This window comes from Hevea brasiliensis, chromosome 4, assembly GCF_030052815.1.
Source record: "Hevea brasiliensis isolate MT/VB/25A 57/8 chromosome 4, ASM3005281v1, whole genome shotgun sequence".
Taxonomy (NCBI): domain Eukaryota; kingdom Viridiplantae; phylum Streptophyta; class Magnoliopsida; order Malpighiales; family Euphorbiaceae; genus Hevea; species Hevea brasiliensis.
Window position 1 is genome coordinate 19742446 of NC_079496.1, and position 72089 is coordinate 19814534.

At 31.7% G+C, this 72089-nt stretch overlaps 4 protein-coding genes, 1 long non-coding RNA gene and 1 other non-coding gene across 6 annotated transcripts; 3 read left to right on the forward strand and 3 right to left on the reverse strand.

Moving 5' to 3' along the window:
- Window positions 1-1146: 1146 nt before the first annotated feature.
- Window positions 1147-1253, reverse strand: LOC131179596 (small nucleolar RNA R71). The gene has a single exon (XR_009148486.1). It is a non-coding gene; the product is annotated as a small nucleolar RNA R71 (small nucleolar RNA).
- A 9876-nt stretch (window positions 1254-11129) lies between these two features.
- LOC110650014 (uncharacterized) lies at window positions 11130-15336 on the forward strand. Its single transcript, XM_021804791.2, has 7 exons — window positions 11130-11446; window positions 11727-11798; window positions 11885-12052; window positions 12698-12868; window positions 13104-13313; window positions 13594-13682; window positions 14351-15336. Exons 1-7 carry the CDS (start codon window positions 11359-11361, stop codon window positions 14999-15001), a joined length of 1449 nt encoding a protein of 482 aa, XP_021660483.2. The 5' UTR covers window positions 11130-11358; the 3' UTR covers window positions 15002-15336.
- Window positions 15337-20114: 4778 nt separating this feature from the next.
- Window positions 20115-25965, forward strand: LOC110650010 (uncharacterized). The gene is made up of 4 exons (XM_021804786.2): window positions 20115-20455; window positions 21614-21736; window positions 25350-25469; window positions 25688-25965. Exons 1-4 carry the CDS (start codon window positions 20419-20421, stop codon window positions 25750-25752), a joined length of 345 nt encoding a protein of 114 aa, XP_021660478.2. The 5' UTR covers window positions 20115-20418; the 3' UTR covers window positions 25753-25965.
- A 2738-nt stretch (window positions 25966-28703) lies between these two features.
- LOC110650011 (uncharacterized) lies at window positions 28704-35129 on the reverse strand. Its single transcript, XM_021804787.2, has 8 exons — window positions 34900-35129; window positions 32908-32963; window positions 32686-32810; window positions 31833-31992; window positions 30324-30760; window positions 29680-30156; window positions 29142-29244; window positions 28704-28927 (listed from the first exon to the last, which is right to left on the reverse strand). The coding sequence occupies exons 1-8, from the start codon at window positions 34966-34968 to the stop codon at window positions 28795-28797; spliced, it is 1560 nt and encodes a 519-aa protein (XP_021660479.2). The 5' UTR covers window positions 34969-35129; the 3' UTR covers window positions 28704-28794.
- Window positions 35130-36254: 1125 nt separating this feature from the next.
- LOC110650013 (uncharacterized) lies at window positions 36255-39302 on the forward strand. Its single transcript, XR_002493870.2, has 2 exons — window positions 36255-37542; window positions 38653-39302. It is a non-coding gene; the product is annotated as an uncharacterized LOC110650013 (long non-coding RNA).
- LOC110650012 (gamma-glutamyl hydrolase 2) lies at window positions 37894-50209 on the reverse strand. Its single transcript, XM_021804790.2, has 10 exons — window positions 49555-50209; window positions 48069-48155; window positions 45669-45758; window positions 45002-45096; window positions 43996-44056; window positions 42566-42655; window positions 42425-42487; window positions 40922-41010; window positions 38220-38312; window positions 37894-38132 (listed from the first exon to the last, which is right to left on the reverse strand). The coding sequence occupies exons 1-10, from the start codon at window positions 50008-50010 to the stop codon at window positions 38093-38095; spliced, it is 1164 nt and encodes a 387-aa protein (XP_021660482.2). The 5' UTR covers window positions 50011-50209; the 3' UTR covers window positions 37894-38092.
- Window positions 50210-72089: the final 21880 nt, after the last annotated feature.

Genomic DNA, 72089 nt, shown 5'->3' on the forward strand with positions numbered 1-72089 from the left:
GATTTAAGAATTAATCTCCTTAAAACCCATAAGTTTCATAAGATTGGATAACCAATTTAAAATCCCAAAATAGCTTGAATATGAAATTTCGAACTCTGGAATTGCCTTTTTATCATTGTCAATTTCTAATTGAATTTAATTACTTGCCATTTTAAATATTGCCATATTTGAATTTGCTTATTTTAATTTGATGCAAATTTAGTTAAATCATTACATAGTTGAATAGATTATTAATTTTGCACATATAGATTTCATACTCCAATACCCATCAATTTATTGCTTTAATTTCCAAAATAGTTCAATTTAGTCAACTTTTTATATCAAAAATGCAATCATTAACACAACTCCTCGTGGGAACGATATCTTTTCTATATTACTTGTACGACCCGTGCACTTGCGGTTGGGCCACATCAAGTTTTTGGCGCCGTTGCCGAGGAGTTGTTTGTTTAAAATTGAATTCTTGATTATTTTAGTTGTTTATAGTTTTATCTTTGTTATCTTTTCATTTTGTGTTTGTTTGTTCTTTTTCAGGTACTTTTAATCTTTTATGAGAAGTGCTAGAAGCACAAGTGACACATCCTTATTGTTTAATCCTGAAATTGAGAAATTTTGTAAAGCCAACAAGAAAGAAACCAAAAAAAGTAAAGAAGCCTTGAGAGAAACTGAAATTGAAGCAGACATGGCTGATGAAAGAATTAGAATTGGTGGTGGTAATGTTGGAAATGATCGAAACAATGAAAATGCAGCCTAAGGTGAAGAGGTTGTAAATGCTAATGTGCCTAGGTGAAGTATGATGGATCATGCTTTTCCTTGTTTTCATGACTTGAGAGAAAGTATAGCAAGACCAAGAATTGATGCAAATAGTTACAAGATGGATTTTGGAGTTCTTCAAATGATTCAAAATTCTCAATTTGGGGGACATCCTTCTGAAAATCCACACACACATCTAAAGAAGTTTGCTATGATTTGTGATATGCAAAAACAACCTGGAGTGTCTGATGATGCAGCAAGATTGAAGCTTTCCCATTCTCTTTGAAAGATAGAGCATTGGATTGGCTTGACTCTTTACCTCACAACTCCATCACAAATTGGGAGCAACTCACTGATGCATTTCTTGCACAATATTTTCCACCTGGAAAAACTCAAGAATTGAGGAATCAAATGACAGCTTTTAGACCAACAGAAGATGAAACTCTTTATGAGTCATGGATGAGATGGAAAGAATTAGAGAGACAATGCCCACATCATGCCATTCCGAAATGGATGATAAATCAGAATTTTTACACAAATGTCACTCTTGCAATTAGAGGGATTATTGATGCTCAAACAGGAGGAGAATTTATTATGAAGCATGAAGATGAAGCTTATGAGCTATTGGAGAAAATTGCAAAGAATACTCATCTTTGGAGTAGTCCAAGAGGACCAGCTCCATCTCAAAAGAGGCAAGCTGCTGGAATGTATGACCTTGATCCATTCAACATGATTAATGCAAAGTTTGATGCACTTACAAATGTTTTGGCTAAGAAGATGGAAGATTTAAGTATGTTGGTTAGTTCATCATCATCATCTGGAAGTTCACAACAAGTTGCTTATGCAGAAGGAACTACCAGCTGTGGAGTAGACTATGGAGAGCAAGCTGCATATGTTGGCAATTATGGAAACAAACAAATGGGGAATCCTTACTCTCAAACTTATAATCCAACTTGGAGGAATCATCCCAACTTTTCATTGGGAAATCAGCAAAGTCAAGTTCCAAATCAGAATTTTCAACCACAACAGCAACAAGGAATTCCATATCAGCAAAACAGGCAATCATTACCTAATTTTTAGCAGATAAACATGAATCCTGCACCTCCACCAAAACAGCAAGAACAAAGTTCCACTACAGAAGCTTTATTACAACAGATTCTTGCTAACCAAAATAAGCATGATGAGGAGATGAGAGAGATGAAAACAAGGCTAGAACAGATGTAAACACATAACAGAATGCTGGAAAATCAGATTGCACAACAAGCATCTTCCTCAGGTACTAAGTCTTTTGGAAAACTTCCAAGTCAACCAGAAAACCCAAGGGAGCAGTGTCAAGCTATTACTTTAAGAAGTGGGAAAGTTGTAGATAATGAGAAGAGTGAAAAAAATGAGAAAAATGAAAATAGTGAGAAGAGAGAATATGAGAAAGAAATTGATGAGAGTGAAAAACAAGAAAGTGAGAAAGAAAGTGCAGAAAAATGTAAAGAGAAAATTGAAGAGAATGAAAAGAAGTATACACCTCCAGAGCCTTACAAGCCACAACTTCCCTTTCCATAAAGATTTCAAAAAACCAAGCTTGATAAGCAATTTGGGAAGTTCTTAGAGGTTTTGAAGAAGCTATACATAAATGTGCCTTTTAATGATGCTCTTTCACAAATGCCCTCTTATGCAAAATTCTTAAAAGAAATTCTCTCAAACAAGAGGAAACTTGAAGATCATGAAACTGTAGCTTTGACAGAAGAATGCAGTGCTATCCTCCAAAGGAAACTTCCTCCAAAGCTCAAGGATCCAGGGAGTTTTTCAATTCCATGCCACATTGGGGAATCATGTTCTACAAAAGCTTTATGTGATTTAGGGGAAAGTGTTAGCCTCATGCCCCTCTCCATTTATGAGAAGCTCAATATGGGAGATCTTAAGCCAACCCACATTTCTCTTTAGTTAGTTGACAGATCAATTAAGTATCCTGAAGGGATTTTAGAGAATGTGCCTCTGAAGGTTGGGAAATTCTATATACCTGTTGACTTTGTCATCTTGGACATGGAAGAGGATTCTAATATCCCAATCATTTTGGGGAGGCCTTTCCTAGCTACAGCTGGTGCTTTGATTGACGTGAAAGGTGAAAAGCTTACTCTCAGAGTCGGAGAGGATCATTTAGTCTTTAACATTGGCAATGATAAGAAGAAGCAACATGAAGATGTGAACTCTTGTTTGAGAATTGATATGGTTAATGAGTTAGTAAAAGAGCACTTTAGAAAGAGCTATCCGAAGGCTTCTCTTGAACGTTGTTGTATCCATGAAGGGACTATCAATGATGAAAATCCAAAAGAGGTTGTATTTGTACAATATTTGAAGAGTAATCCACCTTGTCATTTGGCACCAATCTTTCAACTTGAGCAAGTGGAGAAAAGTGAGGTCAAGCAACCATCTCTCAAAGAAAAAGATGCACCAAAGGTCGTCAAGAAAGAAATGGTTGGATTTTTAAACAAAGCAATAAGGATCTTCTCATGTGATGGAAAGAAAATTAAGTATAGATTCATTGAAGCACCTATTGGAAACAGAGGCAATAAATTCCAATTCTAGCCACCATGAAGCATGAAAAGGGTCAAGCTAAGGACCATAAATTAGCGCTCTTAGGAGGCACCCCAAGTTCTTTTATTTTGCTTTTGTTGATTTACTTTTATTTACATTGCTTTTGTTTTTATCTTAAATCTCCCCAAATTCAATTTTTGACATTGTTGACTCTTGTCCCTTGTAGATGTATTTCAATGGAGGAAGGTTGGTGAATTGCTGGGGAGTGACTCTGAATCTGAAATTTTGTCCTTCAATTCTCCTAAAATTGATTTGTTTTTACTGCATAACCTGTGCAGGTCTGTTTCTTAGTTTATGCAGAAAAAAAAAAATGAAATTTGCAGCAAAGCAGGGTCTGCAGCACATAGCTTATGTTTCTTTGTGAGGTTGGGTGTGTAACTTTTAAGTATTTGTGCTTATCATGTTAATATGATGGTAAGTGGGTCATTTTTATAGTTTTGAGCTTATTTGGGTTGTGAGATTCAAGGTGGACATACTGTATTTTCTTGGCATAACTTGGGGAGTCCATTCTCATTTGTGGATAGATGCAACTTTATGCAGATTTTATTGAGTCTTAATGTGCTAAATGTTGATTTGCAGAATTTGAATTAAAATGGCATGATTCACAAATGCCTCTTATGCAAAACTCACTTCTACAAGCTTGTTTGATGCAATTGTGATGGATTTTGTATATATTGATGTGTTTTTGGGTGATAATTTCTCATGATTTATGCTTTATAGAATTACATTTCTGCATTCTAGTATATTTTTCAAACTTGCAATTCATTTTCAATTGTAATCTCAATCTTGTTGAATTGTACATAAGTAAGTGCATAGCTTATGCAGCTTTTAGATCACAAATTTTGCCATTTTCTCATCTTGCTAAAAACTGCATAAGAATGTGCATAGCTTATGCAATCCTGCATAACCACAATTCTTGCCATTTTTCATCTCTGTTGCAAACTGCATAAGGATGTGCATAGCTTATGCATTTCTGCATAGCCACATTTTTTTCAAATTTCATATCTGCCGAAACTTGCATAAGTGTGTGCATGACTTATGCACTTCTGCATGACTTCAAATCCTGCATTTTCTCTTTCTGCCGAAACTTGCATAAGGGAGTGCATAACTTATGCACTTCTGCATGACCACGCTTTCTGGAAATCCAAAAACTTGCCGAGACTTGCATAAGGGAGCGCATAGCTTATGCACTTCCGCATGACCAATTTTTCTGAATTCAAAAACCTACCGAGACTTGCATAAGGAGAGTGCACGGCTTATGCACTTTTGCATGACCACAATTCCTACACTTCCATTTTTAGCCAAAACTTGCATAAGTCAGCGCATAAGCTATGCACTCTTGCATAATCAATTTTTCACACTCTTTATCTTCCACCGAAACCTGCATAAGAGAGTGCATAAGTTATGCACACCCATTCTCCCCTTATGCAGTTTTACACATGTTCTGTTCAAATCAAAAATTTTTTCAGCATCTACTTTCCCACCTCCACTTTTCGACGTTCCTGTTCACACCTTTCCCCCCACGACCATTTTTCTCGGCATCATCCTTCCTCTCCACTACTCTTTTCGCCGCCTTTGCCCTAACTTCCCTCTGCATCTTTTACTTTCTCCATCACCTCCTCCATTCTCACCATCGACAACCCCATGGAATCGCCTCCTCATTCCCCTCAAACCTCCCCTCTCCAAGTCTCGCCCTTGGCAATGCGGCCTCCCAACCCCGATTCCCCTCTACAAGAAATCCCTCCACCACCTCCCACAGCCACTTATAAGAGAAAAATCAGGTCGAAATCCACCCGACCCATGACTTCTGCACCTCCTCTCACAAAACGTAAAGAACCACCCACCACTCCACTATCAGAGCCTCCACCCAAAAATCCCAAAACTTCAGCCTCCACACAAGCCAAATCACCCTCTTCCAGCAAAAAGCAACCTTCAGCAACAACACAGGTATCCAAACTACCTTGGCCCCTTCCTGATGCAGCTCACAAGGCAACCTTTAAGAGACTTAAGGACAGGAAGGTGCAACCCACAAGGTACATTTCTACAGAGGCCCTCCAATCAGTTGGTTTATTTGATAATATTGTTGCCTACCTTGATGGTTTGGGTTGGATGGAATTTGTGCATAAGCAAGAAATAGTTTATCCAGCTCTAGTTTTGGAATTTATTTCCTCATTCTCTGCTACCCTGAAATTGCATGAGATAGATTACAAGCCAACTATGAAATTTCGATGTTTGGGGCAAAATAGAGAGCTATGATTAGACCAATTTCATAGCATTTTTGGGTTTGCAATTGATGGATTATTTAGGGTACCATATACAAGGGTAGAGGTAGCAAACAAAGGTTTTTGGAATGCTACTCAGTTTTGGAGGATTATCACAAACCAACCTCAGACTTTTTCTGCTGGCAGATCCAAGACCTCTCAAATACTAAACCCTGCACTTAGATTTATCCATAGGCTTATTGCTAGCACTATATTGGGCAAAGGGACTAGTTCTGGTGCTATTGGAAAATTTGAATTGTTCAGGCTATGGTGTGCTTTTCACAAAGTCAAAGTTTCTCATGGTTACTTCTTTTGTGAGCATGTGTTACATATTGCCACCAAATCCATAGGTGACATAGTCATGGGTGGGCTCATAACTGTTATAGCCAAGCATTTTGGTTTTAATCCGAAAAAGCATCCACTACCAGCACTTTCAGACACTCTATATTTTGATGCTACACACCTGTCCAAAACTGGATTCAGTTTGCCACCTTCTGACACTGCACAACCAGCAGTAGACACAAGACCCACTGCACAACCAGAGGCACAATCCCACTCAGCCCAACAAAGATTCTCACTGAACCTACACCACCCACTCAGTCTGCACAGGACATCCCAGCAGATTCTGCACAGCCTACACCTTCTGCAGCTGGACCCTCTTCATCCACAGCACCTCCTCCCTTCAACACTAAGGCACTAAAGCCTTATTCACCTATCTTGAAAGGCTTAGTGATGATATATATTTTGTGGATAGAAAGCTTGAATCTGGTCTTGATACCCTCAAGGATCGTCATGATCAACTCTTTGATTTTGTCATGGAAACCAGAGATAAGCAGAAAGAATTAAAGGAGATGATGAAGCAGCTCATGGTTTTTCTGGGAATGCCACCTCCACCTCCATCACCTCCTCCAGAACCATCACTTCGACAGCAGCCAGCTCCAACCAGTCCCTTAGCAGCATATTTGGACAAGGGCAAGACAATAGAATTAGATTAGTTTTTATTTTGCTTTTGTTCAAACTTCTAGGAGTTTTTCTTTGTGGATATGTTGAAACAATTTTAGTTTGCTTTGAATTCTGTTTTTCTTGAAGTTCTATTGGATGGCTATTACATTAGTTTTTCATTGATTTTCATTGCCTTTTCTGCCCTTTTGTGCATACTTGTCCATACATTGTATATATTTGCATGCTTCTACTGGTGGTTGCACATTTTTCCTTGCTACTCATCATGCATCAGCTTTTGAATATACTGCACAGGCTGTGAATCCCCTTATGCAAATGTTCTGCATTGCCTGTGCAGTCCTTTATGCCACTCATGCAGAACTGCACAGCTTATGCACCCTCCTTATGCACCTGTTCTGTATAGCATTTTATTCTGCATAACCTGTGCAGCTTCTTATGAATCACCATTATCTCTTGAACTCTCATCTGCTCTATACCAGGTAACTCTTTCTTTTTTCTCTTAAATTTCACAATTCCTGGTAACTACTCTTTACTTTGAGTTTTAATGCTGCACTACTTGAGACATTGAGGACAATGTCTAATTTTGAGTTTGGGGGTGTGCATTTTGATTTTTGTTATATTTTTCACATTTTGAGTATAGGAACATCTCATCCCATTCCATTTACATATATTGTAAATATTTTACATATACATCCATACATACATATACATAATACATTCACACACACATTAAACATCACTTAGAAATTGCACACATTGCACACAAATAGACTTCCTCCATTTAGTTAATGCATTACTCATTTTTAGGAATCATGCATCATGCATTAAAATCTTTTGCCAAATCCCTTGAGTATTGAAAAGTTGTCTATGAGAGTGATTTGACTTACCTTTAGTTGGGTTTGTGGATTGAAAGTTTCCTAAGAGGTGCAAAGTTTTGAAGTGTCTATCCCTTGCCTATATCTTCTTAGCCAAAAAGCCACCCAACTAGTCCTTTAGAGATTGGAATGTTTAGAAGGAGTTATTGGATATAAGGTAGTCAAATGATGTCTCACCAATCCTAGAATAAATTTTCTAAACCTTTCAAGGCGAAATACCAGCTTGTACCTGAAAAGAGAGATGATTAGGCATTCTTTGATTTAAACCTTCTCATTTTTAACCCTTTGGCCCTTTTCCTAATTAAAATTGACCCTTGCAAACCCCTTTGAGCCATTTTATCCCTAATTTTTCTTGAAATCCTTATTGCTACCTAGCCAATGAACCAAACACTCCAACCCTTTTCATGAGAATAATTATTTATAACATTAGGTACATAAAAAAAAAGAGAGAAAAAAAAATTCAATAAAAGGGAGAAGAAATGCTTGTCGTCTTGTAAAAGTGCTAGTATATGTGCTTTTCACTATTCTCATTCAAAATGAAAGAAATCCACCCAAAGTATTAAAAGAAATGAGTTTGAGGGTGGCAATTTTATGGACAATCATCAAAAGAAAATGCAAGATACAAGTTTAAAGTATCAAAGTGTCCCTCCATTTTTTTGTGTTTTGTAAAATATGCTAGCACTTGACAATCCTCATTGTGTGTTTCTCTCCCCCATATAAATATAAAAAAAAAAGAAAAAAATATAATGAAATAAGAAGTGTACCTTATGTTGTCAAGATTGAAAATATTCTCATGCTTTGAATCCTTTTTACCCATCTTTCTTCTTAGCCTCATTCTGAACCCCATGGCCCCATTACATCCCTAAAAAGACCTTTGATCTCTTGATAGTATTTGCTACATTAGTAGAGATAGGAGTAGGGAATTTGCCTATGGGATTAGAAAATTATCCATTCATTCATTTAATTCCATCATTCTATATAGAGACACTTTGACTATTGATTGTCCTAGAATTCCTTTTGAGCATGACTCTCTCTTTTGATTGGTTGGTTTGGAAATTTTGAATGATGATTGACTTGATGGCTAAGCGGTGAAAGCTTGGATAAGCATTAGATTCTTTACATTTTGAAGGATGGGTATATGGATTGCAGGTATGGCTAAAGGTGTGTTAAGTTACTTTAATAGGTGATTTTCATAGCTCTTTGGATAAGGCACCCAAAAAAAAAAATTTGCATCACATTTTAAAGTTTGCTTGAGGACAAGCAAAAGCTTGAGTTTGGGGGTATTTGATGCATACATTTTGCATAATCATTTAGGTTTAATTTCATAGCCATTTTATTTGATTATTAGTCACTTTTAACTAATTTCATTAGTTATTTAGTTAGTTTTTCATAATTGTCAATTTTGGTTAATTTGTAAATTTTACTTTGTTTTGTAGGAAAAATTATGTTTTTGAAGGACTAAAAAGAAATTTTACTTATGAGGAATGATTTCTGCAGCCAAAGATGTCAAAAACAAGTTTCAAAGTTGAAGTATGCATTGGCCAAATTGCGCATAAATTGCCGCATAAGCTATGCAGATCTGCATAAGGAGAAGAAACACTGTTCCAATATCTGCCGAATTGTGCATAAGTTACCGCATAACTTATGCATATTCGTGCCTCCCTTATGCAGCCTCACAGAATTGTGCATAACTTATGCACTTGGTCATGCAGTTTCGCATAAGAGAACCAGAAACTAGCCGAAAATTGCATAAGGGACTGCATGACTTATGCAGTCCATTTATGCAGTCCCACAAAGACTTCATTAATGAGCTGGCAGAAGATTCCCTCAGAAAATCTCACCTCAAACACACCATTTTAGGGCTCCATGTCAGAACAAGTTATAAATAGATCCTTATCCCATTTTAGAAAAGGGGAAGAAAGAAAGGAAGAGAAGGGAAAGGAGAGGGCAGCAGCTGAAGAGTCACAATCGTCTCCCACACCATTTCCAACCAGATTTAGAGATTTCTTTCTTTTCTTGCATTTTTCCTACCTTTCTAGTATTGGGCTTCTTGTTTCTTAGCTTAGATTAAAGCTTTATTTCCATATTAACTCAGAATATCTTGTAAATATTATGGATAGTGAGTAGTTTTTATTTGATTCTGGAGTAAGGGTTATAATATTTGAGATATTTTGTGGATTTTGATTGGGTAATCCATATTTTGTGGTCTTAATGAGTTTTATTCATTTCTTGTATGCTTAATGACATGCTTAATGTAGGATCCCATTAAGTGATGTTCTTAATCCATGGTTGAGGCACCGAAAGAAGAAGGCCTTGTGATAGATAATCAATAAATTGGACTTAATTAACTTAGATCTAGAAATAGACTAAGGATTAAGAGGATTTACAGATTAATTAAGGAACTTAATGTGTCTTAATTAACTCTAACTCCACGAAAGTAGGATTAGATTGATTAAGGCACTCTTTGTCTCACTCGAAAGGGTATTCAAAAGATTTAAGAATTAATCTCCTTAAAACTCATAAGTTTCATACGATTGGATAACCAATTTAAAATCTCAAAATAGCTTGAATATGAAATCCCGAATTTCGGAATCGCCTTTTTATCATTGTCAATTTCTAATTGAATTTAATTACTTGCCATTTTAAATAATGACATATTTGAATTTGCTTATTTTAATTTGATGCAAATTTAGTTAAATCATTACATAGTTGAATAGATTATTAATTTTGCACATATAGATTTCATACTCCAATACCCATCAATTTATTGCTTTAATTTCCAAAATAGTTCAATTTAGTCAATTTTTTATATCAAAAATTTAATCATTAACACAACTCCTCGTAGGAACGATATTTTTCTATATTACTTGTACGACCCGTGCACTTGCGATTGGGCCACATCACTGATGAGTTTTAAATAAATTTAAATAATTTAAATTAAATTTGAAATAAATTTGAGTATTAAAAATATTTAATTCAAGACAAATAGATAATTTTAATTAATTTTTTTTCTAAATAGAAATTTAGAAATAGGACTCGAATCTGATGATATGTGCTAATAAATAATATATTTTTAATTATCATATCAAGTTAGGTTAAATTCCAAAGATGATAAAAAAAATATTAAACAAAAAATTTTGCATGTTCATGAGTTTACTTTGATAAATTTATGCGTTTGTGTGGTGCATGCAAAATAATGAATTTAACACTTTCATTAAAAAAATGAAAATAAAATAAAATAATAAGAATAAGAAAAAAAATTTTATTTTTTATATTTGGATATGAGAGAAATTTATTTATGTATAATAAAATTTTAATTTTGCTTTTAAATTTTTGTAGAGTAATCATAAAATTTAAAATTTATTTAAAATTTTAAATATATTTTCCCAATTTCTTCTCAATTTAAAGAGAAAATAGAAATAAGTTCTAAATTTTATTTTCCTTTTCATTTTGTCTCCTTTTTTTTTTCTTTAAAAAAATATTTTTCTTTTAAATTTTCTTTCCTTGTTTTCCCCTGTGCAAACACAGTGTTGATGAGTCATGAGCGGATTGTATTTTTCTTCAATTTGCTGCAATTGATCTTGTGATTGAACAGACTGAACGCCTGAAGTCTGAACCAGGGCCGAACCGGTTTGACTGAATAACCCAGGAACCTCTATTTAGACCGGTCTGATATCTGATCCGGTTTTAGAAAAATTAAAAAAAAAAAAAAAGTACGTGCAATTGGAGAGAGAGTGAAAGAGAAAGCTATCTTTGCCCCTTCACTGGCTGCTTCCAATGCTGTACTAGCAGAACGCACGGCTGGTACCAAACCAGTGCTGCTTTCTTGAAATTCTAACCCTTTATAACTATCAACTGGTCTTTCTCTCTCTCTCTCTCTCTCTCTCTCTCTCTTTCTGAGTTTTGCTTGTTTGGGAAGAGCTATGAGAAGATCCCATTTCTGTTTTGCTTCTGTACTAACACTTTTGGTTGCTTATACTTTTCAATTTCAAGCTCATGCTGTTCCTGCGGGTATATTTCTCTTGCTTCTGCTTGTATTGATTTAATTTACTCTAAATGCTTTAATGAATCGTAATTTTTGGGAGTCATTTTGAGTTGTTTACAACCCACTTACTCTTTGTTTAATTGGTGCTAAATTTCTAAGGCCAAACCAATCAATCTCTTTTTCTTTTTGGTCTCTCAAGTAGTTATAAAATTAAGTTCAAATCTTTGCAATGATCTAGTTGATTAATGGGTCCCCTTTTTATCTGCCTATGATTTCATTTTTTGCATTTGAATTTTGGGTACTCAGGGCCATTAGTTAAGCACTTGTCTTCTCTTCTCAAATGGACTGCCAGATCATCCTCCAAAATACCCCAGTCAGGTAATTTGATCAGTAATACCTGTCATTTGTTAGTTAATGATCAATCTCTTTGATAATTTATCATGTGGTTTGTTGTTTTGAAGCAGATGGGAATGTTCTTCAATTTGAAGATGGGTACTTAGTGGAGACTGTTGTGGAAGGAAATGAAATTGGAGTTGTTCCTTACAAAATCCGCGTCTCTGATAATGGAGAACTATATGCTGTTGATGAGGTTAATAGCAACATTGTTAAAATTACCCCTCCATTGTCCCAATGTAGGTTTGCTCCTTTCCTTCTTTCTTCCTTTCTTCTTTCCATTTTTACTATTTTAAGCTGCGTTTGAATGGGAAGAAAATGTGGCAACACTCTTTAACATCATTGTTTCTTAATTTGTAATCTTCAAGGGCCAGAATGCAGTAGTTAGTCCATTCAACTATGAATTATTCAACTAAATAATGTGCATGAGATGTATACTAGGCTAATCTAAGCATACTTCAACCCTTGGCGTGATGGAATGTAACCTGGGTCAATATGTGCTCCTCTCATCATTGGCTTTCCTTACAACTTGTAACACTTCATGACCCAGGTTACATTCAAGTCTAGTGGCCAATATGGTGTGCCTTTTATGAAAGGAAAAAAGAAGAATTTTAGCAACAAAGTGCCATCCTGCATCTGAAACTAAAGAGATCCCCTGGATAAAAATGTGAATTATGCTTTGAGAGCTATTGATCATAATAGCTTATAGCCGCAAAATCACAGAATTCTCACCAAGTGTGTGTGCCCTTTTTTCACTTGATGAGAGAAGGGGAATCCTAAAATTTATTAACTGAATGGAATGATGGGAAAAGTTGGGATTTAATGCATGAGTTAATGCCTTTTTTTGGAGTCATGCATTATGGTCTTATTTTTTATTATTGCAGACAGTAGGGCCAGATTGGTGGCTGGTTCATTTCAGGGTTATAAAGGGCATGTGGATGGAAAACCAAATGAAGCTCGTTTTAATCATCCCAGAGGTGTAACCATGGATGATAAAGGGAATGTATATGTTGCTGATACCTTGAATCTTGCCATCAGAAAGATTGGAGATGCTGGTATGCACAATTTGTCCACAGACACTAGGTTGTGAATATCTATGACTATTATGTCAACATACTTTTTTGTTTCACAATTGAACTACAAATCAAAAGTGTATCTCCATGAAGGCATGTATACAATCTTGAGGATTTTATATCTACTTATGATCTCAGCATCAGTAGAACTTCTTCAAAGTTGACATCTTGATTATTTATATAAAATAAAGATGTTGAGTATGGAAATTATTTGCAGGTGTGACAACCATTGCTGGTGGGAAATCAAATATTGCTGGCTACAGGGATGGACCTAGTGAGGATGCGGAATTCTCAACTGATTTTGATGTGGTGTATGTTCACTCCACATGCTCTCTGTTAGTTGTTGATAGAGGAAATGCTGCCCTTCGACAAATCTCTCTCAACCAAGAAGATTGTGATTATGAGTCCAGTTCAATTACTGCAACAGGTTCGATCCCATATAACCTCATTAATATGATTATTGTGACAAATTACTTGGACCATATTAAAAACCCAGATCTAAGTTATTTCTCTCATAAACATAGACCATCTTTTATTGCTTATACTTTCCATATAAACTATGCTGCATTATGAAGGACATGCTTATAGATGAGATATTTCCAGGAAATAGGTATTTTTTATTCAAAAGCAATGAAGTGAACGCTGTCATCACATAGGTTTTGAGATTGTCTATCACTAACCTAGATGCTTAACGGATCTTTTGGCAGATCTCCTTATGGTTATTGGTGCTGTCCTCGCTGGATATGTTACATGTATGCTTCAGCAAGGATTTGCGCCTTCTTTCTTCTCAAGAACGGTATAATTCTTTCTTTGGAATTTAATTTATGAATTTTATGATCTCTAATAGATAGAGAAAGTGAAAAGTTTAGATGCTTACTGCCCAACACCTGTAGTAGCCTATCAATGTACATTATATTTTTCTCTCTCATTAGCCATAAGTATAAAGTTGTGATTAACACTAGGCTACCAAAAAGGCAATATTTTCAAGAAAAATTTGCTTTTAAAACTCCCAATTAACTCGAAGATCCAAACTGCAGTTTGACAATGGATGAGTTTTTGCTTTTCTTTTTTTGGGTACAGATTCTCTGATCCTTTCTTTTGCTGGGATGAGACTGGTCATCACATGGCAATATTAGGAGAAAACATGCCACATGGCAACAAAAAAAAATGATTGCTTTATATATATATATAGATAGATCAATCTTAAAAGTTGATCTGGGAGGGGTAAAACATTTATTTATTTCTGCATCAATGAAAATATGCATTCTCAGTTACTTTAGGCTCCATATGGATAGACTTGGATTTCAAATAATAGAGTATTTGAATTTGACATGTTAAAATTATATGATTTTGCATTTGAAACAGTAATTCAAATCCAAAATAATGCATATAAGTCCAAATGTAACCCTTAACATATTTCCTTTTTGATATATCTGGCTTAATCTGATGCCTATTTTAATGCAGCAACAATACTCAGAAAGTGAATTTAAAGAGTATCCAAGTATGGAGAAACCAACTCCTATCACAGAGAGCATGAAAGAGGAACCTAAGTGGCCATCTTGTGGACAGCTCATGATTGATCTTTCTAAGTTAGCACTCGAGGCATTGGCTAGCATGTTCCTCTACTTAATCCCTTCATGGTTTAGATCAAGGGGATCCAAGAAAGGCCTCACACCTTTGAAAGATTCCCTGAGGATGCCTGAAGATGAGGTTGAACCCCCATCCGTCCAGAGGCAGAGTACTCCTGTTTCTTTATCTGAAACCCAGCAGGTCCATACTCCCAGCGCGGGTGATAATTATTCAGAAATGAAGCCACCAAAGATCAAGTCAGCCAGTTTTAAGGATCCTTCTTTATCAAGCAAGCACCGATCCTCAAAACGACAAGAATATGCAGAATTCTATGGATCAGGTGAGGTGCCTTCTTCTGGCAGGTCCAGGAGCCACAAAGAGAAAACAAGGCATCGCCAACGAGATAAGAGTGGGGAGGTGGTTTTTGGAGCAGCTGGGCCAGAGCCAAAGCCTGCTGAGATGAAGCCTGTAGAGTATGATAATCCAAAATTTGACCGTTACAATATGAGAAGCAAATATGGATCTGACAATTCCTACCAATTTTGATCAACTGCTACTGTTAGCTGTTGACCGACCCATGTCTTGTTTCAATTTTTGTATCCTTATGTCTGGTATTCAGTTGACGTTTAATTCAAATCGCAACTTTAAACGAGGATTTATCTGGTAGAAGTAGGGACAGAGGCAGCTCAGATAATCGTTGATCCACCTGCTGCAACACATTTATATTCGCAGCAGGATGCTCCGAGTGAGCACTGTTAATTGTTCTGAAATTGAGCTGCTGCTGTTAGTTTCCAGAAGGAAACTGATCATCTATCATCTTGTTAGGAGCATCGTTGTCAAGAAATTCATCTTACAAAGGAGGAGCTTCTCGTTTGAGACTCGTGTTCTTGTTTTCTTTTGCCAGGTTACAAGTAAAATGTTTGCGTGGCACTGGGACTGGAGTTTTTTTTTTTTTTTTTTGGCCAAATTGAGACTGATGTTAAGTTTTGATTTTTAAACTAGCACTTTATATATTACTGTAAAAAGTATTGGAAATTATTATTTAATTATTTTAAAATTTTATAATTAAAATTAAATTACAATTTTTTAAAAAATAAATTCTAATTAATACCTTCTACAACTCAACTCAATTCTATATGAATTAAGGGTTAACTATATGAATTCTCTTTCTCCATTCTAAACGATTTTAGATTAAATTCTCGAAAATGTGTAATGCTTCTAGGTCATGTTGTATTACTCTCCTCTAAGTCAGTTTAGGTTTAACCCTTCTTTTCTTTCTATCCTCTAAACTAATGTGCTCTGCTTGTCTAGCTGAAGCCTCCGTATGTTTACGCTTCATATGACCAAACAACCTCAATCTCCCTTCTCTCAACTTATCCTCAATTGACAGTACTCCTACATTTTTTTCTAATACTCTCATTACGGATTTTATCTAATCTAGTATGACCACTCATCCACCTTAACATTCTCATCTCCGCAACTCTTATCTTAAACACATATGACTCTTTTAGTGCCTAACACTCACTACCATATAATATGGCCGGTCGTATGGCTGTACGGTAAAATTTGTCTTTCAACTTATTAGGAATTTTGCGATCACATAAAACTCCCGTGGCACTTCTCCACTTCAACCATCCGGCTTTAATCCTATGACTAACATCCTCCTCACATCCTCTATCTACTTGAAGGATTGAGCCGAGATATTTAAAGTGATTACTTTGGGGCAGTACCACTTCATCCAAACTAACTCATTCCGTATCACCAATTCGGCTTTCACTGAACTTGCAATGCATGTATTCTATCTTCATTCTACTTAACTTAAAACCCTTTGACTTTAGAGTACTTCTCCAAAGCTCTAGCTTTCTATTGACTCATTCTCACATCTCATCTATCAGAATTATATCATCTGCAAACATCATGCACAAAGGGATACTCTCTTGTATATGTTTCGTCAATTCATCTAAAACTAATGTAAGAAGGTAAGGGCTTACAGCTGAACCTTGGTATAATCTAATTGAGATAGGAAAATCTCTTGTGTCCCCTCCCACTATGCGCACAATAGTAGTTGCTCCTTCATACATATCTTTCAACACTTGTATGTACCTAATAGATTCCCTCTTTTATTCTAACACTCTCCATAAGATATCTCTTGAAACACTATCATAAGCCTTCTCCAAATCGATAAAAACCATGTGTAGATCTTTCTTCATATCTCCATATTTCTCCATCAAGCTTCTAATGAGAAAGATCGCTTCCATAGTTGAAAGATCGGGTATGAAGCCAAATTGATTGGGAGAGATAGAAGTGTAATGACGTAGTCGATGTTCCACAACTCTCTCCCATAACTTCATAGTATGGCTCATGAGTTTAATTCTCCTATAGTTTGAGCAACTCTGTATGTCTCCTTTATTTTTAAAAATAGGTACTAAAATACTTCTCCTCCATTCCTCAGGCATTTTCTTTGAGTTTAGAATCTTATTAAACAATTTAGTTAGCCATGTCACTCTCATATCTCCCAAACACTTCCACACTTCAATTGGTATTCCATCTGGTTTATAGACTTTACCCACTTTCATTCTCTTAAGTGCCCCTTTTACTTCTAAAAATCTAATCCTTCTAGTATAATTCACATTCTTTTCTATTGCTCTGTAGTCTATATTCACGCTATTACCACTTTGACTATTGTTAAAGAGATCATCAAAATAATTTCTCCATCTTTCTTTAATGTCCACATCTTTCACCAATATTTTTCCTTCTTTATCCTTAATGCACCTAACTTGATTGAGATCTTGACATTTCTTTTCTCTCCTTATTGCTAATCTATAAATATCTTTCTCCCCTTCTTTAGTTCCAAGTTTCTCATATAACTTTTCAAAGGCCTGCCTCTTACCTGACTAACTCTCTTTTTTGCCTCTTTCTTTGCTATCTTGTACTGTTCATATGCCTCATTATTATCACACTTAAGTAATTTCTTATATCATTCCCTCTTTCTCTTCACTGCCTTTTGTACTTCCTCATTCTACCACCATCTCTCTTTTGAGGGTGATCCATGTCCTTTAGACTCTCCAAGTACTTATCTAGCTACTTCTCTAATCTTTGATGCCATCTGTATTCATATATCATTGGTCTCCACATTCAGCTTCTATGCTTCGCACTCGAGAAGCTCATTTTTAAACTTCACTTGCTTTACTCCTTTCAACTCCCACCACTTTGTTTGAGCTACACTATTTCTTCTAACCTTACTTGAATTGTTCCTAAACTTGACATCCAAGACCACTAACCGATGTTGACTTGTTAAAGCCTCTCCTGGAATGACCTTGCAATCCTTGCATAGAGCTCTATTTGTCTTCCTGGTTAAGAGGAAGTCAACTTGGCTTCTATGTTGCCCACTTTTAAAAGTCACTAAATGTGATTTTCTTTTTATAAAGTAGGTATTTGCTAGTATTAGGTCGTATGCCATAGAAAAATCCATGATATTTTTTCTCTCCTCATTTCAACTGCCAAAACCAAAACCTCTATGAATATTCTCAGAACCTTGCCTATCACTTCTTACATGTCCATTCAAATCTCCACCGATGAAAACATTCTCTTCATTCGGTATGCTTTGTGTCATCCATATCTTCCCAAAACCTTTATTTACTCTCACTATTTAGTCCTATTTGTGAGGCATAAGCACTAACTACATTTATTGTTTCTCCTTCTAATACTACCTTTACTAGTACAATTCTATCTCCTACTCTTTTCACAGCTATTACAGCATCTTGTTTCTCTCCTTTTCGGTAAACCACAGTTTGTACCATGAATTACCCACTTCCTTGCTTTTCTCTCCTACCCATTTAGTCTCCTGAATGCAAGCAATATTCACCCTTCTTCTTTCCAAGGTATCCACAAGCTCCATTAGTTTTCTTGTAAGCGATCCAATATTCTAAGTACCAACCCTGATTCTCCTCCTACCCTGTTCCTTCCTAATTGATCTCCTTCTAAGATATATTCTATTGTTCTCTATGCCTATCTTGTGTTCTGTTCCACTATCTGTTCTACTATCTGTCCTATAGACTAACTTCTTTACCCACACCCGTCCATGATGTGGGAACCCTTGCTCATTTAATACCACACTCGGGTGCTAGCATGACGTGTTGCTTTCGGTGAATGCCCTACACCCTTGCATATTTCTCACTACTCCCAGGCTCTGATGTAGTGCGTCGTAAGTAGAAGACGCCATTTGAATTCATATCATGAGGAGTGACGAAATTTTTATGCTGGTTGTCACCTACCGCAACCCTCCTCCTTTATTTGGGCTTGGGACCGACTAAACACAAACTACTTAGGCGGAGTTAATTATTACCTTCAAAATTGATAATTAAAAGTCATATGTAAAATCATTAGAGTAGGTGGAATGACTCTGAAACTTGATAAAATCTATAATTTAATTCATGTTAATTTAGTCTATAAGATTTGACAAAATTTATACGTCAGAGAATTTCAATTAATTTACTGTTAATTTCAATAAAAATAATTAAAATACATTTTATCTGAAATTTAAAAATAATTTAGTCTTTAAAATTTTATTTTATTAGCAATTTAGTTATTGAAATTTGGTTAAACTTACGAATTAGTCCCTGTAATTTTAAAACTGAGCAATTTAGATATTTTAATAAACTTACAAGTTAGTTCCTATCATTAGAATTATCATTAATTTTTCATTAAATTTAATAAAAATATCAAAATGCTTTTAATTCTATTTTCAATCTGAAAATAATTTATTTCTTGAAATTTCATTTTAATAACAATTTGCATCCATATTCATATTATATATATATATATATAATAATAATATAGTATAATATATGAAAATATTATAAATTAATAAATATATATAATTATTTATAAATTATTAAAATAATAATCACACGAATAAAATTTTTCAAAATTATAATGGTTTATTTTAAAAAATTATGATATTTAAGGATCAATTTGTAAAATATATGAATGATTTATAATTAATTAAAAATTTTAAAGATATTAAAGTAATTAATTTATATTTTAATAATTTAAATTTAAAATTTTGTAATTTAATGAAATTCATATTTTAAAAATATAGAGACTAAATTATTAATAAAATAAAATTTTAGAGACTAAAGTATTAATAAAATAAAGTCTTAATACTAAATTATTTTTAAATTAAAAATAAAAATATTTTAATTATTTTTACTAAATTTAATAATTAAAAAATTAATTTTTAAAATTTTTATTGTCACCATTTTAATAGTTCTATTATCTTAAATGTAAAATATCGATTCTAACAATTATCATGAAACTTTTCATAATTAAAAACCATTCTATAAAAATTAGCTTTACTAATTTGATTTTTTTTAATTTATATCATTAGTTTATATGAGATTTAATGAAGAAAAAAAAAATGTTTTTGATTTCCTTCAAATCCAATCCCTACGACATTTTTACACAAAGAAAAAATTGAAAAGAAAAAAAATGTATACATTATTTTATTTATAAATTTTAATAAAAAAAAAATATCGTGCTGATTGGGATGTAATAAATATTTTAATACTTTTTACGGCGAAACAGGCGTGTCTCCTAATCCTCAACAATAAGCAAGAAAGGAACATGACAGCCAACCACCCCTTAACCATCTCTCGCTCTCTGCCTCTCTCCTCAAATTTTGTTATAATTCACCAATCATCCTGTTTACTCTATTTATCCTTTTATTTTTCTATTTATTATTTTTATTATACATATATATATATAACTCAGTAATAAAAATAAATAAATAAAACCGTCTTTCATTTTCTCTATACGCAGTGTGAGAGAACTTCATTTTGACTTGCCTTTCCATTTCAATGCAGATTTTTCACTCTACAAATCCCTTTCTCTGATTGAACTTGCTTCTGTTTTTTGCATTTCAAAAGGAGGAAAATTTAGAAGGAAAAAAAAAAAAAGAGGGAATGGGTTGTGCTGGATCGTCACAGGCTGAAGGAGATGGTGAGCTTACGCTTTTCTTTCTTTTTCTCTCTTTTGTTTTTTGGGTTTTATTGATTCTCTCTGTGTTCCAGAACTTAGTTTCTGTTTGGTTTTCGATAAATCTAGGGAAAAGAAAAACCAACGGATTTTTTGTAAAAAAGGGATTTTTTGTAAGGGGGATAAGTAAAGTAAGTTTCAAGTGATTTGAAAGTCATTTGCATTGTGGAGATTTTTATTGCTTCTGTTCTGTTTTTTAGTCATTGCAATGTGCTTAATAATTTCTTAAGCTGTTTGGAGTTTTGATTTAGCTTAATTTAGTGATTGTAATTATGCGTTTTTGGATTGTAGTGGCTGACTTGTGAAATTATAGAGTAGGGTTTAATTTAACTGAAATATTTCTGTTCTGATTTAGGAAATACCCGTGATGTAAAAGTTCAACAAAGAACAATTGAAGTTTGTGATGCATGTATTAACGAAAAAATTTGGTTTGTTTTTTTAAAGAACCTAATCTTTTGACTGAAGTTTAGTTGGTATTAAACAAATCAAAATTTTGGAAAGTTTCATCCATATTTCCTCAAAGAGAAACAGCTTCAAATTAATTAATAGAAGAATCATCTTAGGAATTGATCGCACTTGAAGTGTTATCAATGTCTGGTCTGGTGAAGTGTGATTTGGTTTTCAGATCAATATGCCTACTTTCATGCAAGAGATTGGAGATCAAATAGTACTTTCTTTGAACCATTACAAGCTGTAATTTGTGCCTTCATGCCTCCACTCCATTCATATAAATAACAACTCAGGCTACCTTTCTTTTTTTGTTGAATATTTGGTTGCTTTTAATGACTCAACATGATAGTAGTGAGGATTTAAGTAGCGTTTGTAATTACAATTCTCAAGTCTCCTCACTTTGTTGTTCCATTGACTTCTGGAAGATGATTTCTTCTTCGCCCCCACCCCTCTCCCACGTGCGCGTGTTCACCACTCCATCCTTGTTCTGGGGGATGTTTCACCATCGTTTAGGTTTTTTGAAATATATAATAACTTATAGCACTCAAATTTAATCAGCAATTCAATGTAATTTTTGACAGAACTTGGTAGTTTTGACATTGAAGATTGAACCAAACCTAAAAAATGTTAGCTAAGAATCAGTTATCAAATTGACAATTTGAGTTGTTTCAGGGGCTGTGAAGAAGATTCAGAAGCCAAAACCTTGGAAGCATCCTCAGCCTATAACAAAGTCTCAGCTTTTACAGATGCGTGATGAGTTTTGGGATACTGCTCCTCACTATGGCGGAAGGAAAGGTAGTATTCCCTTGGAATTTGTTATCACAGAATTCTACTAGAATGCCTTATGGACCTCAAGAGCATATTGTTATAATAGGATCATAATAATGAGTTAATTATATTTTATGGATGAGAAGAGGAAGACAGATAATCCTTTTCTGAATATGAGAACTTCCCTTTTCTTGTTCTAATTAAAATGAAATTTTTATTGATATTGAAATGCTAATGGAAACCAAGACTCCATAAACAATTATATATATATGAATGCATGTGTAAAAATAGTTGGCAAGCTGGCTTTTAAATGGAGGATCACAGAAAATACTAGCATGTTATGTTGATTTGATTGTTTCGTAATTCCAAAACCTCACCAAACAATACGATTGAACTTGACAAATAAACAAAATGAATCACAAATAATTTTAAATGTTTTACTATGTTGAAAATTCAAATTTGGGTTGAGAGTCTGTTTGTGATCTTTTTTCCTTCATATACCATCTCTGTATCATTTGTAACACCTTTAAACATTGTGTGTGATCCCAAGAGCATGTGTATTGTAAAACGTAACTTAGTTAATATAAACTTTTAAACAGTGACAAGCTAGGAAGTATATCATTTTACTTGAGCCTCCATCAAGGGTTGCCTAGCAGAAACTATTAGGGAAATCAGGAAAAGTCCGCCTTTTACCTCCTGCAGACTATTTGCCCCTGATCTTTTTATGTCCTCACATTTTGAATCCTGTGAAATCCTCCATTGTCAAGCCATTAATAAAATGCAACTCAAGTGTGTGCATATGACCAAGATGCTGTTGACAAGTTTCAAAAATATAAAGTTTTCCCTGATTAAAGAGCAGTTGAGCCTTTAAAAGCAAATGAAGGGTTCATGCCTTCTTAAATCTGCAGAGCATCATGCAGCTTTTTTGTTGGTGGACAGTGACTCAATATAGCTAGTGAATCCAGTGGCAATTTGGGCAGTAATGCTGCTGAAAATGAAAATAGTCCATAAGAATTTGTGGATTGGGTCAAAGGAGGAAAAAGGAAGATGAGAAGGAGAAGAAAATGTTCTGATATAATTGAAAGAGTAAGATTTGGCACTGGACAGTGCTGTAAATTTTGTAGATGTGATGGTCTAGGTTTGTAAGTTTGTTGATTTGGGGTTTGCACATTTTGTAATTGAAATGCTAAAGTAAGTGATTAGTGTTGGAGTTTGGTTTTGTGCGATTTTTGTGGTTTAACGGTAGAGAAGTTACTGTGATTTGATTTCATTAGATTAGGAAAAGAAAATCTGAAAAGATTTAGAAAGATCTCATGTTGAGACAAAATTACTGAGAATCCAGATCTCATGTTGAGACAAAATTAGTAAGAATCTGACCAAAATATCAGTAAAAAAATGCAATAGAAAAAGAAGAGCAGAAAAGACATTCAAGGAAGTGAATGTGGTTGATTAGGAGGAGTTTTCTTTTGACTAATAAGAAGTCAGGAGGCATGGAAAGATTTTGAAGTTCATTCTCACTTTAGTATCTCCTTGGGATTTTGGGAAGAGATATAATGCTTGGTGTGTGCCTTCTTACTTTCATAAATTATGAACTTTCCATAGGCTAATATCATTTGGTTGTGATGATAGTAGGTGCACCACCAGAGTAAAGTCTAAAAAATTAAAAATTTAAGTGTAATTCCTCATTGAAATTATTTGCATGGTGCAGGGGTACTGAAATGAGAAAGAGAACAGATCATGTTGATGCCTTGACTTCTAGGATGCAAAGTTTGCTTTTTGAAAAGATGACCACAATTGCATAACTGGTTCTTGACACTTCACTTTTGGTTCTTCAATTAATAGCCAAAAGATTTTAAATTTTTCTTTGCAACAATGCATAGACTGAAGATTCATTTGATTTTAAGGTTTTGCTCCCTGCAATAATTATTTGGTAGATCATTTATTGCTTCCTTCTTTTTCCATATCGATAGTCATGATTCAAACCATTGTTAACAATTTTCAAGTGTGTGTTTGATTATATGTATTCTTGATGCTGTTCTAAGATTAGAATGGGAGGGAAAACCAATTTAAGATCATATTAAAACAAGGGAAGGTAAGGGTGAAAGAAAATTGATATTCAGTGAAACTGAAGTACCTGTTAGTCTTGGACTGATCATGCATGAGGAGAGGTCAAACAGGCATTTGTTGTTGAATTTTATGTGGTACCCAAGTACCACTGCTCTTGGAGTGATATTTGAGTGACTACAACAGTTATTGTTGTATATGTTGAAGCTCAGAATATAGCAGTTGAATGCTTCTAGCAACACTAACATATTGGAAATGAGCTCCCAGAAAAATGGTGATGTGCAAACTATTGTTCACACTCATGGGAAATTCAATTAGATTTGACAAGAATAAGATTTCATTAAGTTGCCAACAATAATCAATGGCTATGATAATAGGTGATATATTTATTCTAGCTTTAGCTGTAAGTGTTGTTGGGGGTTTGATTGGAACTTGGATCAAAGTTATACACTAATCAGACCTGAACGTTCAAGAAGCTGTATGGTTAAAATCCAAACGTACAAGGGTAGGATGCACTGATAGGAACTATCATAATGTTAGAAACAAAAGAATTTCATAAAGTTTTATTGCATTTAGTTGTAATTGTATAACTATCAAGTTTGGAATAGTATTTTTTTTTTTTTTTTGGTAAATGGAATTTCCGTATAGTTTCATGCTTGTTATGTTTGGGACCTAGTAATGAATTCATATACAAATTACAATTTGACATTTTTAATTTTATATGGAACACATTTTACTCGCAACAAATTCCATCAAAGTTAATAGAATTTGTAATGAACTTCTTGTCAATCTCTCGCTTTTCTCTATTCTCTCTTGTCCAAATATAATTATTGAAATTTTAAGCCCTAATAAATGGTATGCAAACACAATTCATTTGTAGTTGAATTATTAGTACAATTCTTTTCCTTCTTTTTTTATTTTTTTTTTTGTAGAAATAGAATTCATTTTGGTAAAATTTATTTTGGAAATGAAATTAATTATTTGTTCAAATTGATTCGAAAAATAGCTATATGTTCATTTCGCACCATTTAGTCTAACAAACAGATTTGTAAAGCAAAGATGAAGCAAACTTGAATCTTTGTCCCAATAATGTACTATTTGCTATCTTAGGCCCTATTTGGCATGGAGTTTTAATGTCAAAAAGTTCTTTTCAGAAAAATAACTGTTTTAGATAATGTTAAAAAAAAAACTATTTTATTATTTTAGCGTTCTTATAATTAAAACATATTAAATTTATTTTTTAATCAATTTTTAATATTCTCTAACTGATAACAATATATTTAAGAAAGTGTTTTTCTAAAGGTAGCTCTGACTGAGGGGCCAAACAGACCCTTAGCATTTTTAATGAAAAGTACTTTCTACAGCTATTTTGTTTTTATTATACTTTGTTTTCACTTTGTGCTCTTAGCTATAGGATGTGTTTTTATTCCATTCATCTATAGTGGTTATTGACAAAGTAGTATTTACCCTGTTAAGAAAGTCACCTTAGAATCTCCATGCAAATGTATATATGGTATACTTTAAATATTTTATATATTTAATTCTGCGAAAGAAATACCAATTTTCTTTGTGCCAGAGATTTGGGATGCTCTTCGTGCTGCTGCTGAAGCTAACCTAACCCTTGCGCAAGCTATTGTGGATAGTGCTGGTGTAATTGTTCAAAATGCTGATTTGACAATATGCTATGATGAAAGAGGTAAGTAACCTTGTTAAATTCTTAGGCATCTTTTTTTTAACTCAATCCTAACCTTCCTGATAAATTTCTAGAGTGCTGGATGATTACTTTCAATGCTGACTTTTTCCACATGTTATTTTAATGCCTTGATAATTGAATTTTTCCTGTTCTAAGTAGTTTACATCAATCATCATTATTTTTTTTTTTTTCTGTTTACCATGTTCATGTTGCCTTGGCAGGTGCAAAATATGAACTTCCCAAGTATGTTTTGAGCGAGCCAACCAACTTAATCCGGGACAGTTGAAAACAGGAAACCAATTAGCAGCATTGTGCACAGATTGAATGTAAATCATGTATATTATTTCCTATCATACCTCTTATAAAGGTTGGTCATTTTATTTGCACTTGGACTTTATCTGTTCTGCTGTAAAGTTCTGTTGTCAACTAAACAAGAGCACAGCAATTGTTTGGATTTATTGAAAAAAAAAAAATCTATAAAGCCTTATTTGGTTCAAAATACTCTACTTCTTAGGAAGTGTACTATCAAAAAGTATGCTTTAGGGAACTTACTTCCTGAAAAATATAATATAAAAATGTGTTTGATATACATATTAATTTTTTAGGAAGTAGTTTGCTTCTAAATTGTAAAAGATAATACTTATAAAATAATTAAAAATTAGCAAATTGAAGGATAAATTAGTAAATTACATTACACTTAATTAAGAAAGTGTAGCTTACCTAGGTGAGTTATTTTCGATGCATAAGAGAAGTAGAGTACCCAACTTCTTGATTAGCTTTTTTGATAGTATAAATTAAATAAGATTATTTTCTACACTCAAAAGGAAGTTGTACTTCTTTAGTTTACTTACTCTCAACCAAACAAGGCTTTTAAGTTTTTTCTATAAAACTTGCCAAGCCAGAAGTTGATTACTGTACTAATTGGGATGTACTGGTACATTTATCATGTTCTTAAATATCAAGTGCAGATTTAATCTTGGGGGACTTTTAGCTAGACATGGAATGTTGTCACACCTGAGCATGATGAATATGTTGCATTTTATGGGGCGTATTTGGTTGTTTTGAAATTCTTATAACTAAAAGATAAATTATCGGATGATTCCTTAGGTTTAGTCAAATAAAAAATTTTAACATAAAATCAAAAAACTTGTTCCGTTTTATTTTTGGATCATATTTGGTTAAAGCTTATAATAATTAGACATATAAAATGGAAAGAGAAGGCGTAAACACAGAAATGAGAGACTGGGGAGTGATGATGTTCCTGTAAGGTGTCCAGAATTTTTATCAATTTTATAACATTAAAGCGTATTTATCATAAGTATATAAGTTGGAAAGAAAATGAAAAACTTTTTCATTATGATTGCATGGACTTAATGAAAGCAAAAAAAATTAAGTCTATTTGGAATTAAAAAAATTATGTCCAAATGGAGCATACTATTAGAACTTGGATTGAGTTGTCTTGTGATGAGCTTTTTAATGCATGAAAATTAGGTTTTTATTCTTCAAAATTTATGAGTCCATAATATCATATTATACATTTACCTCTGCAAATTTAACGAGGAGATTTTAGTTTTTTCTTTATGCCTTTTATGTTTCTATATAGGTTGAAAGTCAATTCGACATATTTGACTAATAAATATATTTTCCAAGATCTTCAAGAATTGTGGCCAGCAACAATATAGACAAATTTTGACAATATGTAATGTTTTACACAATTCAAAGAATTCAAACACTAGACAATTGATAGAACTTAGCATTATACTATTAGATTTCAATTCTTATCGATTTTGATTGTGATAAATTATTTGACTTATTACAAGATTTATTATGTGACATTTACCTTTGAAAATTAAGTTTGTTGTAACGTTTTGAACTTATCAAAGAATTTTTTTTTTCTACTTATCATTTTATATTTCTTGTTTTATTATTGGTTTCAATTTATAAACATTAAAACTGTAAAAAGATTTTCTTTTTCCCCTTTTTTTTTATTTGTTACAAGTTAAACTAGAAAATATTAAAAGAGTTACAATTTGACAGAATTTTATTATTGTATTTTGAGTGTTCTTGCTTTATTCTACTTAGCTCCATGCATGTTTTAGTTTACTGGTTTCCTATCTTTTAATTCGAATTCCGTTTTTTTTTTCAATTTAATTAAGTTATTTCTTCCCATGATACAGACAAATCAATTTTGCCATCCAAAATTGCAACTTTCTTAATGGTTCTCAAGATTGTAACTCAAGCCACCCTTCTACTCCCAAGGCAGGCGGCTGAGGTCTGAGATTTAGTTACGGATGCAGTGCATGGGTTTTGTTGCGTAGGGTTGTAGTGATGGAGGAGGTAGAGAAAGCGGTGGCAACAGAGGCCACTGGAAACCCAGAATTTAAAATTTCCCAAAGGATGAAAAAAGAAGACCCCCAGAAAAAAAAAAAATTAAAAATCAAATGTATTAGTCGGCCTAGCTCAATTTAGGATTAGTATAAGTTTCGAGAATTTTTCAATTTTTGGTTCAGAATCTGTTCTCTACTAAAAAAAAATTATTGATGAATTTTCGATTCTTAGTTCAGAATCAGTTTTTTTCACTCGTTGATTAATCGATCAAACATGTAAAAAACAACTTTATTTTTATTCTTCTAATATACTATTACAATCAAGAAGGATCATTTACCATTGGAAAAGCTATTCTATTAAATCTGAATAGAATATTTTAATTATCTGTATTTATATTTTTCTCTTAGAAAAAATATTATGCTATACTCATTTTATTATTCTTATTAATAAATTATCAACTTTTATCTAAAAAACAATAATAATGATTATTTATTACTTGTACTCAACAGTTAAACTAAACAAACGTAACTTTTTTATTTATAAATGTTATGAACCCAAACCTTCTGCTTAGGACAATAATATTGAGACAAGGTTGGGTTACCGAACCGTACTCATCCTGTATCCAACTATAAATAGATAATTTATTGATTTCCAGCTTTAAGTAGTTTTTGGATTCCCTAATGTTCAGAGCTTTTGTAGAATTGGTGTCCTTCATTCATTTTATAAATTAATTTGTGAATTGTATATATGATTTATCATTTTTTTTACTTTTATGGTTTGCTACTTCATTGAACTCATCCTTCAATAGTTATGTTTCTGTGATTTTGCTAAAGAAAGTTGTTCTCTTTCTATGAAAAACTTCAATAGTTATGTTTGTTGAAGCTTGTAATTTTGAGATAGTGAAGGGAGTTATACGAGGAAAGAGGGAGCTTAAGACCAAAAACAGAGTAAAGAAACACAATGAAAATGGAAGCGAGCGAGTTAGTTATATGATACATTTTCAAACCCTATTGAAGAATGATAGAAGACTGCCTTGTTTAGCGTCCTTGCTTCCTCCCATTTTGTTCCCTGTTTTGCCTCCTGGTTTGGATGGAGCTGTCTTTCCTAAAGCAGACTTCTTAACTGCAGCTGCCCTGCATTTATTATCAACACGTCAGCAGTGCAGTCACTGGACGCTAACCAAATTTTTTTTCAGACACGTAAATATCGATTGAAAGTACAAACCACATAACAATAAAAACCCAAATAGTGAGTCCAGGCCAGACTTGGCCAGAGGGAAAAATAATCTAGGGCTGTTTCGACCCGAATTGCACAATACTTTTTTATGCTGCTTGTAACATTTCTAACCTGTCAACACTATCTGTAATTGCATTAGTTTCAGCTTTCTTCATTGCGCTATTGTCAGCTTTCTTTGTTTCTGTCTCTTCCCCCTCCCATACTACCTCAGTTACTGCAGCAAACAGAAGAAAACAATAAATGTAAAACGGAAAAAGAACAAGAAATTGGGATCTATATAACACGTTTTACTGACAGAAAGGGTGTCTTAGCCAGGCACTTCAGTTTAGTTTCTCCAGATACGCAAGTTCTCGGAAAATTTCTCAAGATGCGTAAATTAGTAAGCATCAAGTAATCATTCATTCTAGAAAAATAGCAGAACAATACATCCCCCTTATATTAGAAGGATTTAATGATTTAGAGTAATAATGCAGATGACAAAAAAGTTGACTATGAAAATTTAAAAAAAAAAAGGAGCCAGCAAAAATCCAAGAATCCAATAAATGGGAAACAACATTTTACCCATAAAAGAGAAAAAAATTCAAGCCAAGTAATACATTACATTGAGGACTTCCTAAAAAATGGGAAAAACAGTTAAGCATGGGTGTACCTTCTCTACCACGCTCATCAATGCAGGTCTTCAATACTTTTCTCCTTTTGGGTGAATTTGGAGCAGCATTAGCAACTATATCTGCTTTAACATCATCGCCATCAATACAGTTCTGGATATTCTCTTTAGAGGAGTCCTTAGAGTTCATACTCTTGCGGGCAACTGAAGAATTTTTCCTCACAACTTGATCAGATGCTCTGTCGGTAGATTTTTCTTCCTTGACCTTCAGTTTGCCTTCTGTTTGGTCATTGACAACGGGTTTCACAGGAAGGGTCTTAACGATTGTCCCCTTTGGAAGATCTGGTGATGCTAGGCTGACAGCATCTTCATACTCATCATCAGAGTAATCAAGAACTACCCTCCTTTTTCTACCTCCTTCACCATTTGAGGCTCTCTTAAAATTGACGTTTTGAGCCTCATCATCACTGCTCTGATCCTCTATTGCTTCACAAGCACAAATTTGAGCTTCTGCACTGGCTAATAACATTAATAAACCAACCCAAAAATTAGAACGAACATATCAGCCAAATAAATTCTAGATTACAGAATAGAAATTTGACTCGTACAATGCATATAAGAAAATGATGCATCATAGTTATGAAAAGAAATTTTCAACTTCACACAGTAACAAGATGCAAACCAACCAGCAGGATCTGAAATAAGACTGTTATTGACTGCAGGTGCCAATGTGACTTTTGACTTTGCTGATGCACGACCCCACAAACTTGCCAATGAACCTCCATTTCCAATGGAACTTTTATCATTCTGACCTTTCTTCTCATTAGTAGGCAACGGAGGGACTTTTTCTCTATCTAGAGATGGCTTAGAGGCCTGATAATGTACTCCTGTCCCATGACTTTCAGTTTTTATATCTTTCACCAAATTGGTAGATTGTTGTCCAACCTTTGGGCCCGATTGATCAACTTTAACTTGCTGAGGAGGTGGAACTATAATGTTTTCATGTGCAGAATTACTCTTGGATGGCCCTAGGATTCTCACACTTTTGGGCTGCAGAGTTGTATTGTTAATGGGAGTTCCATCAACATTGCGCTTAACAAAGGGATTAAGAATCCCACAGAACCTGATGAAAGAAAACTAGCATCAACCGAGAATAATCATATGCTACAAATGCAACTTTTTTATAAATGCATGACTGCAGAACCAGAACATAAGTTCATACAAGTGCACATGCACAATCAGAATGTGTCCTACCCAATGCCAATACATGTACTTCACCATCATTTAGGCGCCCACATCAAAATGGCCTTGGAAGAGGCAACAATTTTACCAGAAAAAAATACATGCTTTCTCTTGAATAGATTATGCAGAGTAAAGGTCGCAGTACATCACTAACCCTTCCCCAAAGTGCACAACTTCCACAGGCCTAAAAAACAATTGGCCTTGTTCTGCAATGCAATCCCGCATCAAGAAGACACATATCAGAGACTATTTTACTCCCTTGAAAGTTAGCAATTCACTTTTAAGTTTGGCAAGTGGTCCATTGTTTTTCCCTTTTCTCCAAAGTGCACGCCATTAAAAAAAAAAAAAAGCCAGAGGCATATGGAGAAACCTGATTTTGAGTGGGATAACCTTGTTGCTACCTAGAGAACGACAAGGGAACTCATAACACAGACTGTACTTGAGAACAATTAACAGCCTCTCTCTCTCTCTCTCTCTCTCTCTCTCTCTCTCTCTCTCTCTTAAACTCACGCAAACATGCAGAATGCCTGCAAGATACTTTCAAGGACCAACTTTAAGGCCCAAAGAAGAAACAACTAATCTGGATGACAGAAGCAATACAGAAAAAGAGATGATTGGCACCTTGTCCTTATTCCTTAAGAAACACAAGTTACCATAACCCATCAATTTTTTTTTCCCGCTAAAATGAAGTATTTATAAGAATTATCTTGGTGGACTCAGTTTCCAAAAGTTTGATTGATTATGACTTCATGCTCTCATTTGATCAGCATTTATAAATTAAAGACAGCTAAACAAAGTCACCATGACAATGGTACAAATTTCTTCAACTAAGAATAATCATATTCATGAATTCTATAGCCTTTAAAAGTGAAGTTTCTATTAAGTCAAATGCTAATAGCAAACATCTTTACTTCAGCAATTGGAAGATATTGCAAAATGCAGATGCATCATACCTGTTATCTCTCAAGCAATTATCAACTGCAGAGGGCTGCTTGAAGAGCTCTTCTGCTTGCACAAATTCATCGTTCCAAAGTGCAGCTGGATCATTTGGAATTGCAGCTTGCACACTATAGACATGAAGTGAGCAATTGCCGTCATATTCTTGTTTAGCATCTGCAAAAAATTTAGAAGAGTTTGAAATGAACTCCTTTATTCTTGTTCTGATAACAAAATAAATATGCATTCAAAAGTAATGATAAACAACCAGTCACCATAAAAAGATAATTTAGAATTTACCCAAAACTTACTTCATGTTGCATGCATGCAATACATCAGGATTCTATCAGCAATATCAGTAATGCAATAGAGTCAATAAAAAATCAAATAATTACAAAATTTAATGATATCAAAAAAAAAAAAACAACTGGTATCATTGGTAACTGCCTTTAGTGCAGTTGATATACTTCTATGATTCCTATGTAGAATTTGGCAGCAAATTTTTGGCATGATTTTCAGCAAAATTTCTATAGACTAATTGAGGAAATAGGAAGTCATGATTTTAAAGCTTGTTTAGGTGAAAAATAAGAGATTCAATATAACAGAATGTTAGCTCAAATGATTTCATCATGATGCAATGCGTGCTCCAAAACTTTATAGATTTATGAATGAAAAGCAGCAAAGAAAAACAAATTAAAAAATAAAAAAACCCCTCAATTGCAAAAAAATCAACAGTGCCCTGTGCAATTTCAGAATTCTCTCTTTCTCTCTCTCTCTCTCTCCCCCTCTGCACCAGTACAACTTTTGATAACACATCGATAACAATATTGCACAGTTCATATCCTATGATATTCTAATAAAAGATCAGACCTTCAAGTTTGGGCCCAGAAACAAGCCTTATATGGTAACTTGGAGGATTGTTCTGCAACCAGCCAGACAGAGTATATACTACTTCCAGACCACTTGTATGTTTTTCCACAAATTCTTGAAGCAACCTATATACACCAAATATTTTTTGGACACAATATGGGGAAAATGGAAGGAAAGAAAAGAGCAACTATCAGCATAATCATGAGAGGAAAAAAAATATACCTCTTTGCAGCATTTGATGACACCAAAAAATTGCGACTCAGCCACTTGTATGAAACCTGAAAACCAATGTGAATATGTAATTTGGATACAAGGTTTGCTGGAAATAATTTTAGTTTTTAATAGAAGTTTTAGGTTGTAAAGATATGCCACATAGAAGTAAGTCCAATGAAACTTGCCCATGCGTGTTGAACTAAATGATAAGTGAAATGACATATTTGAGAATCAATTTGTTTAGTGATTGAGCTCATCTAATGGATGATACACATTGAAGCTTCATTAGTGCTCAAAGCTTCTCTGACTTTGAAAACAATTCATAATTAGTTAGTTTGTGTGTCTACGTCAAAATAATTTATTGGAATTAGGAAGTGTGTGTGTGTGTGTGTGTGTGTGAGAGAGAGAGAGAGAGAGAGAGAGAGAGAGCTGCTATAAAATGGCCATAATGACAAATTCTAGGACAAAAGAGTATCTCCTTTTTTCAATACTTGCATCTCTCACCAATGTGAATTGCAAAGTCAAATCAAATTGCATAAAGGCATAATCATTTTTCATCAAAAAAAAATTCAAAAACTCAACTTCACTGAGCCTTAAATGCAAAGCCAGTTATAATCAGATATATGGATATGGTTCCACCATTCCGCTTAGTTTAAAGCTACATCCTCAGACAAATCTAAAGCTGCTTTTCACTACTTCTCCCCACATCATTCTATAGCTGTCCACTTCGTGTCTCCCATAACATGAACATGTTCAAGCTTCTGTACTGTTGCATTTTCTGGTCTATGATACACATCTCAAAACTATCTCAGCCTCCTTTCTCTCAACTTTTGCTCCATAGGTGCCACTTCCAACTTTCCATGAATGCCTTTATTCCTTATACCATCCATCCTTGTATTCTACACATCTAATTTAACATCCTCATTTCTGGCATGCTAATTTTAGCATGTAAATGCACAAAAAAGTGATCAAAACTTCAAATATTCACAAAAAAAGCAGCGGCGATATGAACGCTAGTGCATCGTATAAGTGGGTTTTTGTAGCAAATTACAGTTCAGAATAAGAGATTAATAAGTTGTAGAAAAAAAGAAACCTATGTTTACAAGGTCTATCAAGCTGCATAAAGCATATAACATAAAATTATTTTTAAAAAAAAGCTGACTTAGTCTGCATTCTCCTTTTAGCTCAGCCATCCAATGGAAATGGATTATTTGATTAGTCTAATCTCTGCATTTCAGTTTGCACTTCATTGACACCATTAAAAATAAGTATCATAGTCTAATTTGGAAGTGACCCATAAATAACAGTCTCTTTAATAAATTTACAAAAAGCAAGGTAGCGTTCTTTATTTCTACAAGATTTGATGGTCAGCCATAGAGAGAGATGCTTAGCAGAAAAACTGTCACCACACCACTTCATCCATATTTCTATATAGAAGAGGTGTAATCCAAACTTTGGATCAGTCGGTTCAATTAGAGCTAAGTAATTTCTTTACAGAAAAATGCACTCAATTATGGAATTTACAAAATTAAAAAGTACAAGAAATTCACAATATTGCACATAATAAACTCCTTTAAAAAAAAAAAAAAAAAAAACCTCCAATCCAAAATTCAAGTTCCTATAGATATCAACTTTTTCCCCTCTTCCCTTGTCATAAAAACCCAATAACTTAATAGTTTAAAAAAATAATAAAAATAAGTGAAACTAAAAGAGTAAATAAATATTTAAAAAAAAAAAAGACTTAGGTTTACCAACACCAGTATCCTAACACCCAGGAGCCTATTCACCAATTTAGCAGCAAATTAGTGCGAAAAAATTCAATAAATTTAAAGAAAAATACAGAATTGCCGCAATAAACAGCCAGAAATCCAATAAAAGTAAGATATTAAGAAAAAGCAAATTAACAGAGTCAAATTTATGGATCAGTCGAAAAATACACTAAAATTAAAAAAAATTGAGAAAAAGGACGTAGAGAATAAAGCGAAGAGAATCAGAAGTTACCACTTGAAGTTTGTCAGAGACGAGAGCTTCGATCTCTTGGAGAATGCCTAGGGTTTCTATCTGGGCCATGATTGTTAGTGAGATCGAATGCAAGAGTATAGTAATAGCGTGGAGGATAGGAATACAAGGATATAAAGATTGAATGGTTTTGTTTTCCCTCTCTAAGGACGCTCTTTTCCCGCCATTCTCTCTGCTCTCTCTCTCTCTCTCTGTCTCTCTCTCTTCTCTCTCAATTGGATTTTGTCGCGACTCTGGGCCCTGGGATAACCAATTTAGTAATTTACCATTTGTATTAGAATCACGTGCGTCTCATGCGGATGTTGGAGTTATGCTTTTTTTTTTTTAATTCCAATCGTAAATATTAATATATCATTTAACTAATTTTATTTGGTCCATTTTTTAATCAATCAAATTTAAATTAATTTCACCAAAAAAATTTACAAATTTTATTTCAAAAGAATTGTTATTAATATTTATTATCATATATAAAATGCTTTTTTTATTTTCAAATTAATTATATAGCATTTTAGAATTTTATATAATTACAATATTTATAGTTTAAAAAATTGAAAATTTTAAAAGAATATTTATATTTAATAAAATTTAAAACACGTATTTTTATATTTTATTTGATTCAATTAATTATTAATTTTATAAATTAAAAATAGTTACCAAAATTTTTTATTTATTTATTTTTATGGGTTTACAGTACTTTGAGAGTTTTAATCGAGCTATCCTTGCTAAGCAAGGTTGGCGTTTCCTCACAAATCTCCATTCTTTTGTTGCTCGCAGGGTTGAGCATTTGGTTCAAAAGAAATTGAAATAAATTAAATCGAATCAAATTATAAAAATTAAATTATATGTTTTAAAAATTAAATTGAATCTAAATAAATGAAAAATCAAATCAAATTCAAATTGATTGGTTTTGATTTTTTATTTATTTTTTAATTTAGACTTAATTTTTAAGTTATTTGATCTGATTTTGACTTTGATTTGAATATAATAGCTATTAATCAATTAAATTAAATAATTTATATATATATAATTACATATAATTCATAAATTTTTCATAAAAATAAATAAATTTAAAAATCAATAAACCTATTCAGTTCGGTTCGGTTTAACTGATTTTTTTCTCTTTAAAATTAAACCTAACTAAAATGATAAAAATTTTTATAATATAAAATCGAACCGAGCCGAATTATATTAAAAATCAAATCGAATTACCGAATTAAGGGGGTTCAATTCAATTTATTCGGTTTGAACTGAATAATGCTCACTCTAATGCTTGCTTGATTATTGAAGGCCAAATACTATGTTAGATTAAAAAGACACAGAAGAAGGAACATGTCGAAACACAAGCAGCTGCATGGATGGTGCTTTTGGTTACACGAGTGGTGCTTTTGTTGACAGAAATATTTCACACCAACCCTGCTGATTATTTAAACGATGTAAAGAAGGAAAGTAATGGGCTAATTTCTGCTCTTAAAGGCAGCTACATTCCACTGGAGATCCAAGGGATAGTCAATGATATCAAGCATCTTATATCTGATCTTGATTGGGTGAGCTTCAGCTTTGTTAGAAGACCTTGCAATCAGGCGGTTCATGCGTTGGCCTCTGTCACCTTACATGATTCTTCTTTTATTTATAATCCCTTGTCTCAAATACACTTTGTAACTTCTCTCATGCCTAGTTGAGGCTTCAATGAAATTATCTTTGGAAAAAAAAAAAAAAAATTCTAATGGGCTCGTGTGCCTCATTTCTAACGTTCTCTATTTGATTCCCATGCCAGCTGTTGCTACTGCTTGTTATTCCAGATAAGAGATAAGCTGGAGACTGTTGTAACTTCTCCTGCAAATATGATAGGAAATATAGGCATTCTTTGTATAGATTTCTCTAGAGTTTTTCTAGATTCTTGTATTTTGGAATTCTCTTTTACCTGTATATAAACACACTGATACTGAATAACAAATGAGGAAATTCATTTCCAAAATTATTACCCATTTCTTTATACTTTCCTCAGTCGAATTTTTTCCATGAAAATCTTGAATCTTTGCCTGGTTTTACTTCTTGCTAGGAAGGGAAGTGTTGAATCGGAGTTGTTATTAGCAAATTGGGGATCGGAAATTTGCCCGTATATGGTTTGATAGATGGATTCCTCAACCTGAACCTTTTCAGGCCATCACTCCTCGTCTTCTGCCGCATGATGCATTAGTTTCGTGTTTGATTGATGAGGATAGGAGAGTGTGGAATCGGGAGTTTTTGTCTATTGTGTTTCTGCCAGTTGATGTGGATAGAATATGTTCCATTCCTCTGAGTGTTATTGGGCGTGAGGGTGTTTTGGTATGGCATTTCCATTCAAGTGGTGATTATGTGGTGAAAAATGGATATAGGGTTGTGTATAACCTTCTTTATTCATCGGAGATGGCTAGTTCTTCTTCCTTGGATGTCTCTCAGGTATGGAAATTTTTTGGGAAAGTTCAAAGCGCCACCAAAATGATTAATTTTTTATGGCGAGCTGCTCTTAATATTCTCCCTACTAGATAAGTGATACATTGCGGAATAGATTCTGTCACCTATGTGTTGCTTTTGCGATGCTTCGAAATCATTCGCGCACTTGCTCAGGGACTGCTCAGCTGTTAGGTAAGTGTGGTATCCGTGTTCGTTGCAGTCTGCTTTATCTTGTGCAGGTGGCAATTTTACAGCTTGGCTGCTAAATGTTTTTCACTTGCGCTCTTCGGATGATTTGGCTAAGTTTAATCTCGAATGCTATAATATATGGTATAAGAGGATGGTATTGCAAACACCTATGTTGACGCTGGTATACTGACTACTCGTAGTGCGAGACTGGGTGCGGTTTGTCTCGACTTTTTTGGTTTTGTGCTCACCATCCCTAAATTCACCATGTTTCTTAGAGGCAAGTTTATCACCATCTTAACCATCTTAATTGTTATAACCCAAATTTAAGCACATTAACATAAGCTAAACACTTGGTTGACAAATGCAAGGAACAAGCAATTTATTGCAGAACAAGTAGTCTAGCCCAAATATATTATAGAAAATGCCCACACAAGCTGTTTAGTCCAGCATATTCATAAAGCCATGTTCATTGTCAACAATCTTACAATTTACATACCAATTTTCAAGTATTGCAATTTACAATGCTTCCCTACACCTGCATAAAATCTGGAGTTCACGGTTCTGCAAATATATACACTTCATCATATCCCTTCCTGCAATTAGATCAAAAAAAATAAAAGCAATTCATTAAATTCGAGTGTCGACTTAGATAACATTCATATTTAAGGCATTAAGCTTACCCAGCCTTCCCACAATATGTAGGACTGTAATTGTAAATCAAATTGTCAAGCACTTTATGAGCAGGTGGCCTGTTCAAAGACTTCCTAGCCTCACTGCAACACAAATACAAAGGATCAGAATCACTTCTTGTTTTCTCTGCTGTAGCATGATATGATTCTAGCGAAATACTTGCTGAAATCTAAAAAATTAAAATTAAAAAGATTTTTTATTTTTTCAAAACCACCATTCACTATTCAGATTAAAAAATGTAAGACCCTCGCTTTAGAAAACAACTATTTCCCTTGTATCATCTAATAATGAGGTGGTCTGATGTGTTCCAAAACTGGAGGATGTCATTTCTTTGCTTGATATTTTAGGACAACTTTCTTTGACTTCATTTCTCAATGTAACCACTACAGCTAAACATGCTGCTTCATGTTAACATATATGCAGCGCTGTTAAAGGCAACCAGAGGCGCCGGGCGAGGCAAGGCGAGCTCCTAGTGCCTCTGCCTGACTGAGGCGAGTCCACTTCAAGCAGGCGAGCGCCTGAGATTGGTAAGGCGAGAAGCATTTGGGTGACAAGAAGGCGCCTGCTCAGAATAATGTACACTTTCACTCTCTTTTTTAATTTTTTTTTAAACAGCATAAAACTAAAAATAAACCCCAAGCTAAGTCTTCAATTTACACCATCAAAGCAGAGAAAAGAATGGTACCAGCTGGAAAAACAAAGCAGACCAAGTATTTTCTTCCTTCCCTTCTCTCTCTCTCTCTCTCTCTTTCATCTTCACCTTCTTTCTCTCTAACCTCTAATCTTCTCCTATATTTCTTCTCCTCTCACCTGCGCAACCTACCAGCAGGTCCAGTGCATCCAGGGCTTTTGTTTTTCGTTTTTAATTTTCTTCTTCTCTCCTCCTCTACTTCTCTTCTTCTATCGATCCGTCTTCAATCCAACAGTTCCAGCATTTTCATTTTTCTAATGGGTATTATTGTGATATACTTTTTCTTAAATGGGTATTGTCATTCGTGATATTTTTTTATTAAATGGATATTGTGTATTTGCCATGGATTCTTCTAAATGTTGCCTAATTGTCTTTAACCAGATGTTTATATGTCTCATTGAACTACTGTGACATGGATTCTTCTATACGTTGCCTAATTGTATATGTCAAAACCATTAATTTATCACTCATAATCTTGAATTTAGTCCCAAACAGCCACACCATATCTGGATAAAAACCACCAAATTTTTCAATTTAGTACCAAGTATTTCTGTGCATACAATAAATTAAAATCTATAGATCTTCAATTTAAAATCAAGTCATAAATCAATTTATATTCAAGCTGGGTCACAACTCACAAGCCTACAGACTAGCCAACTCACAAGCATATAACAATTCCAAATTAATAGTCGTTAATTTTCATTTTCTCTTCCATTACATATAGACATAATGCAAATAATATGTTTTTTTTTTCTTTATATATAGGCAATTTAGGCTGTGGTGTCTTGCTTCGCCTCTCACCTAAGGCCGTAGGACACCTTGTCACCTTTCAACTTGATAAAATTGCATATATGATACATGTGATTCACAGTGGGTATCATGTATGTTTAAAAATCGGGGCACGCAAAAAATCAGTTTTAATCAAAAAACTGAACTGAACCAATTTAATTCGATTTTTCATTTAATCAGTTCGCTTAATTCAATAAAAAAAACCAAAGTAACCGAACCAAACCAATCTTTTAAAAACTATATATATATATATATATATATATATATATATATATATATATATATATATATATATTCTTTTTTTTTTCTTTTTTCCTCTCAGATCTAACACCCAAAGACCAAGCTTCCCCCATTTCCGTTCATTCTGCACCCAGGAGTCCAAACCAAACCCACAAATCCCTTCCCTTTCACCCATAACTGAAACCTTCTTCCCCTCTTTCTTCTTCTTCTTCTTCAACTAATGAGGGTCAGCAATGAGCACAATGGCTTGAAGACGAAGCCTTGCTCGAAGTTGAAGAGCACAGCCTCATCCATCATTTAAGTCAAAGAAGCCTGCTTCTGCTTCTCCTTCGAGATCCAAAGAGCCACATGTGCTTACGAAGACGACTTCTACAGAAGAACCTCGTGCGCCGTCTATTCTCGGTCCTTATGATGCTGTTTCCATCCTCTATCTATGCATGTGCAACTGTGAGCTGTGGGTGCATAGCAGTGTTTGTGGCCATGGGTGTGGTTCTGTGCGTGTGCAATTGTGAGTTGTAGGTGTGTTATTGTGAGTTTTCTGCTTGCTTCTCAATCTAGTTTAATTGCATTTGTGTTGGAGTTTTCTAGTTGGGGATTATTTGAAATTTGGATTTGAGAATTTGTTAATCGATTTTTGTTTAAGATATAAATTTCTGTTAATGATGTGTATCAGTGTGAGGTTGATTTGAATTGATAGTGTTGAAAAAAGGCTGTCTGTGAGTCTGTGTAACCGAACCGAACCTGTTTTTCTGGTTTGTTTCTCCCTCCAAATTGGTTCGGCAAATTTCTTAGCTGTTCAGTTTTCTGGTTTGGTTCGGAACTGAACCGATCAATCAATTGCATACCCCTATTTAAAAATTTCAAAAAAAAAAAAAAACCTCGCAATTGCCTCATCACCTGTTTCCCTACAATATTAAAAAATATTGCAGCACATATTAATTAGCAACTTCTCAACAATAATAAAGTCTTCACCTGACGAAGAAGTTTGCAACATGTTGCGTCACTTGAATGGCATCCTCAGAGTGTGGAATCATAGATAAGCCCCATTCAAAAGCATTTTTCTGCAATATTGAACCAGTGGTAAACCCACTATTTACAGCAAATTTTATGACAACACCAAGAAATAGGGGGAAAGGAAAAAAATGGTACAAATGCACAAAGTGAAAATATAAAGGAGGAAATTTGTGGAAAAATAGCTTATTTATTTTCTCAAGCTATGACTATATATATCTACATCAATTCTATTCTAAAACTACTCATTTAGATCAACCTTTGAACATGACTGAAATATAATAGAGCCATAAAAATTATCACAGTGGCCTCTTTTATCCCTACCAACCTAAGCCTCATTTTTTATTCTAAGCCCCAACACCTTTCAACTTCTCCAAAAGAAGAAAATAAATGAATAAATAAATAAAACAGGTGGAAGAAACACACAACTAAAGATGCACTATCCATGCCATCTACCATGAAGTATAATATGCAGCATTGAGCAGTTCAGAATTCAGATTGCATAAGTGATTTTTCACAAATTCAATTTTAGTGGTGCAGATTCGATTTCAAGAAGCTTTCTCTCTCACACACACACACATCAACCCACAGAACATCTGGATTAGTAAAAGGATATCAATGCCCTAAAAATCCATTTGGATAGTTGTGCATTTGAAATGAAAACTTCAAAGGCAATATCAGCACTTCTCCCTGTGTGTCTTCAGCCACATGCATACATGGACATACAATATGTGCTTCCATATTGATATATGTGCACATTTTGTTGTTTTGTGTATGAATATGAAAATATAGAAGCATGAACTTAATAGGAAGAGTTCAGCTCTAATTTAAAAAATCTGCTCACAACAATACCAAAGGACTCAATCCTCAAATCCTGAAACATAAAAGTTAAGGTATATTGATACAGAATATTATCCAGCTAAGCCTAAATGAAGGGACAAGGAGAATTGGAATTGGGTGGTATACTCTAGAAGGATCAAAAAGTCCAGCTCACCCCTTTTCTGTTAGAGAAGAATTCGGAAAACATGTGAAGCAAGTAGCCACAGGGTGTTACATACAGAATAAGAGAGCATGAAGGAGGGAAATGACTAATTTGTATCTTTTTCTTCCAGCTTTTTAGCTTGGGGTCAGTGTTCTACTGCTGGGGCGTATGAGGGATAGTTTTCTCTTGTAATCATCTGGACCCATTTGTGTATTTGAATTAAAAAAAAAAAAAAAAAAAATCTTTATCTTCTTCGTGCTATCATTTCCTTGTTCTGTTCTTTTTGTATAATTTCTGGTGCTGTGCTTTCTTTTCTCTATCAATTTCCTAACAGTAATCTTAACCTTAATTTTCCACCCCAACCAGGTAATATATCTATATTATGATGAATGGAATAAATACAAGGAAAAATATTAGAAGAATGGAAAAAGTATACGCATTCAAGAGCTTCAACCAAATAATGGGGTAAGTGGAGGCTATACCTCAGGATGCCATTGGAAAGCAGTCACAGGATAGTTGTGTGCTTCTACAGTGGAGACATAAACCTGATATGAATGTTAATGGAGGAATTAGAATTCTAGTGGGTACATGGCAACATTAACAAAAATTACTACAAGCAATACTTTGTCATCTGCATCTGCACTAGTAGTCAAGATCTTGAAGAAACTAGATAGATCCTGGTTCTCTTGAAGCCGTTCTGGCGAGATGCCGTACTGTTGTATTGAAAAGTCAGAAAAATAACATAAACAAAGAAATAGGAACCTTCAATATATATAGATCAGGCATTTTTAATAAAGCAAAATAAACAAAAGAAGAAATTAATGGTAATACAGGAATAGTTCAATAACAAGAGGGGGAAAATACTACTCTGCATACAAGTAAGAAAAGCCTAATAATAAACATATCAGTAGCACTTCCTTTACTCCTAGCCTTTGTGTTATACAAATTTTCAACCAGCAGGATTTTTCCATGGAATTTTTGGCAAGACATCTTAAAAATCAGAAAATAAAATGCATTAATACCTCAACAATAAACGGCAATTCTAAAATAGGAGTTATATAGATTTTCATGGTTTAATTTCACTTCTAATGAATTTAAGATTTTAAAACCATGGATTTGTCTTTTGGAGAACCCATGGTTTTATAAGGTATGATTTTTGGAGGTTTTCAAACCTCCATTTTTCAACCTATCAAATCCGTGGATTGAGGAGGTTTTCTCTTCAAAACCTCCAAAACCCATCAAAACACTTCCCTTCCTCCCAAACAACAAAAAATTATGAAGTTTTTAAAACCATAAAAATCGTTATTTTACCTCCTCCCAAACATAATATAAACCCATTAAAATTATTAAACTGAAATAGGCTCTAAAATCACTGGACCTTTCTTTTGAATTAGAACTTTTCGAACATATTTTGTATGCTTAGTGACTCACTCAAAACAATTTTCTATTTCCTATCTCTGAGTAAGAGACGTGAAAAAATTAACTTTGCTGTTAAAAATCAGTAGAGAGAGTGGAAAGTAAAAGAGCATCAGAAAATGGCATTTTTTAATCTTTTATTTACAAAGAAAGGATAAAAATAAGAGAGCAAGAAGATGTCCTGGATGGCTCACTAAGCATATAAAATATACTAGAGAAGTCTAATGTGGCTGCCACATCATACTTCCAGTATGAATTTATTTGGCTTTTGGTCTCAGTGATTTTATAGTTTTAAGAGAAAATTTGAAATTTAGTAACTAGTTCCACGTTAATCATTCTAGGCATTACATGGTCCTATTTAACAAAAGTCATGCATAGCTAGACTGTAGAAATGCTAGATTAATAATATAGCGGACCACCCAGTAGATGAACACAATAAAAAAATAGAATAAATGAAATAGGATTTAATATAAGGCTTTCAAGCCATTCGATACAAAATAAAAATTACATGCCCTTTTTAAACAGAGATTGAAATGACTTCAACCATCAAAATCTATGTAAAGATATGCACAGCACACCATGTTCCCTTGCAGTTTACAACACCACCAAAGATCCTACCAAAATTACTTTAACTCACATGATGGTTTTGCATGATGAGACAATCCGTACTCAACTTTTTAAGCAAGTCTGGAGGAAATCTGCAATAGTGATGAATGTTAAGTAGCACTTCTGCTTGGAACAAGTAGATGTAATCAATTTTGCTGACAACAAATAATTAAATAAGCTTCTATAACAATGTTAAACATTATGTCAAAGATCAACTAAGTTATGAAAAACTGGCAAAGGATCACTCCATTCCAGAGAATGGCACCAAGTGTGTGTGCATGTGTGTGCGCGCACGCACCCTAATGCATGCGGCTTCTAACATTGCTAATTCTATAATGCAGAAACACCCATTCCAATGATCAACTCGCTAGAAATCATGGTTGAGTTTGGCATCAACAACTAATATGATGGAACGCTACAAAAGAAGCAGGGGATGAAAATAGAAAAGGTTACATTAAGAGAGAAAGAGGGAGAAAAAGAGGGGAAAATAATTATCCTTATAAAGTTTCCAAACTAGAACAAGTAAATTTTTCATCGCAACGATCCTCCAATTGAGAAGATCGATCAACCTGAAATGAAGAGAAGGACCTATAATGGTCATACTTATCATGCAAAACTTGAAGTGCATATTGCTACCTCATTTATCATAATTTATAACACATTGATGTCAACTGATCTTTGAAACAGTTCATGCAACATCACTCCTCACAATGATTTTTCAAAATCCAAATCAACAAAGAACAATCATAACTACTACCAGCATGATAACCAAATTATAATTCAGAACACATGGGACCATGTATAAAAGGTGTGACTCAATGCATGAAGCATCCCACATTTGTGTGCTCTGGAGAAGTTTGATGCACACAGCTTTACCCCTGCTTTGCAGAGAGGCTGTTACCGTCGCCCAAACCCATGACCTCCAGATCACAAGCAGAGTAACTTTACGGTTACACCAAAGCCACCCTCTGCATGGGATCATGTATACCTTTAGAAAAGATTGATGGGAAGAAAAATAAATATTACAACTCATATACCTTTGAAACACAGTTCCCTCTATATTTGCGTTTTTCATAAACTGAAGTGTAGAAGCCTGATCTGCTGCATTAAATGATTCCAGAATGTTCTTGTTCTATTATCAAGGAAAAAAATTGTTATGTTTTTAATAGCAGAACAATAGAGTGTAAGAAGTACTGGTAAAGAATTTTCTTTAAGTATAAAGAATTCCACTTTCAGTCAATAGATATTTGGACATACAATATGATGGAAAGACTACTTGGACATTTTGAAATGAAGAATGATCAAGACAATACAAGTATAAATTGCTGCGAATTTTCATCATGTATACAAATCTAAGTTCACATTGATTATAGAAAGTATAGTTGTCTTGAGTAATGAGTTGTAAACCATATAGCCAAATAATTTATAGAAAAGATCATGGCATTAATCTGACATCACAGCCATTCTAGTCCCATAAAGTACAGAATCTCAAAATAACAGCACAGCCTAAAATGTACCTCCTCCTCTCTAGTTTTAAATCATTTCCAGTGGAAAGACATAGAAACAAAACTAACCACCTTGACTGGCTTTTGAACACAAATCTAAAAAGGTTAAGTAGGTGAAAGGAAAAGAGAGGAACAAAAAATCTGCTGAATAATATAGATGAAAAACTACTCAAAAACTAATAAAAGGAAGACAGGTTACCTTGCTAATGATCATTGTCAGAAGTTCAAAACCTAAGCAGATAGCATACAACGGAAAATGGTATCCTGCATCGTTCTTGGCTAAAGCTTTCTGCAAATAACAGATAATAGAATTAATTAACAAATGGTGGGGAGAAAACCGATAGTACAGTTTACCATGTTTTCCCTAACATGTTTCAAATGCATACATCAGATAGTTGCTATGAAGTGCCGGAAACTATAAGGCACCAGAGTTTCTGCGTTTCGGAAACATTTCCAAAACTGGAACTCCAGGAAACTCACCCGAAATGTTTGGTACTGTTTCTGTAATTTAAGAAAAATTGGATACACGCTTCCAATTAAAAAAAAAATCAGATAGTTGCTAAAAAATTAGAAATGCCTCTCTTTCATAAAAAAATATACGAAATTCAAAAATGAAACAAGCCTCTCATGTCTCTCACCTCTCACAATGAAACAAAAAGGTCCCTTGGAGAAGATATAGCTTTAAGAACAAGGGATTTGCATTTGATTCGATAAGAATAGCGTTTAACAAAAGAGAATAATTCAAGTAGGTCATAGTGAAGCACAATAACACTCATGATTAGCTTGGTAGGAAGCAAAGAGCATTGAAGGTGTCTTTTAAATTCTGGTTTTTTTGGCATTTATGCGTATGAAATTTTATTTACATAAAAAATTAAAATTTACGAGTATATTTTTAAAGTTCAATATAAATTTGAAGTTTATAAATGCCCCCATATTTTTATATAAAAGACAATTTATAAACATACCCCCCATATTTTTATATTTACATGTTTCCCCCACATTTCTGTTTCCTACAATTTTAGAAAATGCCATTTCTCCCTTTCCGTTTCCATGCTACATACAAGAGTTGCCATGAAAAGCAGATTTCATGCTGAAAATAATTTACACATTGCAGCCTTATTTAGAGATCAAAAGTAAGTTAATTCCTTCATGTTGAAGAGTTGCAACATTAGAAAATGTGATATTAGGTCCAAGTAAGGCAGCATAAAAGTATCCTAAAATCAGAAACTTGAGCCCATATAAAAAGTGGTTAATTTGATTTGTCGAACTATTTGAAGAATAAGGCTCCATTTGTTTCACATAAAATAACTTTTTTGTGCAAAATGTTTTCTACGGGAAATATTTTCTGAGAAAACAAATTATTTTCTGCCATTTGGCTGTACTATAAGAAACCAGCTGAAAAATATTTTCTAGCAATTGGTGCACATTGATAATGATCAATTTTCTGTATACTAACTTGATATAAACATATGATTTATTATTCATAAAATCAATATATTGATCAAAATTTTTACCCAAAATTGAATTAAATCATCATTCAGTCATAAACAAAAAAAAAAATAATACCATGGTTTTCAGCTCAACAAACAGAAGATAATAATAATAATAATAATAATAATAATAATAATATATTATTAAGTATTGTGTAACATGAATAATACAGAAAACAATTTAATATCTTGTCAAAATCTTCATATAACACAAAAACTCGTCTTATCTATTAAAAAATCAAGGGCGCAAAAAAAAATTATAGTAGAAAATATGAAGGAAGGTAAAAACATCAAGGAAAGAGGGGAAAAAAAGCAAATTGAAAAAACAAATGGAAGTGAGTAATGGCTAGGAAAAATGACTTCCTATTCTCAAAACTGGAAAATATTTTCCCTTAAAGGGGAGCATTTTACCATGAGCAGGAAAATGTTTTCCCCTCCCTTACTTTCTTTTGTGTTCACAAACAACCAAAAACAAGAAAATAATTTCCATGAAACAAATGGAACCTAAGATTGTTATAATTGTACAAGGCACTAAAGATCATGCAAATAAAATGAGGAATTAACTTTTCAAGAAGGTTTCTAGACTTTTCAGAAATGCTTCAGTGAATAATGAAACAAAGAAGTACACAAAGCAAAATATGGTTATGTTGTTCAAGCAGCTTAACTTTTCATGTCAAACATGTTCAAGCCCATCTCCAATGGCATCCGCAGCTCAGCACAGTAAATGACTGGGTCATATAGGGTAAACAAGGGACAGATCATGTAAAAGCACTGCATGCTATCCTAACTCTAAGATCCTTCCAGCTCATATTGATATGAAAATTCCTCAAGTAGAAGTCCCCACAAATTTTTTTATTCAATTGCCATCTAAAGCTCAGATTCAAACAATAAGTTATTTAATTTACCTACATGTATAGGACCTTGAACTTTTATCTTCTGAAGTCTACTGATTTATGAATGTGCATACCCCACAGGATAGTGAAGACAAACTCATATCACTTTAGGCTGCTAATGGCTGCCAAAACCATACGTGCATGTGCACAATTGATCAAAGAGAATGAATGCTACAAAGTATAGCACATAAAAGAACAGAAAAACGCGTTACCTACCTTAAAAACTGCCTTTGCAATGTCATAGTATAAACCGCTTTTAGCCCAACCCCCAGTAAAGAGCACTCCATTAACCAGATTGAGCTTCTGCAATACAACAGCATATGACTAGAAGTTAATGAGAATCTTAAAAGGTTACTAAAATAGTCAATAGCAACATCAAATCATAAATTACCCTTGCCATAGCAAATGAAGCAATTTAGCATAAGGTCCAAAAACACTAATAGATTATCCACAGAAAAATCTAAATCAATCAAAAAATATAGAACATTGGACCACATGCTTTACGTAGATCCAAAACAGAAGAACCAGAATAATCTTGGCACATCATAAACATTAAAAAAATATATCTTACAATTTTGTATAAAAGAAGGATAAAGATAGCATAAATCCTGGATTTTCAACCACAGTCATATATACACTAAAAGGAAACACAGGTACCAGGGTCCATATTATGATACATTACCCAGCAGGTTTTCCATGTGCAACGTTCTCTAAAATTATTTTAAGAGCCCCACAAACCAACAGTTTCAACGTTCTCCAAAAATATTTTAAGAGCCCCACAAACCAACAGATTCATTCTTGAAATAGAATTGCAAAATTTTATCCAAAAGTAATCTCCAAGGCCTCCGTATTATTTTCCCATTCTCTGAAACTGAAGTATTCTATGTCTAAAATAAAGTTATCCCTAGAATTTTGTTCATAAAGATTATTCTGGCAACCTAATGGTACATAGATATGGCACTTCATTTGTTCCAAACTTTTTTACCAATATAATATATACAACCCAAGTTAATCTCATTATCAATTAAACAGCACTTCTCACTCTTCCATGACAATTTTCATACTATTAAGTAATAAACATCATGTGAATGCGTGAATGTGATGTCAACAAAACACAATCTTGAAGCTCGAAAGCTAAAACCAAGTAACAAATTATAAATCTGTTTCAAGCATACAAGTAAGCAAGCCATTGGAACTTCACAACCACAAATGCTGGCATGCATTGTATTCACCTATGATACACCCTTTGATGACGGAGGGGAAAAACAAAACGAGAACACATTTATCATTAATGAACAATACTGCAGTTTTAGATGCGCCCATAAATCAAATACATATCCTAACTTGATTAAAACTAAACAACGTTAATACAGCAACTGAACCTAGAAAATTGGAGGAAAGAAGTGTCAACTGAAAAAGCCAATAGTTGATTGCTATGAATATGAGATTATGCACAAGATAAATCCTTTATTATTTTGCATAAAAAATTCAGATACTTTCACTTTTTCTATATTCCCTTTAATCATCAAATCCACGTTTGTTTTAAAAAAATTCTGTTTGGTTATACTTCCAATTATTTTTCTCATCCACGTCAACTCTTTATCTACGAAATGATAATCTACCAAGTTATTAAAAAAAAAAAAAGTGATCGGTCTTTTCTCTACTGTTCAATCAAGCAACTGTGCTTGAAAATCTACACTACCTCGAAAAGAATCTCCAGTGGCTCGTTATAGATAAGAGGAATCACACGAGCACCAGCCGATTCAACGAATTTCACATAAGACGCCGCAATATACGACGCATTTGTCGAATTATTTAGCCTCCCGGAAGCACCATCACCAGGATGGCTCAAGATTCCAATCACTGGCCTATAGTTCAGCTTGGGGTCCGGTACGGAGCACCTAGACACCGGAGACGATGCGTCTTTGTCGAGTTGACTCGGAAGAAGAATATTCAACTGAGCAGCTTTAGCTAAGCTAAGTTCTTTGGAGAGTGAAATGAGTATGGGAAACCAAAGATAATTCCACATATCTGGAAATCTAGAAGCAGAGGAGGAGGAGGAGGAGGATGTGGAAGGAAGCGAAACAGCGTCGTTGGAGAGGTCGGAGGAAGGGGTAGAAGAAGTAGAAGGGGAATTAGAGATTAAGTGGGAGGGCATTTTGGGGAAATGGAAAGAGAAAGAAGAAGCTAGGGTTTGGGATCGAGAGGAAGCGAAAGAGAGAAGAAGACGACATGTGCTAGAGAGTCATGGTATTTGACATGAAAGGGAGAGAAAGGAGGTAGGGTGCCGGCTGGTCTATTGCCGTACTGTAGAGGTGGAGAACTGAGCCGCGCCCGATTTGGACGAAAAGAGAAGTGTCGGTTTCGTGGTTACGTAAGACTGACACTGACACGCGTGCTGATGGGACCATTGGAACACTGTGGGGACAAGAACATGCTAGAAAATCTCATTCACGCAACAAATTTTATGAAATTTTACTATTTTTATGAAATTCATTTCATTTTTCTACGTTTAGGACTTTTAACAAACACCTCACTTGCATTTAGAAGGTGCACTTCTTAGACCATCATGTGTCAAATACACTAAAATCAAACGATAGTTTGGAAAATCCGCATCGCGCCCAATACCATTGCTTTAAAAGGTCTTCCTTGAAATTGGCTTAAATTTTGGCTTAATATGCATGTCTTTTTCTAGAGAATGTATATATCTATGTGTGTTAACTTATCAATTTCTCATGAAAATTTTGATGGAGAATGTTGGGTATCTAATTATCAATAAAAATAATTATAAGTAAAAAATTAAAAATTTACTAAATCAAACGATGGTTTGGAAAAATCCACATCGCCACCAATACCACTGCCTAGAAAAGTCTACCTCCTAATACATATATAAATTTTATGAATTTTTTTAATGGAGAATGTTGGGTATTTATTGAAACGTGTAATTATGATTGAAAATTGTTGGTTGTCGTTGAGGCCTGGGGATCCATTTGTTTACTATATTGCATAGACCGCCCAGAATACGGAGTCTAATGGCTCGGTAAGTTGGTCAAACGGCTCAGATTTGACCCAATCAGATGTTTAAAATAGTTGGGTTAAACAGTCAAAACAAGATATGGTTCGGTCAATTGGCAGAATAGTGACTCAGAACTCGGTTCGGCACGATATAATTCTTATTATTCGGGTATTTCGATTTGATAGTTGATATAACTAACTGATAAAAATCATGATCAGAATTGAGATATTTTCACTGAAAATCTTGGAATCACATAATCGGACAGTATCCCAAATCTCATACTTTAATACACGTTCTACAATCACTCACAACGGTCACTTAGATCGGCCCATATATATCAAACTAATGCCAAACTTTAGGCATGCTTACTTTACTCATTTTATCACTGAAACTCTGTGTTCGTTACTCTTAAACATGCATTTGTGATTTTGGCGTTAGAGTGATTGCCTAAGGGCCACTAGCCTCACTTTTTCTTCTCTTGTAAATTTATATCATGCATTGACTAGTTAAAGAAGATCACCACAGTATCACTATGAATATAAAAGATTAAAATCAAATTAATAAACCAAATCAAGTAATTTAATTTAATTTAATTTGATTTTTTTACTAGAATTGATTTGATTCGTCTATATATTTTCAGTAATTCAATTTTTAATTTTTTATCAAACAGAAGAAATAAGCATTCTTACTCTCAAGCATCCACCTCCACTTGAAAGATTACTAAGGACCCTACCTTCACTTTATGATAAAATTTTATCTAGACTCGTTACATTATAAATTCAAAATATAAATGTACAAGTTTTACTTATTTTAAATATAAATTTAACCATATATTATGTGTCTTGGGTCAGATTTAAGGAAGAATTTGCCTTAATCTATCATCATTGTGTTTTGCAGAAAATAGGGGTTGAGAGTTGTTAAAATAGTAAAACTTAGTGTTTAAGGCTTGATCTTAGGTGCAAGTGTTTGCTAAAAATGCGTGAGTCATAGATATTTAAAGCATGTAATTTCGAGCTTATCAATTAACATGACATGCAGTTGTCATGACCCAAATTATAGGTCGGATCGGCACTAGGACTTGGGTCAGCATAAGGCCTCTGAAATTCATAGTAAGCCTAACTATTCTCTAGCTTAAGCTTAGAGCCCATTTTCAATAAAATCAACTAGACAGAGTCCGGTCATAAATTGGACTACACAACGGAGAGTTTTTAACTCACTCGACCTGTGATTACAATATATATTAGCTCACCCTCACAATCCTCAGTCAATTAATTTAATCAAATGGGAGCTCAGCTCCCTCATGCAAAATACACATTCATATCATTCATACATACATGCATATTATTAAGTTTACAATTTCAAAATAATAATTTTTTACAGTTCCCAAACTAAATAAAATACTCCTAGTATATGCGGAGTTTTAGATTTCGAAATAATAACATATATTATAGATACTGTAACTTTAGACCTGCGAGGAAGAAAGTAGGTTAATCACAAACAAAAGTCCTCCTGAAACCTTGAAAAATGGTTGAACTGGAGTGAGCGTTTGACTCATAGAGTATGATATTTATTTTAGTTATAATTTCTATAACTATCTAGCACTAATGTATACCTAATGAATGAAATGCAATACAGATCAGCATATTCAACTAAATTCAGATAATATTCATATAAAGAATAATTTAGAGCACTCATACACCCGTGTGTCATATCAATATATATGATATAGGAGCTGATCCCCTTATACAGCTCTCTTAATTCAATGCTTATTAGCAAGATCAACTGGAGCCGGACTTAATAATCCAAATATGAGGGTTAGAGGACTGGGCCCCAAGAGAGACTAGGTCAAGCTGATTTGCCCGTCCTACCCATATCCATTACCAGTACACTACACGCACGCCGACACATGTATACAGCTCTAAATTACGCTAAGGTGATACCCACATCCATAAAATCAAGTAATAATGCAATACAAAGTGTGCCTATAATAACTAAATACATATATTTATATTTGATGTATGGGCATGCTTGAATATAAAATAATTATATTGAAATTATAATTAAAAACAATATCTACTCACAGTACTCCAAAAGTCATTATGGCGGTTGGGCGGAGGAGGAAGGTTGACCTAGCTCACCTAAAAATTATATAATAAATTTATCAATATTTACTTAAAATAAAACTTTAAAGCGTCAAAGAACAGTCTAGGTTTTGCCAAAAATCCGCCAGAGTTTCCCTTATACCTAAGACCTACCAAACCTGCAAAGTGATTCAAATAACACTTTTAAATTTTATAATCTCATATCCACAACTCAACAATAACACATAGCCTCTCCTGGGCCCTTCAAACCAAACAAGTCTCACACAGACCAACAATTCTATTATAAGGCTTAAAATGGACATTTTGCAAAAGTCATTCAAACTGGCTCTAAAAATTCTAAAATTTTCTTCCACAATCCTTAATAATGCTATAAGGCTATTGCAAAAGAAATTATAATTTTTTAAGTACCTATGAATATTTTATGGATTTTTATTCTAATCCCAATACTAAGTAAATATGGAAATTTAGGGTTTGGAGTTACTTATGCCAATTTTATCGCTTGAAACACGTTTAGGGTGTTTGAAAATGGTGTGGAGGATCGTAATTTCAACTCGATTCCCAAATGAATCTTGCAACATGTCTGCCCAACCCAAAAATACAGATCCGGGCACCGATCAAATTTCCATGAACGAAGATACCTACGCGAAGCCCACAATATTAGGAGTTAGAATAAAATATTTATGAAATTAAATAAGCTCATTTAAAACTCAAAAAATCACTGCGAATTCTGTGAGACCTATCGAATTTTCAGTATCGAAAAATTTGAAAATTTATATTGACTTGAAGCTCTCGTTTAGTGGAGCACGCCAGTGCTCTCGGAATATCCATGGAGTTTCCGGTTTGGGAGAAATTTAACCCAAAAATCGAAATGGGCTAAAACTTTCCTAGCTAAAATTGGACAAACTGCTCGATGAAAATTTGTGATCTTGGTGCCTATAGAAAGCTCTCGAGGTGTAGATGAGGTTTAGGATAAGACCCGATTCAATTGGTGGCCGGATCGACCGGATTTTGACTAGAAAGCTCAAGAGTCATGCTGCACAAAAGGGGCACTTTGGCGCACTTTTTCAGCCAGCTAGGACATCAACCGGTGGCGGGGAGGGCTCCTGGAGGTGTGCCAGCGAGCTGGGAAGGGAGGGGCGGTGGTTGGCCGGCGAGAGGAGGAGAGAGGAGAGAGAAAAGAAAGAGGGAATAGGAGGTGCCGATCACGCAATGGGAGGGGGAGAAAAAGAGTTGGGCCGGTTCGATTCTACTAGTCCAATTTGGCCCTTGTGATTCGACCAGTTCGATTCAGGATATCAAAAATTAAATTTTTACTCTGTCTTGGGACCCAAAATGAGGTCCAAAAAATCTAAAAAATTTACTGAAATCTTAGAAAAATTTTTAGAGTCTAATATATTTTTAGTTTTGTCACGTGATCTTTAAATTAATTTTTAAAAATCGACAAAGTTTATTATTTTTGAAAAATCAAACCTATTTTAAAATCCAAAAAATTCTAATTTAATTTTCATAATATTTAATAAAGTAAAATATTATAATTTGTATATAAATAATTATTTAAAAATTCATAGTATTGTAATAGTAAACTTTCCACCGTTAATGATAGGGCTTAATTAACTAAATTTGTGTTCATTGGCCCAAAAGCACGTTGTGTAATCAACAACCCCAGCAGCAGTGAATGCATAATTATCTAAATCTACATGATCTCTATAAGTGACGGAATCAAAATTTTAACTTAAGGGGCTCAATTAAAATATATGATTTATTAATAAATTACTTATATATATATATTGATTGAAGGGATTGATTATGATAACCATTTTTATAATTATAAAACAAAATATTTAATAAATATAATAATAAAAGTAAATGCTTTAATTTTTTTTTAAATTGATTTACTAAAAATTAAATGAAATTGCTATTAATTTAAAAATATAATAAATGATTAATATTGTGAATTGTTAAAACTAAAATATATTGATGGCCTAATATTAAAAAAAAATTTCCAATTTATCTCAAATATATTTCTTCAAAAAAAATTATGAAAAGCAAATTTAATTAAAATTATAGATTAAATAAAATAAAAAAATTATGAAAAATAAATTTAATTAAAATTACGGATTAAATAAAATAAATAATATAGTTTAACTTCTAATATTATGAAAAAAATTTTTTTTTCTAACTTGAGTATGAAGACAGTTTAGTAAGAAAAAAAAATCTAAAATAGTAATGAGATTACAAGAAAAAAGCTATTAATATTTTAAATTAATAAAAAATATGAGAGAATTATATTAGACTTTTTTTTTAATAATGTTATCTAATAATTTAAATTTTAAAAAATAAACATCAGTGATTTTAAATTTATTAAATAAAAAAATTATAAAATAAAATTAATAAAAAATACAGACTAAAAAAATAATAACGATTTGAATCTTTTTTAATACGAAAATTTATATTTTACTATATTACTTTTTTAATAAAAAATTTAATTTTTTATATAAAATTATTATTAAACTCACTTAAAAATTTTTAAACTCTCAAAACTCTCACATTCATTAAAATTTAATATAAAAATTAAATTTTCTTTTTAAATTATCATTAAATCCTTAAAACTTTACAAAATTTTAGGGCCAATGCCCACTTGCCCCCACATGACTCAGTCATGATCTCCATAATGATAAGTGCTCACGTATGGTGATGTCACCTACATATCAAACCCTCATAATTAATTACCCCCAAATGAGAACCCTAACAAATGACTTTTCTTCCTCAATATGCAACCTTTTCTCATTACAGAGAAAAAAAACAAACAAACAAACAAATACACAAACTCAGAGAAAAACACATAAAAGTTTTTCTATTTTAAAGGGTAAAATAAAATTGGAGATTACCCTTTTTTTTTTAATTAGAAAAAAACTTTTTACACTTATAGTTGCGATAAACAGTATTAATGCAAATTTCACAAGTAAACGAATTAATAGATACACTAGATTTTTAATTATCGAAATAATAAATACAATAATTATAATCCACATGTTGTACAATAAACAATAAATCTGAATTTATTAAACATAATGATATTTTAAAAGTTTAATGGGTAAAAATTATTTCAATGGAGTTATATGAGTAATTTAGTATAATGTAACCCCACTCAACATAATGTGGATCCTCCCTTGCCTTTATTCATATAATTTCCTGTAATTTTATATGGTGTGTGTATATATCCAAACACTTCCTTGGCTTAAAGATCAAAATCTGATCTCTGCTGTAGTTTTATCGTCTATAGGACTAACATTATTCCTTCCACACAACTATGTATATATATCCTTTTGATCAAAACCTGCACTGCATATATAATTGCTATCCTCATGAAACAAAGCCATATAAGCTTCTTTTCATCTATTCTCTTCATTCTATTACTACTGCTACTGCTCTCCCTCTCCCATCTCGCTCCAACTTCATGCTTGCCTCTCACGAGAAAGCTTCAAGGTTAATCATTATTCTCTCTCTCTCCCTCTCTATGCATAGTTATGAGTACTAAATATGCTGTTAACTTTGGTTTTGGTTATTTATTAGATGCTGAGATCGTCAAAGATAGCAAATCACCATCAGATCTTGAGATCATGGTAATTAATCAAACCCACTATTTTAGATTTTCTTATTTACATATTGTATATGTTGAATGTTGTTATTTTTTGGGGAGTTTCAGTCATTGGGTGAAGATAAGCATGTTCCAAGGAAAGAGTTGCATGAAGTACATTCAGGACCCAATCCTATCGGTAATTCAATTCCGCAGCAGAAATGGAATAAGAGGTCACCAAAAAGTCCATGAACTTAATTTCTCAGTTTCTCTCTCTGTAGCCATTCTTGATTGATTCTTCTTCATACAATTAATGTTAACTGGGATACCTATATATATATATATATATATATATATATATATATATATATATATATATATATATATATATATATATATATATATATATATTACATGATTAACAATATATAATAATTACTAGTATAGATTGTTTAATTAGAAATGAGTTTTGAATATTCTAGCTTTTCATTATCATCATTATATTGATATTGTCTCTCTTATGTTTTATCATTAGAATTGAATTGGAATATCTATCTTGATTGTTGTTTATACTTCAATGGCTTATGTAGAAAAATTTACAAATTAATTAGGGTTGCATTTGATTATAGGATTTGAATTTGGAATTTCTATTTTAAATGTTTGATTTTAAAATTTAAAATTTAAAATTCATAAATTTAGAAATATTTTATTTGATTAATCAAAAGAATTTTCATGAAAGTACCTATAAATTTTGATATTAGGTATAACCGATTCACCTGATTATAAATTCCTGATATTAGGTAGAATCGATTCACCTTATTGTAAAAGTAATTACGTCAAATCTTTCAATCAAATGTAATATTTAACTTTTTATTTAGTTGTTTTTATTATTTTTCTTTTTATTTAGTTTGATTGAAGAATGAAACTTGAAATTTCATGATTTTAAAAATAATTATAATATTATTGAATGACTTTATATATTTTCAAGGAGTTTTCCAAGCAATTAACATTGATTGATTCATTCATTCATGCACACAACTTGTTCACTTACATATATTAAATCAAGGTATAGCCATATGCATATGCTTTTTGACATACTTTTATTAAAGCATGACTAGGAAAAGGTAGCCTTTTTCTTACTTTGAAATTTAGCTTCATAAAGTGTTTTACTCAAATTTGGCCCTGTTTATAAATGTTGATTTATGTGACAACTCATTGAAATCAGATGGTGATAGAAAAGATGGCAGCATAATAATTTCAGTGGCTTACAAGAAATTATTAGATAGGAATTGAAAATGATTATGGTTGCATATTATTACTTAAAAAATAATAAAGATGGTAACTAATATATATATATATATATTTAAAAAAATATATATTTAATTTTTATTTAAAAAATAAGATATAAATATATATTTTCAATATGTATAAAATTGATTTTGTAATTTGCCCATAATAGATAAATAAACAAAGTGATAAGATGAAGAAGCTAAAGAGCAAGAGCTGGGGCAAATAATTATTTGAAATATGACAAGTCAAGTCAAAGCTTGTAAAAGAAATTAATTATTTCTTTTAAGAAAGGAAGAAGAATTTTTTGGGAAAAGCAAATAAGGGAAAGGGATTTGATTTCACAAAGATTTTTCTTTAATAAATTATTATTAAGTCCCAATAATTTATTAAAATTAATTATTTTATTTTATTTTTTAAAATTTAATTAAAATATTTTTATATTTCACAAAATTAAAATTTTTTATTGTTTTATTAAATTTCTGTTAACTTATTTTAGTTTTGGCTAAAAAGAATAAATAGCATAAATAATTTAAATTAGAAGGATTAAATAACATAACTAATCAAGGCTAAAATAAGTTAAAATACTGAATGTTTCAATTGGATTTTAAAAAATAAAAATTAAATATTCAGTTTATTTATTTTTATCTGTTGTATTTAGGTTTTGCACAATAATTAACAAAATAATTAGATAACTTCATTTTTATAAAAACATATTAGTAATTGACTAAATTACCTTTTATTTCATCTAATTACTTTTTATATAAATATTTATTGTATTTAGTACAGGTAAAAAATAAAATGAGAAGAAAAATAATTAATACTTTTTAAATTTTTAAATATTACAGATAATTTTATACTAAAGGAAACTTTAAATCCAACATATAAAAATAGATGGATGGAATAGTTAATTTTAAGAAACAATAGGGATCTGATAATAATTTATCCTTTTTATCATTTATGCAATCAGTGAATGAAAAACAATGGTTTGATGTAGATTTTGTTGGTCCAGTAATCTTTCAAACCATTTAAAGAGATAAAAGAGGAACATTATGAAAAGCATAATTGTACAATTCTCAGAAAAAAAAAAGTAGAATAATTATTCCTTTTGTTTCTGTTTCCTTTTATAAAGAGTTATAAAAGTAAACTATGTTATGATTCCAACAAATTTTTTCATTCAGTTATTGTTTGATAGACCAACAAAACAACTCTATTCTGATTAATTTGTGGAAATATCCATCACTAACAGAACAAAATTTTAATTTTTTTTTTCAATTCCATTATTAATTAGGCTAGTTATTTAATGATTATATGCACATTTTATTGTGAAAATAAAAAAAAATATTAATATTTTTAAAATAATTTTATGTTATAATTATGACTTAAAATTTTAGTAGAATTTCGAAAGACTTTTTTCTAATTTGAGTAAGAGAAATATTTTCTATATTACGTAATATAAAAAAAATGTTTTCCAAATTATTTCAAATGTACTTGAATTATTATATTGTAGAATATTTTAACCTCTTAAGATCTATGTTTGTAATTATTATTGGTATAGGGACTAAAAGTGTAAATTTTAAAAATAATATTATAACAAAGATTAAATTGTATTTAAAGTCATAACTTTGTATTAATTATGTAATTAACCTAATTATCAAAATAAAATTAAAGTTGACTTATTTTTATTTCTTAAGAAAGGAGAACTTCCTGATTTGTATGCATATTCTTGTAATTTTTTTTATTATTTTCAAATAATCTCACAAATTATAAAATTTAAAGTATTTTTAGGAAATTGAAAAACATTAATTTAAAAAATTATTTCTCTCAAAGAGAAAAAAAAGATAAGTATTCAATGAATATTAAACTTGCTAGTTCAACTTTATTTGTTTAATTGGAATATTTAAGGGATTGAGAAGGCCCAATTTGACTTATATGGGTTTGTGATTTTTCAATCCCATCTTGAGTGGATGATTGTTTTGCAAGTGAGGCCTAAAATGCTTCTTCACCTTCCTTGTTCATAATAATTACATTTATCTATCCATTACAAGTGAATATATATATATATATATATATATATATAAACTTTTTAAAGAGATTTTCATGTGGCTCTTAATTTTTTTTTATTTATTCTATTTTTTTTAAGTTATTCGTTTTATTTTCAAAATTTATTTATAATTATACCCATTTTTAATTTCTATATAATTTTAATTTTTTAAATAAATTCTTATATAATTAATAAATAAAAGAAAATAAAATTTTTTGTTACAATATTGATTGTCATTTAATTATGATAATTGTTATTATCATTTAAAACAAAAATATAATTTAGTTTAATATATATCATAATTATAGCTAAAATTTACAAAATATGTAATATTATTTATTCAATTAAATTTAAATATTACAAGTTTCATGATTAATTAACTATATCATGATGATACTTTCATGAATGATGACATATTTTAATTATATATGTTAATTTTTTTATAAAAAAATAAAATTGCAGAAAGTGATAAAAAAATGCTATTTTATTGAAAATTTAAATTGAATATGCAGAGATTAAAAGAAAAATAATAATAACTTAAATCATAAAAATTAAAGGTAGTAATGCCAATAATAATGATAATTAAAAAAATAAAAAAAATCAAATAATTAGCATAAAAGAGAGTAATATTCATATTTTTTTTATGGGAGATAATATGTGGTAAAATTTTTTTTATAAATAAATTTATAAAAAAAAGAAATATAAAAATTCTTAAATAATGGATTTAATCAAAAAGGCTTTAATTTTTAAAAATTAATTTAAAAAAATAATAATTTAAATTATAAAAATTAAGATAATAATGTTAATAATAATAATAATTAAAAAAATAAAAAAAAGTGTTAATAAATAATAAAATTTATGAACAAAAGTAGTTATAATAATAATAAATTATAAAGTGACAAAAATGTATAATAAAATTAAAATTTATGAATGTTTTAGTTTATTTTTTAAAATATAAAAAATTTAAATATTATAAATTAATTTACTATTTTTTCTATTGAAAATTGCATCGATGAGATTTAAAATGATAAAAATTACTATATTTTTTTAGTAATAAAAATCTTGAGCTAGATTGATGGTGAATAATGAATCAAATCTAGCTCAAGAATTTTTTTACTTTCATTAAACTTCGGCTCTGATTCACAGTCTAAGATTAGCTTTGGGACTTGGGTTTTAAATGGCGTTGAAAGTGAATTAATTTAATATGTTAATATTTAAACTTATTTTAAGTTTAATTAAAATTAATTTTAAATAATACGAATTTATTTTAAATTCAATTATCATAATTTTAATAATATCTTAATCTTTTTAATTTATGAATTTATTTAATAATTTAAATAAAAAATATTTTTTACTAATAATTTCTATTTAAAACTAATAATTATATAAAATATTTAGATTTTAATTTATTTGAAATATAATATTTATACACATAAAAATTTTATAAATATTATACCTAACATAAAAAATTTACCTAACATAAAATATTTGAACTCTATCTAAATTCAATACATATATTATTTTATAAATTCCAACCCATCTCAAATTTTATATAGTACATTAATCGGATTAATTATTTAAATAATCTAATTTTAAATACTATTTACCATTATAATGTAAAAATTAAATTATTTATCAAAATAATGTGATGTAATAAAATCGCCAAATCTAAAACACACCATTTTATTTGATAGTTTTAAGAGCAATATTTATGACTTGTTACATTAATTGACCAACTTGATTTATATACACTAAGAACACTATTTAAATTGGTGATTTCAAGAGGAATATCATTGCAATATTGTAAAAGATAGATTGTAAGGATATTGAGAATTTATTTTCTCTACGCACGCATGCCCAATGCAAATGCTGCCCATCCCCATGGCTCATTTGCTAGCTTTAAAAGTCAGTTGTAAATACATAAAATTTTTTAATCATTTGTACATAAAATTATAAATATAAAATTATAATTAGAATGTATGTGCTATGTTTATTAAATTATTGTATATAAATTTATGTTATGTGAAAATTTTTCATTAATTTAAAACGAAGTAAGAATTATTTACAAAGATAAACTTATCATATTTTATAAAATAAAAATTATAATATTATAAATAAATTTAAAGTGCAATAAAAAAAATTACACAATAAAAATAAAAATAAAAAGGGTGCTGCAACATTCCTAATTTTTACTTTGCAAAATTTTAAAAAAAAATTGATATAATATATCACTAAAATTATTACAAAAAAGTAAAATATATATCAACTATAATTTACTTTTAACTAGTTATTCAACGTACTATTTTATTTTTAACTAATTATCACTTCTTACACAGATATTATTAAATTTATCACTTAATTTAATATATACATTAATAAAATTATAAAAAATAAAATATTACACAATATATCACAACAATAATCACGATAACAATTTACATTAAAGTTTAAAATTTTACCTTAGTTGTAATAAAGCTTCTTAGTGTGAAATTCAACTACAGTGAAACTCTAAAATTTTATATACAATATAAAAATAGGCTAAATTAAGAAAAAAAAATTGAGCCGAAGATAAAAGAAAATCTGTATTCAAGAGAAGCAAAACTTTAAGTTTAATAAAGAGAGTTGCTTTTTTTTTAAGCTAATTAAGACTCTTTAAATTATTTATGATCATGCGTTTATAAGGAATTAATAAATTCCCTATCAATTTTTTTCATTTTCAACAATTTTGAGTAACTTTGGTACTACTTCTAAAACATCCGGTTCAAGTAGTGATTTTTATATCTACCTCATTTCAGTGCTTTTTAATGAAATGACGATGCTTTTTGCTACTGAAAAGGCTCATTCAAGTAGTGATTTATATATTCCAAGGCTATCACTGTTAGAAGTGACGTTTTGCTTTTGAAATCACTAATTCAAGTAATAGTCTTTCTGTCCTAAGGCTGCACATTTTTCAATGATGTGACGTGACATAAAAGCAATATTTTGCTTCTAAAATCATCATTTGGATCAGTAATTTCTTGTTAACTTTCTACCTCTTAAAAACACATTTTCAATTGGCATTTTTCAAGTAAACACTAAAATTATAAATAATTTAGATTTCACAATATAATGGTAAATTATTTTTAAAAACACATTAGTTAAATAATTAATCCACATTCATCCTAATAGGATTCAATTAAATTAATATATTAAAAAGATATAATAAAATTTTGATATTTAAAATAATAAAAATAATAATGTGATTGAACTAATTTCAAATGATTCTACATTTTTAATCAACATTTCTATTATATTACTTTATTTTTATTAAAAAATTTAATCCATATAAAAAGTAAAAAATTAAAATATAAAATAATTAATAAAAAATTTAAAATGTTATTTTATTTTTCATATATTAAAATTAATAAAAAATAAAAAATAAAAAATATTTATATATTAAAATTATTAGTAACCATGCTGGAAATTCTCTGGTCTTACTATAATATAATTACATTGTAGATAAATTTTGGTGAAATGTATCTTCAAAATATATCCTTTTAAGGCTTTACCTCCTTACTCCATTTGCCCTGGAGCTTCATCTTTCTCTTCGTCCAAGTCAATGTATCTGACTCTTTTGTGATGAAAATTGGTTAGGTTGAGTGGAGAGCAATCAACTTTGCAATACTTGATCAACAATGTTTGTACCCATTGCATTAAAATTTATATCAAAAGAAAATTCAATTTTCCTAATTTTTTTGCTGCCCCCCTTGAGGGCTTGGAAAAACCTCTACATGAAATTTTGTATAAATATTTAAAAAAATTGATAAATTCTGGATTTGGAAAAATAAAAATCAAATAAAATATTATGTAAAAAAATATGAATCATTTAGAAATTTAGATTAGATATATAATGAAAGTTGATAATAATATGAAAAATGAGAGAAGATAAATTGAGAGCTTAAGAGTTGGATAGATTAGAAAATTGAGAGAAGCAGAGAAATGTTGATGTAGTTAAAAAAAAAAAAAACAACTCAAATTAGACTGGTTCTATTTATTTGGTGAAAAATAACTTATATATGAAAAATATTTTTTATAAATTTTCAAAAAATACAACATTAGTCAATTTAAGTTTTCAAGCCAAGATCAAGTCTTAACAAATAGCCATTCATCAAAGTAAAAATGCAATTCAACAAAATATAAAAGCATAAATGCAAGATTAAGTCAGCTTCTGCAAAAACAGAATAGTAAATTCCACTAATATTCAAAGAAATTAAATTAGTCAATCAAGAAACGAAGAAACTTTGTGCCTCTATTTGACTGTAGCTATTTGGTTGCATTCCCTACTTCAACTCAGATCCACAATGATAAGGGGAGATAGCATAATGGATTGTTGAGATAGCATAATGGATTGTTGGGATTTTTAGCTTAAAGGCAAAATTACCAAATCGAATGATCTTGATCTTGCTCAGTTAGCCCATTTCATCCTATGGAATTTATGGAAATGTAAAAATGCCCTTCTCTTTAAGTGTCTGTAGCAAACACATCCGTATGTTATTCAAGCGTCTGTTTCGCTCCAAGAAGAATTTAATTTTGCAAAAGTTTCCTTGCTGCCTGCTCGTATCAGACCTCAAGGTGAGACTCTACAAAGCTGGTCCCCTCCACCCTTGATAGCAGAATGTTAAGGGTTCTGTGAGTATAGTTGTTCGAGATACAAAGGGCAGCAATGTTGGCAATCTGCTGACTAAGATTTGCAGAGTATCTTAATTTCACTTTTACAAGAATTAAGTTGCGTCATGAAATGTTTACAGGAGTTGAATTGCGTCATGGGACGTTTAATTAGATTTATAATTTTACTTAATTAATTAGAGCTTAATCTGGCATAAATAGAGCTAATATGGTGTTTCCGTTAAGTTCTTAACAAAATGCTAATAGTAGGGTACTATTGTAAAATTCATTAAAGTATAGAGTATAATTGTTAAAAATTTTAATTTAGGGCACAATTGTAAAAATTGAAAAGTTTTAAAGTTTTTTTTTTGTTATTTTCCAAAGTAAAAACTAAAAATTTAAAATTTATTTAAGGTGTATATAATATATACATATATTATGTATTGCAATCATAGTTATTAAAATCAAATCAGTCTGGTTAGTTCGATCAGTTTAATCTATATTGGACTAATAATTGGTCCGATTTATAATCAAAACTCTGTTTAAAAAAAAATCGGAGTTGATCCTCTCGAACTGGCCAATTAATAACCTAATCCAATTTAACGAGAGTAAACCAGTTCACACCTTCATTCAAAAAATTGAAATGCAAACAAACATTTCTATGGTTCAAACACTGCACCAAAGGTATCTACATGTAGCTCACAACCACCTAAACTACAATTATTAACTTGTATTCTTGTGTGTGTGTATATATATATATATATATATATATATAAGAACTGTAGTGATGAATATATGCAAACACAATAAAGAAATTTAAATTTTGTAGTGATGAATAAACAGACTTATATTTTGAAAAATGATATACTGACTGAAAAAATTACATTTGTTACAAATTCATACTAATTCATAGAATTTTATGGATTTTGATGCAAAAGATGTAAAGATGGGATTGAAAGTTTTAACAATATATCTATGTCCGATTGTATTTCTTCTTGATTAAATTGATTGAAAGAAATTCCTAGACTCCGATAAACAAAGCAAATAGTACTAAAATAAGTATAGGAAATATTATGGTATCATCCGGTTCATGGGATAGGAAAAAAATCTTTTTAGTGTTAAAATTTTTAATAGTAATAAAGGGTCATGAAATATTTCTTACATTACCACACACACACACATATATATATATATATATTATTTTATTCTACAATTTCTTTAAAATTATTTTACACAAATTAAATTATTATATGTAAAATATATTAAATTTATTTTTATTATTTTTATGATGAAAAATTAATTTACTTTCTTTTTTTTTATAAAATATTAGTAGTTTTAATTTTAATAAAATGTTTAAATAATTTATGAAAATTAATTTATTTTTTAATTTTATTTAATAATTTACTTATAAAATTATTAATTTTATCTAATTTTTAATATATTATTATTATTATTGATTTGTGAAAAATCTTCATTACATAGTTATATATATATAATCTTTATTTAATAATTTATTGATTAAAGTCCGATTTATCTTAAATCTTTAACCTTTTATCTTCACTGATTTAAGCATCGGAATCGGGTTTAAAAATCGCAATACTTTTTGAACTTATTAATTCCAGAAGGAATCCCATTAATCTCACTTTATAATTTAAAACATCTCTTATGTACAATAGCCATTTTGTCTATTGGAAGTGTCTGTCATCCCTTTTATTGGGGTCAAGTTTTAAATATGGATTCAGTCATTTCATTTGCGGTAGGCACAAACTACGATATTTTCCAAGTCATAAAAAATATCACGTGGGAATAGATATCCAACACACATGGATAATATAAGCAATTTTATAATATAAATTATATGACAATGTCCAATGAGATGAAAAAGTTAAAAATGAAATGAAAGAAAAAGCAATTCCACTCAGAGCAATCATGCAAGCATTAGGGGCCCATGCATGGAATAAATTAAAATGTACCGTCCCATTAGCATATTTTTCTTTGAACTGTTTACTGTGGAGTCAATGGAGGCTGCCATTATACGTACTGCCTTTGAGCTCATCATTTGGAACTCACAAGCTAATAAGCTCATTATAGTATAGACTCCTGAGTTATTGAGACTTGAGAGAGCATTTAAGCAAGATTATTTTTTCTCCTTTAGTTTCTTCATGGCTCTAGCGGGTAGCTTTATTCATAAGGCCTTGCTTCCAATGATCATTTCCAGCAGGCTCAGCAGTAAAACTATGATCATGTAGGTCTAGTTATTTATTTATTTTAACTTTTACTACTGTTCAAATCATGTTAGTCATGCATATCAAATTTCAAGTCAATACATATATTAACATAGGGTTAAAAATGTTTTCCTTTGTGTATCAAAAGCTTTGCTACACCAAGCTAGGAGTGAGCAATCGGTTCAAACCGAATCGAATTAAATTATAAAAATCGAACCATCAATTTTAGAAATCGAACTGAACCAAAATTGATGAAAAATCGAATCGAACCGGACAGCTTTATTTTGGTTCGATTCGATTTAAACTGATTGGTTTGATTTTTGATTATTTTTTAATTTAGACTTGATTTTCAAATTATTTGGTCTAATTTTAACTTTGGTTTGAACCTAATAACCATTAATCAATGAAATTAAACAATTAATATATATAAAATTAAATATAATTCATAAATTTTCCATAAAAATAAATTAATTCAAAAATCAATTTGGTTCAATTTGACTATATAAATCACTACACGGTTTGGTTCGATTTAATCGATTTTTTTCTCTTCAAAACCGAACCGAACCAAAATAACCGAAATTTTTATAAATTAAAACCAAATCGAACCGATTAAATTTTAAAACCAAACCGATTGAATCGAATTGACTCGGTTTGATTCGATTTTTCGGTTTGAACTGAATTCTGCTCAGCCCTACACCAAGCCGGCCAAAGCCCAGAAATGGGAAGCCTCCCCAGACCAACGGAGTGCCAAAAGAGAAGGTTGCTCTTTCTAGCTTCAATCGTAGTGAAACAGAAAGCAAGAAAAGCAAAGGAAAAATAGATGATGGCATTGCAATGGATTCCACAGCCACCAAATGAGCTCCTCATGCGTCGTGCATGCTTATTTATGTACCGTAACTAATGCATAATCTTATATTACAGAAGTCAATCTCTTCAAGCTATCTTAGAAGTTAGCTCTCAATAACAAGTATTAGGTTGTTGTTTGTTACTACTGTTTGCTTATGTTTTGGTAGAGAAAGACAAAGGTCATTCTGTGTGCGTAGGTGTGAAATAATTTAATTTAGTTTTGGAATATTTGATGAGTAGTTGGTGTTGTTGACATTATTAAGAAAATAAATTATGGTTAATTTACGTGCATGTAGTAGTGGTTGTAAAAGTTTTTATGTTTGTATTTATATTTTTGGTCTAGCTGCACATAGAGACTAAATTTTATATTTTCACAACAATTAAACTATTTTAAAGAATTTAATTAACTTAAGATAAAAAAAAAGGAAAATTTATAATTAGATGGCCAGATTTTATTATTGTTAACAATTTATTCCTATATTTTAGAAATTAAACTATTTTATTTCTTTTACTTTCATTAAAATTTGAGATTCTTCTATCCAAATAAATTTAAAAAATCCCATTAGTCGAGAAATTTTTTAAGGTTAAAAATACTCTAAAGTAGCTCGTTTACCTATATATGAGAAGAAATTACATAGGGAAAATGAAGGAAAAATATTTGTTTTGTTTGGATAAATTACTAAAATAATAAAAAAAAAATTTCCTCAAAAAAATTATTATTTTATCCCTTTTTTTTTTTCTTTATGTTAGGATATTTAAATATTTAACATAAATAATACTTATTTCCCTTCATTTACCTTTAGTTGGGAGGAAAATATTTTGAGTTAATTATGAAGAGTCGATGAATACTCTCTTTTCTCGTTTTTCTCTCTTTCTATCCTATATTTATATTTGATATTAGGGATGGCAACATGTTTGATTATTGCGGATACTCGACTTGACCAAATCCTAATAGGATGGATTTGGATAGTATATAATTGAGTTTGAGTTTAAAAAATGATATGTGTGACGGGTTCGGATTCAGATTCGGATTCGAATTTCACATGTGGAGTATCTGTTACTTAAACTCTTTTATACATACTTAATTAAATATAAAAAAATATATATTATATAATAATATTTATAAATTTTTATTTTAAATAAATATAATTTAAATATTTTATTGAATTATAAAACTTTTAAACTATAAATTATTAATAAAAAATAATTTTTATGTAGATTATAATTAAAATATATAAATTTAAACATATTTTGATATTTTTCAGATAATAATTATCAGGTTTGGGACAAATTCGGATAGTTAAAAATAAATTTTTATTGGGTTTGGAATAGATTTAAGTTTTGATAATATTAATTGAATTCTAATAGAATGATTTTCGTAGATACCCTACCCGTTGACATCCAAACAAAAAATCAAATTTCTTTTTTTTTTTTTTTTCCTCTCTACATTTCCTTCAATGGGTAAATATTTTATTTCTTCCATCCATGCCTCACCAATCCGACGAAATAGATGCTCCCAATACGCTTTCACAAGATATTTTTTTTAACTCCCTCTCTTCATCAAATCTTCTATCTCTACCTCTCTTTGTATCAGTTCATGTTATTTCGATTAGGTGGCCAATAATTTTGATCCCAAGGAGTCGTATATGGTTTTGATTAGGAAAAATAGCTGCTTCGAATGAGACAATGGGTGTCTTAGCATTCAGTTGCTCAATCTTACACTTCAGTAATTGTTATATCTACAGAACCCATTTGAGTTTCGATTCACTCCTCTGCGAACCCAATTAGCAACAAGTACAAACCGCTCGAGTTAGGGCCCTTTTTTTCAAATGGGAGTTAGAGAAAAAATAATGTAAAGAGTGAGTTTCAACTTAATTACTAAAAGAGATGGAATTTAAATTAGTTAATCTGTAGATAAGATGCTATTTTAAATTACGCAAAAATAATAGGACGCTACTGTAAGCAGCAAGGACAATGGGATGCTACTTATAGTAGTGGCCCATAACAAAATAAAAAATTAATTAACTCATTAATTTAAAATATATAATAATGAAACATAATATCATTATAATATAAAAATATAAAATATAATATATATAAAATAAAATATAATATAATAATGAGTAAATCACAATTTAGTCACTAAAGTTTATTTAAATCTACAACTTATTAGTCTCTATGTAACACCCCTTACCCGTCTACAGTGTAGCCGAGCAAGATATGCCACGCAGTATACCGGAATACCCTATTTAATTTAATTATTTTTATTCTTCCTAGTTTATTTTTTTCATAGTTATGAAGTACAATTTGTGAAATATAATTCATTTAAGTCATTTATTGAAATTATAATTTATTTGAGGTTCCGCAAATTTTATAGAAAATCCGGCAGAGTGCTAGCTAAAAATGGATAAAACAGTTCTTCGAAACTTGTGAAAAGGACTTCCAAAATTTTCAATCATTCCCAAACTTCATTTCATCAATAAAATCCCAATATTTCTCATATATACTCCCATTCTCATTCATTCATTTCATATGAAATTCATATAAAAGTCATAAATAAATATTCACTTGTTCATTCATAAACACAATTTTCATAATTTACATCAATACTAAAATACATTACATATGTCTTAATTACACATGAGAAAATAAAAGTAAATTACAAAATACCAAAATAAAACCTAGTGTCCTATCAATGCACTGATGGCGGTGAGGTGACACGGACACTATGCAGAGCTGCAGAAGATCTCACCCAGTCTGTGGTCTACTGGGCTCTCGGTCGGTCTCTCCAGAACCTACGCGTGGCAAAAAGCAACGCGTTAAGCAATAATGCTTAGTGGTGCCAATAATAAAATAAAAAGAAATAACATAAAATAAATATGCAGTGCATGTCCTGATGTCTTATGCAGATAATTTTTCGATCATTATTGGTGATCTTATTTATTTTGTACTTGTTATATTCATAATTTCATTAAATTTATCCACTTTCATTTTTGGTTGCCCAAGTAACCTATACTGGATGACTGGACTGGATAAATGGGTAAATTGACACTGGGTATCAAGTACTTCGGGCTGTCACACCATCGGTTACATATGTATTTTCTGGTGTGCAACAGAACAGTTAATGAGCTGTAATAAATATTAGGCACAAGACCAAGTATCATCACAATGTCAAAATGGCTAAAAGCCATAAAATCACAGAATGGCATAATGCCACGTGCAGTACTGCTAACTGAACTCTATCGGCACGCCAACCTATCCAAATCAATCTTACTAGGTGTACTAGGGCATATTATACTTTTAAATTTTATAATTTTTGAAATTTAAGTTTAGGTGTTGCTATTCATTTCATTAGTCAACTAAAATGTTGACTGTTGCATAGACAATAGGTACATTGGTTCTAATACTCCCAACATACCACATTTTGCATTCTAAAATTGTTGGTATTGGTTGCCAATACCATTTCTAAGCTTAGTATTAGTTATTTAAAATTTTCAGATTTCAAGCCTCATATTTACTGTTCCATTTGTCATTTGTACAATAGGAATTTGGTAAAATTATCTTCATGAAAGTTATTCCTTATTTTGTCTAGTTACATTTTCTTTTTTGAATCACTCCATTTGGAGTTTTGTAGCTCAAGTTATGGCCTAAACACCATAACTGGCCGGATTAGATGGAATCCAAAATTTTGGGCAAAACTGGTTCTGCCGGATTTGGTAACCTAAGTTTGGTTGGCAATTTGACTAGGTTATGATCAGAATTGGGATTTGTGTTCTTCACAAAAGTTGTAGGTCTATGTCTCAGCTTTCTGCTTGTAAAATTTTAGGTCAATTGGACCTTTTTACACTAAGTTATGACCAAATAAATAAATACTGTTCATTTGGTCATTTTGCCCAGGCAGACTGCAGGTCACCCGGATTAGGACAATTTTTAGGTCAACTTGATTTGATTTTCTGGGCAAGGTTTCTATACTAAAATTGTGCCATTATGTGTCTAGTTTCATGCCCAATTGGCCTTGCACCAATTGAACCTACACAACCCAAGTTATAGCTGCCCAAACAAGCTGGACTCACATCCAGACCTGCAGGTCACACAAGGCAGCTCAGCCAAACTCAAATCCCAAGCTACAACTCACTTCAATTCTTCATCATACACAGCCAAATGGTCACTAATTAACCATTTAAACTTTCATTCACCAACACATGAACAAGATCCAAGTTTTTATTCCAAAACCTAGCTCAAATTCAAGGTTCACACAACACATGTCAATTAGGCATACTAATCCATTTTAAATTTATGTCTACACATCAACACCATTTCTAAGCCATTTTAAATCCATCAAAACCATCAACTACCACTCCCATAAAGCTGGCCAAAATTTCATTCTCAATTTCACACATGATTTATCTCAATTTCTTAATTATTTGTTCATATTCAAACTAAATTTTTAATAAATGAACAAGATTAAGTAATTAACATGCACTAACCTCTTTGGT

Bases quoted from the DNA above. Each gene is read 5' to 3' on its own strand.
- LOC110650014 (XM_021804791.2), top strand. From the start codon at position 11,359: ATGAGAAGATCCCATTTCTGTTTTGCTTCTGTACTAACACTTTTGGTT. The intron at 11,447-11,726 runs GTATATTTCTCT...TTGGGTACTCAG, and splicing joins AGCTCATGCTGTTCCTGCGG to GGCCATTAGTTAAGCACTTG. The intron at 11,799-11,884 runs GTAATTTGATCA...GTTTTGAAGCAG, and splicing joins CTCCAAAATACCCCAGTCAG to ATGGGAATGTTCTTCAATTT.
- LOC110650010 (XM_021804786.2), top strand. From the start codon at position 20,419: ATGGGTTGTGCTGGATCGTCACAGGCTGAAGGAGATG. The intron at 20,456-21,613 runs GTGAGCTTACGC...GAGTTGTTTCAG, and splicing joins GTCACAGGCTGAAGGAGATG to GGGCTGTGAAGAAGATTCAG. The intron at 25,470-25,687 runs GTAAGTAACCTT...TTGCCTTGGCAG, and splicing joins AATATGCTATGATGAAAGAG to GTGCAAAATATGAACTTCCC.
- LOC110650011 (XM_021804787.2), bottom strand. From the start codon at position 34,968: ATGGCCCAGATAGAAACCCTAGGCATTCTCCAAGAGATCGAAGCTCTC. The intron at 31,993-32,685 runs GTCTGATCTTTT...AATTTTTTGCAG, and splicing joins TTCTGGGCCCAAACTTGAAG to ATGCTAAACAAGAATATGAC. The intron at 30,157-30,323 runs GTTGGTTTGCAT...TAATGTTATTAG, and splicing joins TCTTATTTCAGATCCTGCTG to CCAGTGCAGAAGCTCAAATT.
- LOC110650012 (XM_021804790.2), bottom strand. From the start codon at position 50,010: ATGCCCTCCCACTTAATCTCTAATTCCCCTTCTACTTCTTCTACCCCT. The intron at 48,156-49,554 runs GTAGTGTAGATT...GTTGTATTGCAG, and splicing joins CACTGGAGATTCTTTTCGAG to AAGCTCAATCTGGTTAATGG. The intron at 42,488-42,565 runs GTATTGCTTGTA...CATTCATATCAG, and splicing joins GTGCAGATGCAGATGACAAA to GTTTATGTCTCCACTGTAGA.